This window comes from Papaver somniferum, unplaced genomic scaffold (assembly GCF_003573695.1).
Source record: "Papaver somniferum cultivar HN1 unplaced genomic scaffold, ASM357369v1 unplaced-scaffold_24, whole genome shotgun sequence".
NCBI lineage: Eukaryota > Viridiplantae > Streptophyta > Magnoliopsida > Ranunculales > Papaveraceae > Papaver > Papaver somniferum.
In genome coordinates, this window is record NW_020634374.1 from 2,026,056 (window position 1) to 2,098,144 (window position 72,089).

The following is a 72,089-nucleotide window of genomic DNA, read 5'->3' on the forward strand; positions in this document are numbered from 1 at the left end:
GTCAGTACAATGAGTTCCTCCAATGTCCAAGGGCAGAATAGACGTCTTAATAAACATCATCCTAAGGAAGTTCAACGCCTTGTCCCTAAATGAAACATTGTTCCCGTTGAGAAAATCATTCCAGAAAAAAGGAAATTTGATAATATAAGAAAGGATATTAAAGAGATAATTGTAAGATACAAAGAGCTTGTCAACAGATTATCTTCTTCCTCATGTCAAGGCACTTCTGGTAAAAACTCTAACTATGTCTCTTACTTGATGACAGTAAATTTTATGATAATTTCTCATGTCAAACAGGATCCCTCTCTAAGATTAAGAGGAAAAACAAACTTAACCAAATACATAAACCTCGTAATGAGCCTGTGGCTCGCACTTGTGCTAATTAATCACAAGATTCGAGAGCTTACTCATAAAAAATCCTGTTGAGTAAGTTGTGTTAAAAACAAGTATACTTGTTGCTTGCGTCTGTTAAGTTAAGCTATTTTCTTATCGTCCATAGCTAAACTTGTGTTGACAGATCCGCTAAGATCAAGTATTGGTTAAGTCAAAAGAAAATGTTGCATATAGTCTTAATTTTTGCTTTTAAGTCCCGTTTTCAAATGTTTGAAGGACTTTATTTCTTGGATATTTATTGTACTCGAACGGATTCCGTTCTGGCCCGAGTCAACAGTTTTTTTGAAACCCTAAATTGTTGTCCCCAAGGATGATATATCCAACCTCTTAGGGTTACAAGTCACGTAAGTGTACTCCTGGTGGTTCTTTTGGATTTTCAAGAATGTCTTCCTCCTCTTCTTGCTACGATTTCACAAAAGGATTTCTTGACAAAGGTGTTGAGGTTGATTTCAAGAAGAAGAGAACACTTGTGGATGAAGATCATCCCAATGCTTCATGCTTCTTTTCTTATACTCATGAAGATGATGAGAATGATGATATGATCTCTGTTCAAGTTGTTCATTACTTTCTTAAGTACTTTGGGGAAGCAAAACAACAACTTGTTGATACTATAAATGGTCTTGATAAGGTGAAAACTGAGTTGGAAAAGGTTGTGTATGACCTTGGTCTTATAAAATCTCAAATCAATGATCTTCGTAAAGAGAATCATCTCTCTGATAAAGCAGAGAAGGCTGTCGTTCACAAGCCCGAAGACTCCATGTCTCGTGAGGATCCTGTACTGCCCATATCCCTATTCGCTGTCAGGGAAACGATGGAATATGATTCTCTTTAGCTTGTCTTTTTAGATGCCTAGTATGTCTTTCTTTTTGGATTAGTTGGAAGAATAACTAGTGCTTTCAATAGCGATGATTGTGATTACACATAGCTATTTTTGTTTTCATCTTCTTGTGTTATTTTTTAGGTTTATTGGTTTTTAAATTCTAAAAAGATTTGGAGGATGATGATATTGCAGTATTAATCTTTTTGATTTTGTGATATTGCAATTGGTTATGGGATATGTATTGTTTGCGTCCGTGAACTTGAAAGGTCCCATATTTTGTCAAAAGTAAAGTCGTTCATAAATTAATATTCGTATTGATAAAAGGACGAATGGACTTTTGACAATTACAAAAGTTATGCCTATGCAGTCATGTATTTGATGGAAAATAAGGTAAAATATTTTGGGTGACAAGGATAAAGTCTATTATGTCATTATGCATATAGTGATGGAAAGATAGAATAGATCCTTGTATGTATTCCACGGTACTGATCTTCATTGATTCATTCTTGTATTACCGTGAGGCTCCATAATGTGTCTTATGTCGAGCACGATACAACTAAGTTGATTATTTTTTGATTAACTTTGTTGGTTGTTCCATAAGGTACTTTATGTCGAGCATCTTTGAACTAAATTAATCATCTTGGTTGTTTATTTAGTTATTTTCTCTCAAAGTCTTCTTTTGTCGAGAAAAACAATTGACAATTAAATTGATTATTTCGGTGATTAGTTTGGTTGTGTTTTCCAATTAGATTAATTATAGGATATCTTGTAATTAGTCTAGTTGAGTATTCATATATTCCACAAGTCCTTGTGTTGAGTATATGAACGGATATTCTAATCATGTTCTATTGGTTAATGTAGTCGTATATTCCGTAAGGTTTTCCTTATGCTGAGTATGTGAACGATTAAGTTAGTCATCTCCATATGATTACCTTAGTCGTAGCTCCGTAAGTTTACTTATGTTGAGCACAATCAATTAAATTGATCACTTTTGTGGTTTTAATTTAGTTGCGTATTCCAATTAAATTAATCATGGGTTTACTTGTGATTAATTTGATTGAGTTTTGGATATAGAAAATCATTCCTATGGTTTTTGGTGTCCAATTAAAAATCCTTCTTTTCTTTCGAAATTAAAGTCGCTCTTATTGTTCTTTCGGGAATGACATCAAATGGGGGAGAGTTCTTTTGAACTTGTGCTTAATGGTAATATCTTGCGGGGTGTGCGGCTGTGGAATTTTATAGGGGTTATCTTGTATCTTAAAAATCCTTGATGAATGCATTTAACTTCGGCTTTATGATTGCATCTAAATTAAGTTGGTATGTATTTTTTCTTTTAGTCTATGAAATGTCTCTTCTCAGAAATTTTATTAGGATCCCGTTCTTGTACCTTTGCAAATTTTATTGACAAAAAGGGGGAGAATTAATGTGTAATTCTACTACATATACATATGGTTTTCGGATCATTGTGTAAGGGGGGGGGGTGGTTTCCATGTGAGATGGAGTATTGACTAAGGGGGAGTGATACATATCACCGTAGTATTATTGTTAAAGTCGTGATGCAAATGGACTTTGATGTTACATAATAATACTATGTCACTGCATAATGATGATCGAGAATCTCGATTTCTCTCATTGTTATAGCTACGGATCTTCAACAACGGTGATGCTAAACTTACAACCTTTGGGATCATTGGAGTACTTGTAAGGACGAAGATTTCAGGGAACGTTGAAGATTAGACTATGGAATAGGAGCCACTAAAGATTATCTTTTCTGTATTCCATATGTATTAATAGTTTTGTTACTAAAATTGACAAAGGGGGAGATTCTTAGAGCATAGCTCGGTCGACCTAGCATGCGTTGCTATATCAAGCATGTTTGTCAATGTTAGTGATCAAAACTATGAGTCTTGATTTCTAGTCTACATAGCTAAGTCTCGGACTAAGATAAAAAAGTGTAGTTGAGATCAAGGACTTCATGGCGGTTCATCATACAACGACGAAGATCTACTCAAGGAACCGTGTAACTTCATCAAAAAAAAGTTATTTGGAGACTTGAACTTATCTATCACTCAAAAGCTTATCTCTTATATCTCCTACTTCTTATGAGACAAAAGTCGTATGTTATATAGACTGGATCATACACATTTGATATTTCGAGCCGAGTATATCTCGCCTATCTATAACTCGAAATCATGTGTTGGTAAAGCGTTTCGCTTTGATCGGGTTTATCTTAACCTAATGACGAAAGTCATAATGTTTCAATCACTTTAAAAATCGCTTTGACGAGAAATAGTGTAACAACTATATAACGTCCTATAAGAATGTTTCAATGGTTGGAATGAGAGTTTAGGTATATATACCAATGATAGATATAAGCATTGTGTGGTAACACATATGTGTATAAGTCATTTTCCTTAATCCGAAGTTTGCGAACTTTGTTGATTGAGAGAAACTGGAGGAATTGGCTTTGCCAAGTCCGCGAACTCAGTCTGCGAACTGATGGAAATTCTCTTACCGAGAATTTCTGCTGGGATTTTCCAAAAACTCGTTTGCGTGTTTAGTCTGCGAACTCAGTCCGCGAACCTAGTCCGCGAACTGGCGGAAGTCTCCTTGCCGAGATTTTCTGCTGAGTTTGGAAAACTCTACCGGTTGTCTTAAGTCCGCGAACTTGTTTGCTTACTTGAGTGGGTTATGATCTAAAGATGTGCTCTGAACATGAAACTTAAATTACTAGGGAATGCAGTATGCATACCGTGTCTATAAAGTTCATGAGCCGATTCATCGAATCGAATCATCTTTGTTTCAATTGTGTCTTGTGTAGTTACATAAGATCTCATAGCAATTGAACAACTCTCTAACTAGTTCATTTGAGTCAAATGAACTAGTTATGGTGAAGAAGAACAAGGTTAATATGAAATGCTCATATGGTTAACCTTTTGGGTTACAATGTTGAACCAACATACACGTACACGTTTGGGCACGGTTTTCACAAACCCAGTAAACGTATATCTCAAGTGTGTGTGACAAGCTAAGTTTTCAATCTAACGGTTGAGAAATATTAGCTTGAATCTAAATCAGGATTTCATCTAACGGTGAATACTGATTGCTTTGTACCTAAGGCAAAACCCTGATTTGAAGACTATATAAAGGAGACATCTAGCATTGGGAAAAACCAATCCCCACACGTCTGTGTGATACTAGTGCGCTCGCTAGAGTCGATTCTCCTCTAACCTTTGGTTTTCTTCTCTAAAACCAGGTTAACGACTTAAAGAATTCATTGGGATTGTGAAGCCAGACCGATACTACTTTTATCGTAGTTGTGTGATCTGATCTTGCATCTTATATCGTACGAGTACAATCTTATTGATTGGCTTGAGATCGTGAGAGTTCTCCGATAGGCAAGATAAAGAAGTCACAAACATCTTTGTCTCACTGTTTGTGATTCCTCGACGTCCTCTTGTTTATACAAGTAAGACTGTTGTGATGTGAGTGATTAATCTAGGCTGTTCTTCGGGAATATAAGACCGGATTATCAATTGGTTCCTGTTCACCTTTATTTCATATCATAAGACGGAACAAAAACCTAGGGTTCTTCTGTGGGAGACAGATTTATCCTTTGATAGACTTTTATGTGTGAGACAGATTTGTTTATTATCAAGTCTGCGATTTTGGGTTGCAACAACTCTTGGTTGTGGGTGAGATCTGCTAAGGGAATCAAGTGCGCAGTATCCTGCTGGGATCAGAGGCGTAGGAGTACAAGTGTACCTTGAATTAGTGGGAGACTGATTGGGGTTCAACTATAGTCCAGTCCGAAGTTAGTTTGGAGTAGGCTAGTGTCTGTAGCGGCTTAATACAATGTGTATTCAATCTGGACTAGGTCCCGGGGTTTTTGTGCATTTGCGGTTTCCTCGTTAACTTCTGGTGTCTATGTTATTTCTTTTCCGCATTATATTTTTTATATAATTGAAATAATACATGTTGTGCATTAAAGATCATCAATTGGAAATCCAACCATTCGTTGTTGATTGATATTGATTGATCCTTGGACATTGGTCTTTGGTACCGTCCAAGTATTCCCTGTGTTTGATTAGGACTCGCTGATTTCTCTTAGATTGAGTCTGACTGTCCAGTTGATTCTCTAGCAAAGTATTTCGGAGTTAGTCCATACAGATTGCTAAGCGAAATATTAGGTGGTGTGTGAGACCCCTCTTTTTCACTTTATATAACCACTTTTTTTGTAAATTGTAATTCTCTACAAAACCAAGAATGCCCCTCTTGTAGTTGGATTTTTTGTCAAAATGAACCAAAGGTCGCGGGTTCGAATCTCCGACACCTCAAAGTTTAAGTTTTTATTTTTTTTCCTTCTTTTTCCTTTCAACAAACTCTCCGTCAAATTTTAGTTTTTTTTTTCTTCTTCTTCCTCTCGGTTTCTTCTCGATTTCTGCTCTCTGAACTTCTGGTGATTTTGGTTCGAGTTCGAGAACGCAAAGAAAGGATGGGTTTTACCTGAATTAGATGTCGCAGCAGTTAAATGTGATGAACGGAGAGTGTTTTGGTCTGTGTTAGGGTTTTAAATTGAATTAGAATCGAGAGAAAAAGGGGAGGCGTTGTTAATGGAAAAAACGAGAGCATGCAGAGAGATAAATTGAGAAGATGAAGAATAGAGATCTTCCATAGATGGGGAATAGGTTTGTGTTTGAATCACTTGATTTGGAAGAAGAAACCAGAAAAGAAATTGATGGTGATGTTCTCAGTTGATGAAGAAGATGAAGAGGTTTATATGAATGTTGGGACATGGGTTAATGGGTTCTCGAATTCAAGCAATAAAGGTGATGAATTTGGGAAGAACTGTGAGTTTAGTATTCTGAAATTGCAATTAGGATTTTGAATTTGATTCGAGTTGATGATGGCCGCTGTTGTGAATTGAGATAGCTGTTGGTCTTGAAATTGAAGACATATGAGATCTGGTGTTGATTTGAAGGGGTAGGTCATGGATTTGAAGATGTGGTAGTGCTTCTGGTGATTGGTTGTAGATGAAGTTGCACTTACAGAGATGTGGTTTTGGACAGTGACTTGAGCAAGTGGTGAAATAACAGTTGACAGTGATGCAGCTGTAGTTGGAAATGGAATGCTTTGTTGTTGCTGCATATGGCTCAGGTTGTGAGAATTCAAGACATAAATTGAAGATGATGGTACTGGACTCAACAATAAATGGAGTTGGCCTTGCAGGAATTTTGTTGCTGAGTCAAGTGGTGATTGAGTTGGTCTTGTAGCTGAGTGCAGAAGGCTGAAGGGTTTGAGGGTGCTGTGATAATAGGTTGTGTAGGCATGAAGCTACAGGTGTTGTTCGCACCAAGTCAGAATTGCAATTCTGGTGGAGATACTGCAATACAGTAAATGGCACGTGCATCTAGATGTATGTTTAGGACTGCACAGGGATATGGAGAATGAAGCGGGAGCTGGTTATGAGGTTGTATTCAAGGGGCTGAAGTTGGTGATTTTGGTGTGTTGGTTGCAGATGATATTATGAAGAGTTTTGTTCAAATGGGTGTTTCGAAATCAATTGACGCACTTGAGGTTAGTTTTCAGTGTTCATTTCTTCAGTTCAGTTTCCATTCCATATGTATTTGATTATGTGATAAATCTTAGCTATTTCGAAGCTTTACAAATTTATTTGATTGATTGTTACTGTGCTAATAATGAACTAGAAATGTTAGTGATTATGAAGAAAATAAGCACATTGTACTTAGCAAGTTCTGCCGAGATGATTTCTGAAGTTGAACCTATAAGAAATGTTGGTGGATTAGGCTTACCCATTGGGTGAACACTATTTCGCATGTGCTTAATATCCGAAAGCTTATAAAGTAGATGACTGTCAGTTGCACAAAGAAACCCAATTATGATGAATACTGTTTGATTTTGATATCCCTTTTTTTCATGCGTAATTATGGGTGTCATTAGATTTGTTGTCTATCAAAAACTGATATAGGAATTCTTTCTAACGTCTGTGCACTTATCACAATTTCTATATTTTTGTATCATGTAGCTTCAAATGGGTTGTGGCGCGTTTGAAGTAGTAGTAGGTTTAATAGGTTTATCTGGGCAAAGGTCTGCGTTTCCAATAGCCAGACTGAAGAATTTGCCTCTCAAAACATAGCTGAACAAACTCTAATTAGTCATTTGAAAAGTCAAAGTAATTGGTGCCAGAAAATTTGTGCAGTTCGTTTTGCTGGAACTCAGCCACTGAATGTTGTTGCATTTGTCCTTGATGGGCTCTATTATGGGGTTTCAGACTTTGCATATGCAACATACTCCATGGTACGCATTTTTTATTTGTTTTCTCTACATTTCGAACTCTCTATTTATATAGTTCAAGAAAATGTAACGTTTAATAAGGTGACGATCCTGTACAGGCTTTTGATTGGACTGGCTTCATCATTGTTCATACTGGTGTCTGTTCCGGTGTATGGTTTAGCTGAAGTTTGGATGGGATTATTTCTTTTCATGATCTTACGAGTATTTGCTGGGATTTGGAGGTATGCTTTATCTCGATGCTCAAACTCTAATTAGTCATTTGCACATATTATATATTTTGCAGTAGTCCATCCAAGCTGTGAACCGAACGGCGACGAAATTAAGAAAATATACTAGTTTGTTGTTTGGGCGGAAGGTAACCACAAAATGGTAATTAACCCATTTCATAATGTGTGTTCTCAGACTGGGAAGCAAGAGTGGACCGTGGATAACTGTTTGGTCTCAGATAGAGCAGAAAAGTAACTGAAGTACTTTTGAACATTCAGTAGTAGATGAGAAGGTAGTTCAGCTCAAATTCGTGAACATGTGTAACTTATTTGTTTTACTTCTGAACTAAATTTTAATAGGTTTTCAAAAATCTGAAATGTTAGTGATTATGAACACGTCTAATTTTTTTTTCCTTTACAAATCTGAATCCATGCAATCACGTAGCGGTGTCGTTTCGTCAACTTCTTCGGTCGGTCCTCCCACCGTGTCAACGGTTGTACTAGTTATTCTTAACCAAGATTGTTAAGGATCTATGAACATCCATCGATTGACTCATATTTCAAAAGATTTATCAAGACAAGCTTGACTCAAAATTTCTTCTTTGTAATATTAAATCTACTAAAAAAATCATACGACATAATCTCGTAAGATAGAATGGTAAATGTCATGAGTAAATATGATGGTTTGGTATTCACATATCTCTTTGTTGATGAAGTTCTCCAAATGTCTTCGTTTGTTCTTTGTAGTTGCAAGAAATCCTACACTACACCCCTCATATGATTTCATTGTTGATCAACTCATTTTTAGGTTTATATTCTAAATTTTATTGATTAATTTTTGAATGTTCTTACAAGAAAGATAAAGAAGTCAAGAATGATCTCTGCTCTGAACTTTCTCTCTCCTATTTACTTGTTTCTTACTCAAAAAAGATCTCTCCCTTCTTTACAACTCGAATGACTATTTATAAGGAAATACATGGTGGATGACAGTTAATCTGTCCTTTATTTTCGGATATGGTTTGCGACATTCTCGCAACCTTACAGATGTTAATTTCTCAAACTCTCTAATCTTCGCAAGACTATCACATCTTTCTCGTGACCTTAGATGACGTCATTTATTCTATCATTTCTGAAACTGTTTTGCGACGCTGTTATGCTGTGTCATTGATAACTTCGCTGAAATATTGTCATTGCGAAATTCTGATCCTACATCTTGCCTCTTCTCATATCTTCTCTGCAAAGTAGATAATGATGTGAGAAATGCCGCAGCTGCTTATCTTTTCATATTCCACATTTATCACACGTACTCTCTCTTCCATTTATTTCTTGACACGTCTTCTGTAACCGCTACTTTTCAACCGCTCACGTCTCTTCGTCTTAATGATGTTTATTTCTTCGAGTAAAAAATCTTCTTTATATACTCTTCTTACCCCCTTTTTCCACTTTTCTTTTTACTTTCTCTTCTATTTTTATTCTCTCATCTCTGCAACTCTATTATTCTTCTACAAATTCTGTTGCTGTAATTTTTTCTTCCTTCAATCCTTTTACTTTCTATACATTCCCATAATCTATATTCAAACAGGCTCCAAGTGGTCATAGATATGAGAAGAATTTACAAGATGTCCAAAAAGATCTTGCTGATAAAGGTTTCACACTCTCCGCCATTCTTGGTGAGAATGCCAAATCAATTCTTTCTGTCAAGCTTTTCTCTGATCAATATTGTGATTATCAATAAATCATAATTTCGCTAGGTCAGATTCTCGCAGGTCTCCTTATTCCTCTTTATAACCCAGATCTTCCTTTATTTTATGAAATTCTCGCTCATTCGGGACTTTCGCGAGCCATCTTCCAACTAAGTGGGGACTGCATCCGTCTGATGCTAGAGTTCGCCAATCTTGGTGCTGGTAGAGGATCTCTTTACTCTAAAGAACTTAGGGATCCAAAATTTCGCAAACCTAGAGATAGTTGATGAGAAGTATATAGTGGCGAATTTCTTTGAGAACTACGAACTTATCTCCATGAAGAATTTCACAAGGTAATATGGGAAGAAATCAAGATGCCACCTCTAAATGCAAGTGTGGAGAAGATATGGGAAGCTATAATTTTGATGGAGAATATACCAACAACATGGAACATGGGAACGGAACCACCTCCAAACCACAGAAGTCATGAATTTTATTCTTATCATCATTTTCATGGACATACCACAAACGATTGCAGAAATGTAAAGAGAATTATTTTGAGAATGATAGATCAAGGAAAACTAAACGACTTTCTGGTAGGGCATCCGCAATCTCAACCATTACCACCACCTCCAGAACATCACAAAGTGAATACGATGAAAAAGAAAGAAACATTCTTCATAGAAGTTGGTGCAAAAGCAAAAAATCTATTCTGTCACACTATTGTACATTCATATAAGACAATTGAAGATTTTCATGATAATGTTTTGAGTAGAGTGTTCGCAAGAGATAATAATGGAAGAGAAATTATGAATATTGCGAAAATCTCGCCACTAGAGGAATGGCAGAAACATATCATTTCTTTTACTGCAGAAGAAATTCCCGAAGGAGAAGAGGTGCATGACAATCCATTGTTAATAAAATTAGAAACTAATCCAAAACCGAAAGAAGATGAGGATGATGAAGCTGAAGATTCATGGGCAATCAATAGAATTCTAGTCGATACTGGAAGCTCTGTGAACATCTTATTTTATCATACTTATAAAACCATGGGTGGAAGAGATGATGATCTTATACCATCAACATATAAGATATATGGTTTTAATGGTACTGCTAACAAGCCTAAAGGGTAGGTTACTATGCAAATTCCATTGAAGGGAATATCTTCCGAAATCTTATTTTATGTCGTTGATGTAGAATCACCCTACAATGCGTTAATTGGTAGACCTTGGCTACATGGGATTCTAGGTGTAGCTTCAACTTTCCACCAGTGCATCAAATTCCCTCACCCCAGCGGTGTAGGAATCATAAAGGGAGATTGGGTTGAAGGAAAGAGGTGTTACGAAACTAAGATATAATCTTGCGAAGGAAGAGCAAACAAGAAGGAAAACTGGCGACACAAAATCAAAGATACACAAAGAAGTGAGAGGTTGATGGTGGATGCAATCGAAAGAAAAGAAGAAGAGATATTGCAAAACTAATGCTAGTTCAGAATAAAAATGATGAACATACCATTACCAAGGAAGCAGTAGCAGAAAATAATAAAGAAGCAGAGGATGAAAAAGGTAATAAAAACAAGAAATGTATGAATGATTAAGTTGTTGCGATAATCTCGCAATAAGTAAAATTCTCAAAAATACATTTGATTGAACAACAAAATTGAGATTGCGAAATTCAGATACAATATAATGATTTGCGAGACTCTCGCAGAGATAATGAATTTTACAGAAAATAATCAGAGAAGAATGACAAAAGAGAAAGAGGCGAACCTTTATGGCGTACACCCTAGTTCACGAATACAATTTCGCAAGAGGCAAATGTAAGACCTAAAGTGCGTCATATAAGGGGGTACCTATTGCATGACTCAGGAAAAGGCTACACCGCCACTGGAACCTGAGTCATGGAGGTTTGGGGTCAATGAAGCCCATCCGGGAGAGGCACCTTGGATTCTCAACTTAAGCATATGACTTAGGTTGGGCGACTAAGGTAATAAGGACTCTCCCAAGGAGTGCAGATATGATCAAGGCGCCGAGGTACGCGGTTGAGTCAAGAGTGCCAGGGACGTTTGAATCGTACCTTTCCATTCTTGACAAGTCTTGGATTATAATGCACTCGGCCTGAAGAAAACCCCACTTAGGGTGCAGTCTCGTAACCATAAACCCTATAGGTAAAAGGGATAAGAGGCTGCGAAAACAACTGGTTGTTGTTAAGACTAGATGGGAGGAGCTAACCTTGTATGGTAGAAGTACGCCTCCTTGAAGGGGCAACCAGGGGGAGATAAGGGCGGCACCCTCCATTAGGGAGCTGATAAGTGTCTTAAGACGCAAATTTCATAAGGCTTTTTATTCGCAAGGATATTAAGGCTTGTCATATTTGTGCAACAATCCTGAAGAGGCAATAATACAAAAGAAAAAGATAAGACGAGATCAATGGGTTTTCGCATGAAAGTGCGAAGACATCGCAGGACGGCAATGTCATGGGGCTTTATTTTCGCAAGAATATTTAGGAATGTCATATTGTCGCAACATTCCTGAAGAGGCCATAATACAAAATAAAAAGTTAAGGCAAGATCAATGGGTTTTTGCATGAAAGTGCAAGGACGTCCTGCGATTTTGTCGCAATGACAAGAGGTGGCGTAATAAGAACTTTAATTAGGAAGGCAAAATAAGACCACATAGGGATGAGATTTTGAAAAGAAACAAAATTCACTTCGCAAAAGGTTGCGAAATTATACAATAAGAATTTTTTTTATGAAATCTCTCATTTGGATTCAAATAACATAGGCAAGTATGGGAATGTATGAAATTAGAAAATGTTATTTGTCTCCATATGAGAGATTTACTCAAAAATTCAAGAATTAATGATTATATCGATTAACTGTATTGCAGAGAAGAATTGTTTTAATTTACGCAGGTCAAAATGAAAGAAACACAAATATACAGAAAGAAGAAATAAATGTACAAGTATTACAAAGAATCAAAGAAAGAAATAAAGACTATTTCTTGGTTAATCCTTCATTATCTTCATCAGAATTTTTTCCTTCTTCATCTGCGTCAGAATCGTCATCACCATCAGAACTTCCATCACTATCAGATTCTTCATCATCAGCTTCGCTATCAGAGATAATCAAACTGGGAGTATTCTGTGGGATTTCTTCTAAAAGACAAGGATAATCAGAATGTGGGATATTATGATCATCACAAACCATTTGGATATTATGATCATCACAAACCATTTCCTAATGCCTTGGCACCTTGATCAGAGATACGATCCTTATCATCTATGAGACCGCTAATTTTGGTTCTTAACTCATTGGTTTTCTCTTTGGAATCAATAAGGAGACGCTTAAATCTGTTGGCTAAGCCTAAACTGGATCTATGATCAATTTCTAAGAGGAGAAATTTCGATCTAAGTTCATTTAGAGAAAGATATGAAATTCTATCATTTGAGAACCTATTTAAGGAATTGTTAAGACAATCAAGAAGGGTATCATTATCCAAGGCATTAGGAAATGAGCTAAGAAGGGTAGCTTCATCAGAAAGACCATAAATGTCTGCAAAAAGGATCATTTAAATAAGATAAAACAACAGGATGAATGAATAAAGAGAAAAGAGAAAAGTAACATACCGTAAAGCTGATTATTAGCTCGTTGGATATTATGATCATCACAAACCATTTCGATGGTTTGATTGCGAAAATGCATAGCGTCATTCTTAAAATTCGCAACGGTGATCTTGATTTGATTCTTTAATCTAGAATACTTGTCGTTGCGAGAAGAAAGATTCTTTGCGAGTTCCTCCTTTTCAGCTTTAAGTTCTTCAATCTTTTCACGATATTTATTTTCAGAATCTGCGAACAAAAGACAATCAATTATTAACTTGATGAAAATTCATAAGAAGCAAAATATTAGTAAAGAAGAGCAATTAGAAACCTTCTCTGTCAGAAATCATATCTCTAATCAAGGCTGTATGTTCAACTTGGAGACTAACATTTACACCTAAATCTTTTCTAGCATCATTTAAAATTTTCCCATCCCAGATAAATTCATCCTCACTACTTATGAGAAGACGAGAACGAATTTGATTTTCCCTTTCGCAGAGTTCAATATTCTTGCGGTTAGCTTCATCTCGCTCAAGTTGAACTTCAAGGAGAGCCTATTGGAATTTCACCAAAGCCTTGGCACCTTGATCAGAGATACGATCCTTATCATCTATGAGACCTCTAATTTTGGTTCTTAACTCATTGGTTTTCTCTTTGGAATCAATAAGGAGACGCTTAAATCTGTTGGCTAAGCTTAAACTGGATCTATGATCAATTTCTAAGAGGCAAAATTTTGATATAAGTTCATTTAGAGAAAGAGATGAAATTCTATCATTTGAGAACCTATTTAAGGAATTGTTAAGACGTTCAAGAAGGGTATCATTATCCAAGGCATTAGGAAATGAGCGAAGAAGGGTAGCTTCATCAGAAAGACCATAAATGTCTGCAAAAAGGATCATTTAAATAAGATAAAACAACAGGATGAATGAATAAAGAGAAAAGAGAAAAGTAACATACCGTAAAGCTGATTATTAGCTCGTTGAAGACTAGAAATTTTGTTCTTATACGAGGAAGAATCAATTTCTAATTGTCTATTTTTCTCGCGAAGACCTTTAACTTCAGCTTCTAATTCTTCATTCTTTTTGCGAAATTGCAGATTCTTCTTTTCAAGATTTTCGCGTCTTCTCTCTAGATCTGAGGCAACAACAAAAGAAGCTTTTCCATCCTGCGAAAAGATATAAAAAATATTAATATAGAAATAGATTTTGATTTATAACAATGAAGAAGTAAAAGGATAAAAGTATACCAGACTATTGAGAGAATGCAAGAAGTCGGGAGTCACTGATCTAGAAACTCCACGAAGAGAGCTATCACCATCTAGTAAAGGGACATCAAAAAGGGTAGCGAGAGCTTTGTAGGTATTTGCGAATTGTCTATCTCTCATTCCTTGTAGTGAATCAGAAAATAGGCCAGAAAGCTTAGCCATAGAAGATTCAGGTGGAGAATCTTCAGTTGCAGCAAGATCATCGTTATCCTCATCACCCTTGTCACTTTCGGAATTTTCGTTAGGAGGAACATTTGAAGGAGAAGAAGAACGAACTTTTCTTTTCTTTGGAGGAGGACCAGTTGTTTTTCCCTGCGAAGAGCACCTTTACCTTTATCACCAATCTTCGCAGCATCAACAGATTCTTCTACTTCAGCAATAATCTTCACACACAGATAGAAATAAGAAATGGAAGAATGGAAGTAACAGTACTATTTAAAGTTATAAGAGAAAATTTCTTACCTCATCTGTGTATGAGCGAAGAGCTAACAGAGTACTAGATTTCCCAGTCCTGTTATAACTATCCTTCAGTTTTTGGATCTGCGGAATGTTGCAAGAGTTAGCGAACAGAATAGTAAAAATCAATAAAGAAATATAAAATGAGTTAAAGGGGAGAAACATACCTCTTTATCCTTCTCGGGACAAGAGAAAACCCAAGGTTGATATGCAACGAGATTCGCAGGAAGAACGTTTGATCCAACAATGTAGGTTCCCTTTAGCATTAAAGGAAAACACACCATTTATCATCTTTGGATTGGCGAGGAGTTGTGTTTTTACCAGAATGCTAGTCAATATCTTGCATAAGAATTTTGGCTTCATCAATGTTATCTTTCCTTTTTAATCGAATACCTCAGCGAGTATTCTCTTTCTTCATGGTGATAAGTTTGTAGTTCTCAAAGAAATTCGCCACTGTATACTTCTCAGCAACTATCTCTAGGTTTGCGAATTTTGGATCCCTAAGTTCTTTAGAGTAAAGAGATCCTCTACTAGCACCACGATTAGCGAACTCTAGCATCAGACGGATGCAGTCCCCACTTAGTTGGAAGATGGCTCGCGAAAATCCCGAATGAGCGAGAATTTCATAAAATAAAGGAAGATCTGGGTTATAAAGAGGAATAGGGAGACCTGCGAGAATCTGACCTAGCGAAATTATGATTGATTGATCATCATAATATTGATCATAGAAAAGCTTGACAGAAAGAATTGATTTGGCATTCTCACCAGGAATGGTGGAGAGTGTGAAACCTTTATCAACAAGATATTTTTGGACATCTTGTAAATTCTTCTCATATCTATGACCACTTGGAACCATGTTTGAATATAGAGTATGGGAATGTATAGAAAGTAAAAGGATTGAAGGAAGAAAAAATTACAACAGCAGAATTTGCAGATGAATAACAGAGTCGCAGAGATGAGAGAATAAAAATAGAAGAGAAAGTAAAAAGAAAAGTGGAAAAAGGGGTAAGAAAAATATATAAAGAAGATTTTTTACTCGAATAAATAAACACCATTAAGACGGAGAGACGTGAGCGGTTGAAAAATAGCGGTTACAGAAGACGTGTCAAGAAATAAATGGAAGAGAGAGTACGTGTGATAAATGTGGAATATGAAAAGATAAGCAGCTGCGGCATTTCTCACATCATTCTCTACTTTGCAGAGAAGATATGAGAAGAGGAAAGATGTAGGATCAGAATTTCGCAATGACAATATTTCAGCGAAGTTATCAATGACACAGCATAACAACGTCGCAGAACAGTATCAGAAATGATAGAATAAATGACGTCATCTAAGGTCACGAGAAAGATGTGATAGTCTTGCGAAGATTAGAGAGTTTGCGAAATTAACATCTGTAAGGTTGCGAGAATGTCGCAAACCATATCCGAAAATAAAGGACAGATTAGCTGTCATCCACTATGTATTTCCTTATAAATAGTCATTCGAGTTGTAAAGAGGGGAGAGATCTTTTTTGAGTAAGAAACAAGTAAATAGGAGAGAGAAAGTTCAGAGCAGAGATCATTCTTGACTTCTTTATCTTTCTTGTAAGAACATTCAAAAATTAATCAATAAAATTTAGAATATAAACCTAAAAATGAGTTGATCAACAATGAAATCATATGAGGGGTGTAGTGTAGGATTTCCTGCAACTACATTCTTCAGTGTTCAATCTTCGAGGATTATTTAGTGATGTCTAATGCTCAACTACCATACATTAAATCCTAGTCTGGGACTTGATTTTAGTAGAATAGAAATTAAGATATTGTTTTGTGCATCTAACATTCACAACAAAGCTTGAGATAACAAAACTTGTAAGTTCGACCGAGCAGTGCTCTAACAGTGCATATATATGCAAAGTTAATTTAATTATCCATAATTTTTTTAGTTTATGTAGTTAATTATACTTAGCGTTAAAAATATCTTCCACGACGAAAAATAACAAAAAAATATTTGTTACCCCGTTGAGAATGCCACCGGAAGTTACATTGGCCAAAGTAGGTCCTGCTAAAAGGATTATGTATCTGCAGGTTTCTATGAATGGTCTATTAGATCTCCTATACTACATCAAGTGTTTAAAATTAGGTTTTCGACTAGTTTCAGAAAGTCACTTCTTCTGATGGTTCATTTCAAGTGTTTAGAGTTATGTTTTGCCATAATTTTCTCTATGTCTCTCTCTTTATCTTTCTGCTGTTTTTGATACAAATGCGATTTTATGTGTGTGAAGATTTGGTACGGATGGCGTGTTATACCCCTTACACGATAGACATCCACAATAGTAATGGAGACTCATATTGGGTTGGCCTGTCGTCTTTGTTCTTTTATAGTGTATTCCATACAACAACATGTTATGGAACAAATCACTTGATGCACAACTAGAAGTTTGTACATAGACGCCAATGATAAGTTTTAGTTGATGACCAATTTTTCAGTAACCCCATTCAAATGCAGTTTACTTTTATAACTACTAATAGGAACACATGTAATATGGACATGCTGTAATTGTAATCTAACAATATTTTTTAAGAAAATAATTTTTTTTTCTTAATAATAAAATTTCAATATTCATATTTATACTCGTTACACAGATAAATCAAAGAGCTTTCCAAATTTATAAAGTTTGCAGAGATTTGTATTTTTAAAGATAAGAAGGTTTTAACTTTTTCTTTCAAACTGCTTTCACCCTCGAGTACATGTCTAGTGGTACCTGATATTATATGTTATATTAGGATAAGATAAGATAAACATGATAAATATACAATGAGTAGTTGCAAAAGCGCGTGGCGGAGTTGTGATATGAACCAAATATCCTGTGATTGTACTCAAGAGAAACATTAAATTGCAATCTCAAACCAACATACCTTGCACAGTCTTCACCCGCTTTCCTCCTGAACCAACATTGGTCACGCAAAGGCTATGTTTGTTAGTTGTGGTCTAGCAAAAGAGAAGAGTTGCTACCTCATGTATGATGACAGATGGATTCGAAATGAAAATATAATTCAAAAACCGTCGGATAGAGGGGACCAAGTTCCAAAAATGGTAAAAGAGCTTATCACTCCTAATAACAGTTGGGATATAGAAAAATTAGATGAATATTTCAATCCTGCGATTAAAGAAAAAATCCTTGCAATCTCAACTCAAAGCGAAGAGAAAGATAAAATAAAGTGGAGGCACCACTGCTCAGGGGCATTTTCAGTGAAGAATATCTATAATTTTCTTAACAACCAGGATCAAGAAATTGACACTATGATTGATTTCCCATGGAAGAAATTATGGAAAATTAAAACAATTCCAAGAATTAAATTATTCGTTTGGAAATTAGTGCAGAAGGCTCTACCAACTTCAAGTAGACTTGCAGCTCATATGAACAGTATTTCTGCGGACTGTCAGATGTGTAACGCTCAAGTTCAAGAAAACGAACAACATTTATTCAGATTTTGCCCTTTTGCGAGAGCCATTTGGTTTGGGGTTTCTTTAAGCTTTATTAACAACCCACCTTTTTCTGACTCAATATGAAATTGGGTTAAAAACTGGATAGAAGAGCCGAATTATACTCAAATTTCAGACAAAGTTGCTACTGTTCCCTGGTTTATTTGGAAACACAGATGCTCAGTTGTCTTCGAAGGAAAGGATCATAATCCGACAATGCTGATAGAGATGATAAACAAATATTTACAATCAACAACTTCAATATCAATCACGAGAAAAACTTCGGCTAGAAATGGAGTAGTATCAACTCCAAATTGGGCTTCATTAAACACAGATTGGATAATTTTTATAGATGCAACTTTCAAGAAAGAAGATCTATCAATGGGTTTTGCCTTTATCTTATATTCAGGTTCAGATAAAGCAATGACAACAGTTCATGCAGAAGCAAAGGCAATGCTTAAATTTACATTTTGGTTAAAAAATAATATTCTATCTAGTGTTTCAATTGTCACAGATTGCAAAAGTATTGCTGATTTCATTAACAAGAAGTGTAAGGAAGTATCTTGGGAAGCTGAAAACACAATAAAAGAGGTTGAAGCGAATCTGGATTCTTTTCCTCAAGCCAAGGTTAGATATATTAATGGAAAATACAACTTCGCGGCGGATACTTTAACTAAGGAGGCAAGAATCAAGAGCCTCCAACATTTATCTTTACACATTAGGGAAAAAATTAAGTATTTTATCTAATATTTTTGAGAAAAATGATGTTGTAAACCTTTTGTACTATATTACTTGATTTACAAAATTTTATTTTTCATCAGAAAAAAAAAAACTTGTTAGAAATATGTTCCATGAGGGATATCCTACATTTTTCCTCAAGTGTGTAATTGATAAATATTGTCATAGATCTCTCTCTCAAAAACTTCTCTTTCTTCTCTCCTCTAGATAGGCGATTTCCGGCAGGGGAGAAAACTTTTTCCGACAAGCTTAACTGGTCAGATCTTCTCAGATATGAGCAGTACCAGTACTAATCCACGCATATTAGTTTAGATATATACTAGATTTGTGTTGAAAATAAATCAGAGAAAGAAATTCAAAAACCTAAACCATAACTCATCTTCCCACTAACACCCTAAATCAACCGCCATGGATTTACCCATATCATCGGCTAAATCCTCGATTCATCGGTCCTTTGAATTCAATTGGGTTGTCTGCTTGCCGATTTTGCAATACCGCCTTCATTCCTGAAGATTTGATTTTGATGCTGCTTTAGGGATTTTGGATTTCGTCGGAGATTCCAAGGCTTGAGCATTATTCAATAACCTACCCCGCCTAGGTTTCATATCTGATTTTAAGAGGTAACCTTTCAGATCCATAACCTCTTAATCTCCTCATTAGAGAAGTCCAAGATTCAATTGTGGCTTCTATCCATATTCCTTTAATCTCATACCTTGATGTTATATCTAATCATTAGTCTTTAGTTAGGCCATGTTATGCCCAGAAACTACTGATTTTTATTGATGTTTTCTTTTAAACTCTGCGTACCTATATCAGATTGAACTAAAAATCTCCTTTTTATTTATTTAAAACTTGATTTTCAATACCCTGTTTTGCCTTTGGTTTAGGTTGTACTCAATCTTAGCTTTTGTGTTTGACTCTCTACTTAGTTTTATTGGGCTAGTGAAGCACCCTGTTTGTGTCCTATTTTCTCCTAATGTTCATGTTTGATTGTTGAAAGGCATGTATCCCTCACCACCAGATTAAGTTCAGTTTTACTTGGTTAGTTGTGTTGGTGGTTTCCTTTAATTTCATTTTGTTTTAATCTCAATGCCTTGTAACTTTTGATTGGTATTGTTTTGTGTAATGTGTTTTGGATTTCTGTCTTGATTGCGAAAGTTTAGTTGTTCCCCTCTGCTTGTTGTTGTCTACTTAGGATTTGTTGCTTTCCTGGTAGGTGTTTTTTCTGATCTAGTGTAGGTTCTTTGGAAGTTTTTTAATGGGGTTTATCTTTTCTAGTCTCTGGGATAACATTGTTGCACCTCAACCTTTGAAACATCAATCTAGCATCATTGTCTTTCATGCTCAGCATTTTACAGTTTATGCACCTTTTTTCGAGATTCGCAACCAAAGCATTCCATCTCCCATCCTTAGCTAGATTGGCATTCTAGCCTGCAGCCTCCAAATTACTCTAATCTCAAGTTTGGATAATTGTCAGTATTGGTGCATAACTTTTGAACTAGTAGAAAACCAAGGAATGTATTGCAACACCATGTCTACTTTATATATCACAACAGCAAGCACAAACCCAATTTGATATGAAAATGGGCCGATGAATCAATCACCTTTTGTTGTTATTTTCTGTCGGTTTCTTTGTACTTTACCTCTCAGCATACTTCAAGTGTACTTTACATTTCAGTATAGTTCAAGTGTAGGTCGAGTTTGATCAAAAAAAAAAAAGTGTAGGCCGAGTCTGTATTTTCTTTCGCTGCTTTTTTTTTCAGTTTGATAACTTAGTAACTACTTAGAGTAGTAGTTTGTTAGTAGCTTATTAGTTGTATCTCTGTTTGTTTTCTGGTTTTATTCTAGTAACAATTGTAATAGAACTACTAGATTTTACTAAATCCTCGGAATCAGAAGATTGAATACTACCTCTAGCACATTCACGGCTATAAACTCAGGTTGAAGATATGATTGGAGAACAAGAAGACAGATTGTTTATTATCTCGTATCACCTGCATCGACACCCATCACCAACACCCAAGTTTCTATGGACTCAGACATGTCCATCAACAATACAACTTTTCTTGTGGAAAGCATTCGTCAAAGACCTATGGACCCTTGACAACCTCATCCAACTCCACCCCTCCATTTGCAACACCTATCCACAATGCAAGCCTAATCCTGAGATTGATTCTCATATTCTACTTCTCTATCATGTTATTGTAATTTTTGTATTTGAATCTTCCGGTATTAAATATCCTCTTGTAATGGTCCCATAGTAGTTCAATAAATATCATGCTTCAAAAAAAAATAAAAAAAATCTTGTCATGCGCGACCAACTTTTTTCCCAAAAATGTTTGGCGAAAACCTTAAATCTTGACGGTCAAGATGATAGAAATCTGTCCGTCAATACGTAGGATTTTCGACTAAAGGTTACATTGACGGTCAAGATGATAGGAATCATCATAACACGTGAAAGTAAAATACATGGGGTTACACCATAGTTAGAAAAGTATAAAGAAGTCCACACTTTCTCATTTTCCATTTTGTTTTTCCTCTTCTCTCAATTTCGTTTTTCAGATCGATAAAAAAAGAGAGAAGATGACTGCATTTTTCAGAAAACTTGCAAAATCAGCTCCAGTAGCATTCAACAATGTGTTCAATGAAACACCAAAATCGAGTTATGGGAAGAAATTCCGAGTTCCAATTGGAGCTGTTGCTGCTGTTTCTGGTGGACTCTCATATTACTTATACTTCTCATCACCAACTGTGGTAATCAATCAATCGATCTCTGTGGTTTTGTTTTCGGGTTTTCTATTTTCAATTTGATTATACGATTGTTGTATTGAGTATGGATTTTGTTTTCTTTCTCCTTCCTGAGATTTGAGGGTTTATAGGGTTTTTATTAATCCATTTTTTTGTGTATTTGGATTGTTTTGTAGGCTCATATGGATGAGATCCAAGAAGAATCAGGACCTAAAATTGGTAACCATATCAATATTTTCATTGCAAAACATGTAGCTGACTTTCTGGTCATGATTTGTACCTTACGTGTTCTTGTTTTGATTTTCAGCATTGAATCCAGATAAGTGGATTAAATTTGAGCTGCAAGATACAGCAAGAGTCAGCCATAACTCTCAGCTATTCAGGTAATTTGAACTTTTTCTTCTTTTTTGCTTGTGGTATATTGAGTTTAAGGATTTAGTGTAGTCACCTATCCAGATAGGTACCAACTCCCCGGTACCTCAGTGATTGTCACATTGTACTACAGCCATCCACAAGGTTTGGGTTCGAGTCTTGGTACCATTCTCATCATCATTATGTATCCAGATAGGTGGAATTGAATTTGAGTATCCTAGCCAAAGGTTTGAACCCTCGGTACTAGTACTTTGGTTGGGGGCTTATATTATAAGTGGCTTTTGAGAATTGCAGTATTGTGTATATTATGGTTGATTGTTTTAGGGTTTTCAAGTGAACTTAATTTTGACATGATGTGAAGGGTGAAAAGTTTTTCGCACATTTTTTTTTTTTGAGAATTGCAGTACTGTGTATATTATGGTTGTAATTTTAGGGTTTTCAAGTGAACTTAATTTTTGACATGATGTGAAGGGTGAAAAGTTTTTCGCGTATTATCTATTTTTTGGAGGTTTATGCTTGTAGTTTATATTTGCAGAAGCTGTGATGTTAACTCACTTTATATTATGGGCAGGTTTTCGTTTGATCCTTCCACTAAATTGGGCCTTGATGTTGCTTCGTGCCTTCTAACCAGGTATTTGCTATTGTTCCCTTTTGTGAAATTTATTTGTGAACCTTGAAACTTATGATTTGTTCTCAGAGTATTGAAGGCTCTGTGTCATTGACTCACACTCAGGTGTTTTTCTACTTTAATTGCCTCTGACGCGTTCTTGTCACTACAGGGCACCTGTAGGACAGGATGATAAAGGGAAAACAAAATATGTAATTCGCCCGTAAGTTTTTCTCAGATTTTATTGCATCACTGTGTGGCTTTAATCCTTGAATATGTTTATGGAAATTTGGGGTATTGCTTTCTAGACACTTGTTTACTCTTGTCTCTCGCGATAACATGCATGTGACAAGGATAAGTCTCCATCCAATAAAACTTTCATATTGCTTGTTACAAATTTGTTTGTCCCCAAATGTTCTCCTTTAGTTGATTCAGTGTGCATGCAATGTCGCTGATATATTTACCGCACTGTCTTCAGGTACACACCGATATCAGATCCCGATTCCAAGGGTTATTTTGATTTATTGGTTAAGGTAGGCGTTATTTTGATTTATTGGTTAAGGTAGGCAATGAATAATGGTAGGCTATTGTATTGTCCTCTCACTCACATCAAAAGTAGTCATTGACTGGTTGTTTCCTTTAAATTGTGCAGATTTATCCAGAAGGGAAAATGAGCCAGCATCTAGCTAACTTAAGACCAGGCGATGTGATCGAAGTAAAAGGGTAAACGCACTTACCATTATTTTCTTCGAGGAACTATCACGGTGTCTATGAAGTTGAGTTTTCAAAATAAATTCGCTTGTGTATTTTTTTTCACTATTTTCAGGCCAATTGAAAAGCTCAGATATACACCAAACATGAAGAAACACATTGGCATGGTAAGGAATCAATAACTAGTATATTTGTAACCAAAAACACGTTATGTGAGAATGTGTAGTTGCCGCTTGCTTTAATATATATGGTTTAGCATCTTATTAGCTGTATAACGTTCATGGTTAGTTGTAACTTCTATCAGATTTTGGTGATGTAATTTGTTGAAACTCATAATCTGACCCTTTCAGTAATTAATTATTGAATACCAAAATATGATAATTACAGTAAACATCATCCCGAATTACTGCTTGTAGAATTTAGCATGGACTTTGTCTTGCAACATCATCTAATGTTTAGAACTTTATCTTCAGATAGCAGGTGGCTCGGGCATTACACCGATGTTGCAAGTGATTGAGGCTATTCTAAAGAATCCCGATGACAAAACTCAGGTAGCTGGTTATTTTTATTTGTCATTGTAACCACTAAGTGTCAACTATATCGAAGTTCGTAGAATATACTGAGATCTGACCGTCTTCAATTTGATATTTTGCTCTTTCAGATATCTTTGCTATATGCTAACATCTCTCCAGATGACATACTACTAAAGCAAAAACTTGACATACTCTCAGCTAGCAATCCAAATTTGAAGGTGATTTTCGTATCTTTAGTGGGATTCTCCTGCTTTCAGTTTTCTGGCATCCCTGATGTTGTTAGCAGTTTAATGAGAAGAGACTAATTTTTCCTTTTGGAACCAGATATACTACACCGTAGAGAACCCAACAAACAACTGGAAGGGAGGGAAAGGCTATCTAACACAGAACATGGTTGAGAAAGGCATGCCGAGTCCAAGTGAAGACACGCTCATTCTAGTAAGTTCTCCATCTATTTCTCATCATCCAAATTTGGAATAGATTTCCAGCTTGATACTTGACATGATAAAACCTAACCTTCAAGGGTTTGCTTTGCTCGAGTGTCAGGGAGAAAGACATTCTTGTCAACTCTCTGAAGACTGTTTTCCTGTTTTCCGAGTAACAAAATATTATCTCTCTGTCTAGTCCTGATGTTGACTTGCCATAAGCTAAAGTTCCAATTTTACATGCACTTTTGCAGACCTTTTTCTATAACTGATTGTAATAATGTTATAGTCAACTGCTCATCTAGCGGAAGTCATACTTAAGACTATGGTATTCATCAAGCATTGTCGTCAACTTACTAAAAAACCAACTAAGTCAATGCTCCTTTATATAAACAAATCCATTTTGCAAAAAAATTGTTAGTAGTAATGAAATTGGTTCAATATGTAGAGTTAACTTGAACGAGTACAAGATTTAAAGTTGAATATGGCAATGTGCACACTGATTATATAAGCCATTTGCCGGACCTAATGTTTATGTCATATGCTTAGGTGTGCGGCCCCCCTGGAATGATGAATCATATCTCTGGAGACAAAGCAAAGGACTACTCCCAAGGCGAGGTAAAAAATATTTCTGTTTTGCCAAGTAACAAATATGTCAGACTGCCATTATTTGATCTTTTTTAAGAGTGATTTTACTTTCACAAGATTTGTAAAGAGATGGAAGTAGTAAAATTCTGTGTCTATGGAAGTTTGCGGAAACGACAAATATTTGATACAAGGGGGTTTTATGTAGAAGTTAGAATGTTTTCAGAGTGTACTTTTTACTTAAAAGTAATAGCGTGCAAGAGTTTGCATATTTTCGTTATATTGGAGATATGCTATCAAATATTTGACTTCTATTGGTTTGTTTGACCGCCCTATTGTGCAGGTCTCTGGCATACTCAAGGAACTTGGTTACACTGAAGAGATGGTTTACAAGTTCTAATGGATATTTTAAAGCATCAGATTGGAAGCAATAAACGTTTTACCAAGTTTGTTGATTTTAATGTGAAATCTACTATACCTTCTCACTACCAAGAATTTTTGAATCGCGTATGTAAGTGAACACCTAATATTGAGCAGTGATATATTTTTCAGTGGAGAGAATAAAATGTCTGAGAGTACCTTCATGATATGTTCGCTGACATATCCACCAAGTTCTTGTCTTCATTTTCTTTTTTCATTCTTTTGGGAAAGAAAAACATATTTTGTGCAACTCAAGTCAGGTTCATGAAAAATCAAAATTTCGGTGTCATATTTGTTGAAGAGTTTTGATACACACACCGAAAGGATCTCCCGTGATCTGCACCGCGGAGAGATCTAAGGGCTATTAGGGCAGACCTGATGGAGAATTGCAGGGGGTGGGGTCCACCACTGTTTTTTTCTCTCACACCATGCGCTCGGTGCACATCACGGGAGACAGCTTCGATGTGTCTATCATTTTTGTTTTGTTTGTTGAACTAGTCTCATCTCATTCATGATCTCATGAACTTCATTTTCCTAGCATTAGATCTATAGACTTTCAGACAATCAACTGATTTTTTTATTATTATATTGATACTAAACTTTAACAAACACTCAGTTTTCAAGTAAGGAGTGCATTCTCTCTTATTATTTCATCAACGAATCACCAATTTTGGTAATACAAGCTAACATCTTATTCTAAGTGTTTACATTGTGCATTTGTTGCCGCAGTAAAAATCAATACAGTGTTCCACTTCATCTCCACGAGGGTTTTGAGGAGTGCTTTTGTGGATGCAGCTTGAAACAGCACAACCAAATTTGCAGTAGGTAAATGCGACCTTGTTAGCAGGAGGATCCCCTTTAGATGAAATCTTGTTACCATGATCCCCTTTGAATATACATTTTTTCAAACATCTAAAAGGACATGAGTACGTCCTTCCATGAAGTTCACAATCGCTCACACAATCTGAGAAACATGCTTCACTATTCCCTACCAACATGGCCAATAGTACCATCATCACCATAATCATTTTGACATTCATTTTTCTTGTATGGAAGAGTTTCTATATGTTAATGATCAAGACAAATTATCTTCTTCACTCCCTCTTTCTTAAAACTCTGATGGAAGAGATTACAGTTTCGAGGTCTGATTTATAGTATGGACATTTAATTTAAAAATCTTCATGATTAATTAACAGAAATATTTTGATTTTGGTGCCTGTAAAATGGCATGTTTTTGCGTTTGGTGCTTAACTTTGTCCAAATTTGAGTTTGGTGCCCAGTCAATCGTCTTAATTTTGTTTGACCATCTAAATTTAGAGCTAAAGATGTGAAATGACTAATTAGAAACAAAATTTTAATATATTTACTAACTCTACCCACTTCAATACCATTAACCCTTCTATAAAAAGTTAGTTTTTAATTAGTCATTTCACATTTTTAACTCTAAATTTGGATGATTAAATGGTCAAACCAAGTCAAGTGTTTGACTGGACACCAAACTCAAATTTGGACAAAGCTAGGCACCAAAGCAAAGGTATACCATTTTATAGGCACCAAAATCAAAATACCCCTAATTAAAATCATAATCAATGATAAAGATTTCACTGTTGCGTTGTCCGGTCAGCCTTATCTATGGGTAAGCTTCAACTTCCGGATACACCACTTGAATAACCAATATGATTAACTTGCACATTGCGCTTGAGATTTATTGTAATTTAAAAGTCAATGTCTTTCGACTTGTTCGAAACTGCATTTATAAGAAGACAGATATTACTCTTACATCGTGGGTCATCAAATCCGTCAAGTTTCATCGTTTTACTGTGAGGACCAAGAAGCAGTGACAGAGCCAAGACATTATTGTACTATGGTCAAACAAAACTTTCCGATATTAGTAATTTTTTTCTTCTATATTTTTACCATTAGTTTAGATGCAAGAGCTACTGGACTTTTAGTAACTCCATTAGTGCATTGGAAGCCAGTCTCATCTCCTCTTATGATCCAAACACAGGTTGGTGCAAAGTTTATGTATCAATATCATTTCTGGTTTGGAGATGGTGAAAGATTATCTAATCTTTTTTACTCATAATAAAAAGAATTGAAGAGAGTATCATTTTAGAGTTAATATAGGGACAGACTCAGAATTTAAGAGATTGAGCATTAAATCCTGAAGCAGGTGAATGCATGGCAGTACGCGAGGCTTTGACGTGAGCGAGAGATATGCTCTCTAATATTCACATTGAAGCGGATGCAAAGCTTGTCATACAATCAATTACTGGTTCCTCTCTACTTGTTCAATGGGAAAATAGGAATGCAATAAAGGAGATAAAACACTTAATATCAAAATTTTCAATATGTAATTTTACTTTTGTCAGTAGGGATAATAATCAAGTGGCATATGTTATTGCCAAATCCGTTAGAGAGAGGGATTTGGCATTAGAAACCTATGGTGATTTTGACAGTGTAATCTGTACGTCTTTTAGCCACAGATCAAACTTCATTACTCATTAAGCAATTAATTATCTTTTCGTATAAAAAAAAACAGGGACATGTTAATACCCAAAAATCGTTCCTGAGTAAAACAATGTACCGTTGAAGTACTTTCTTTAAGTTCGAAAATCAAAATCGTACAAAACGAGCCTAAACCAAGAAGTTGGTCGTTCACGTTTTGCTTCGGTTACAAAGAGAGAAAATGGGTTGATCTTAGGAGAGGGAAAGCAAAGAAAGTTGCGGAAATCAGTGGTGATTGAATTGTATATGTGAGGTTGTTGAAGTATGAAAGAAGAAGAGCTTGAGAATTATAAGCTTGTTCTATTCTTCTGTATAGGCAAAGACGCCTATTTATAGTCGTAGAGAACACTCACTGTCTCCTCGCAATTAGTGGAGATTGTGGAGAGATGGAGATAGTTGCATAATGGCATGGTTACGACTATTATACTAGGGAACGTTTCTGGAAACCCGTAAACCATTACTCTATTACTTAGCCACTTCCTTTAACCTCTCTCAACTTTTACAACTACTTGTAACTTCCTTATCATGGGGTGTTGCCATGCCGCATGTTGCTGTAAACTACCAGACCAATACCCATGAATAATTCCCCCATGTAACATATTTTATATCTCGTAGGAATTAGTAAAGTTATGGACTGTCTCTTGTCTTGTCCAGGTTGTCATGATGTACTTAACTGAATAATCATCGTCTAAGCTAGCCAGACTTTATCGAAGTGACGTATCTTGAAGAGACAACTCAGATGTAAGGTTACGTGTGACTAATAAGAAGTTTCGCCGCAAGATGGCATTGTAAACAGGCCCATATATATCCACTTAGTATGCTCATGGCGTATTTATGGCCTATTTGTGGCACATTTGATTATGCTAGCAATAATAATACGCAAAGGTGTTGTAGCACACCAAGTTAATAGCTAGCTAAGTAGTGGCGCGGGACACGACCTACTTGATAGCTAGTCGAGTTGGCATGGACATGGGTGCTAGGGGATTTAGCTATGCTGGTTCACGGATGTGGCCACAAACTTTGGTGAGACGGACCGTGGCCATGGACAATGGACGAGAAATTAGGTGATCATGGATATGAGCATAACAGGTAGATAAGCTAGGTGATCGTGGCCACGGGCATAGTAGGCCGAGAGATAAGCTAGGCCGAAACACAAGATGGCTTGGCCAGCTAGGATAGGCCAGGCTTAGGACGATTAGCAAGGAGGCTGTGGCTAGGCTAGGCCAGGCTAAGCCGACTAGCAAGGAGGCCATGGCTAATTAGAAGTTAGGCCGATTAGTAAGGAGGCCTTGACTAGACTAGGCCAGGATAAGACGACTAGCAAGGAGGCCGTGGCTAGTGAGAAACTAGGCCGATTAGTAAGGAGGTCGTGGCCAGGCTGGGCCAGACCGGGAGACAGGGAGGCCGCGACCACAGTCATGGCTAGGCTCAGAGATAAGACGGTTGTGGCTAGCTACGCTAGCCCGTAAGACAAGATGGTCGTGGCCATCTAGGCTAGGCTTATAACAAGGTAGCCGTGGCCAGTTAGGTTAGGCCAGGACGAGAGACAAGGAAAGGGCATGTCCAGGCTAAGAGACAAGGCGGTCGTGCCCTGGCTAACTAGTTGGTGTTAGAGCATAGCTCGGTCGACCTCGCATGCGTTGCTATATCAAGCATGTTTGTCAATGTTAGTGATCAAAACTATGAGTCTTGATTTCTAGTCTACATAGCTAAGTCTCGGACTAGGATAAAAAAGTCTAGTTGATCTCAAGGACTTCATGGCGATTCATCATACAACGACGAAGATCTACTCAAGGAACCCTGGAACTTCATCAACAAAAAGGTATGTGGAGACTTGAACTTATCTATCACTCAAAAGTCTTTCTCTTCTATCTCCTACTTCTTATGAGACAAAAGTCGTATGCTATATAGACTGGATCATACACATTTGATATTTCGAGCCGAGTATATCTCGCCTATCTATATCTCGAAATCATGTGTTGGTAAAGCGTTTCTCTTTGATCGGGTTTATCTTCACCTAATGACGAAAGTCATAATGTTTCAATCACTTTGAAAATCGCTTTGACGAGAAATAGTGTAACAACTATATAACGTCCTTTAAGAATGTTTCAATGGTTGGAATGAGAGTTTAGGTAAATATAACCAATGATGGATATAAGCATTGCGTGGTAACACATATGTGCATAAGTCCTATTCCTTAATCCGAAGTTTGCGAGTCTTGTTGATTGAGAGAAACCGGAGGAATTGGCTTTGCCAAGTCCGCGAACTGACGGAAGTTCTCTTACCGAGAATTTCTTCTGGAATTTTCCAAAAACTTGTTTGCGTGTTTAGTCCGCGAACTCAGTCCGCGAACTGGCGGAAGTCTCCTTGCCGAGATTTTCTGGTGAGTTTGGAAAACTCTGCAGGTTGCCTTAAGTCCGCGAACTTGTTTGCGTACTTGAGTGGGTTATGATCTAAAGATGTGTTCTGAACATGAAACTTAAATTACTAAGGAATGCAGTGTGCAAATCGTGTCTATAAAGTTCATGAGCCGATTCAATCGAATCGACTCATCTTTGTTTCAATTGTATCTTGTGTAGTTACATAAGATCTCATAGAAATTGAACAACTCTCTAACTAGTTCACTTGAGTCAATTGAACTAGTTATGCTGAAGGAGAACAAGGTTAATATGAAATGCTCATATGGTTAACCTTTTGGGTTACTATGTTGAACCAACATACACGTACACGTTTGGGCACGGTTTTCACAAACCCAGTAAACGTATATCTCAAGTGTGTGTGACAAGCTAAGTTTTCGATCTAACGGTTGAGAAATATTAGCTTGAATCTAAATCAGGTTTTCATCTAACGGTGAATATTGATTTCTTTGTACCTAAGGCAAAACCCTGATTTGAAGACTATATAAAGGAGACATCTAGAATTGGGCAAACTAATCCCCACACGTCTGTGTGATACTAGTGCGCTCGCTAGAGTCGATTCTCCTCTAACCTTTGGTTTTCTTCTCTAAAACCAGGTTAACGACTTGAAGACTTCATTGGGATTGTGAAGCCAGACCGATACTAATTTTATCGTAGTTGTGTGATCTGATCTTGCATCTTCTATCGTACGAGTACAATATTATTGATTGGCTTGAGATCGTGAGAGTTATCCGATAGGCAAGATAAAGAAGTCACAAACATCTTCGTCTCACTGTTTGTGATTCCTCGACGTCCTCTTGTTTATACAGGTAAGACTGTTGTGAGGTGATTGATTAATCTAGGCTTTTCTTCGGGAATATAAGACCGGATTATCAATTGGTTCTTGTTCACCTTGATTTCATATCATAAAACGGAACAAAAACCTAGGGTTCTTCTGTGGGAGACAGATTTGTCCTTTGATAGACTTTTCTGTGTGAGACAAATTTGTTTATTATCAAGTCTGCGATTTTGGGTTGCAGCAACTATTGGTTGTGGGTGAGATCATCTAAGGGAATCAAGTGCGCAGTGTCCTGCTGGGATCAGAGGCGTAGGAGTACAACTGTACCTTGAATTAGTGGGAGACTGATTGGGGTTCAACTATAGTCCAGTCCTAAGTTAGCTTGGAGTAGGCTAGTGTTTGTAGCGGCTTGAGTCTGTGGACAAAATCTCATACGCATACCAAAATGCCTGCTAAATCTGTCAACTTTCTCAAGTGTCTCGAAAATACCTCAAAGGATCACTCCTTAGTTGATTCTTCCGAATCCCGAGGTAGGAAGACTGTCTCATCTTGCGTCTGCCACTCTTCCCCCAATGAGACATTGGACATAATGGCTAAAGCTGAAATGGACCTCACCAGAATTTCAATTTTTTTACAGAGTTTGTTGATCTCAAGGATAATGTATAGCTCATTGATGAATTCGAGAAGTCTATTGATCGTGAACAGGTACTCTACAACATTATAGGGTCATTTCCTAAGGAAATTGAGAAACTTCTTCAAGAAAACATATACAGTGTGAAAAAATTTGTGATCTTGAAAAGCTGGTTAAAGAAGGCTCAATTAGAGAAAAATGTTTGATCAAGACGCATTCATCCGATCTAGAACAGACTTCGTGTTGAGAAGCCCATAGACATCGCAAATCCTTGGAAAAGGAAAACCCTGTCTTAATGAAAAGTCCTTCTGCACAAACTAATTCTCACGAGTTACTGTACAGAATGAAATTTTCTCTAGATGAAGATTGTGTCAAGAAAAGTTTTCATAACTTACAATTTTCTCCGGTGGCTATGAAGTTCAAACAAGTGCCTGTTGTTACTTCTCCTCCACGTACCTGTACCTTCTGTGGAAAAGGAAATCACTATGCTATCCATTGTTTTGCAAGAAAGAATCAAGTCTCTAAACTTCACAAATTGCTTCTTTCTACTGTCAATGGAGTAAATAGTCAGACGACTGCTGTAGTAAACCTCGCTTCCACACAGAACCAGGCATCTTATAAAAGTGATCTCTCTCCTAGAAATCATTACAGGACATTGGTAAACTCTAGTGGTATAAATCGTACTACCTATGAAAGCATGTCCTGTGCTTATAAGAACAACTCTGGTAAATTTAAGTCTAGTGTATGGAGACCAATTTCGGAAAATCCGCTAGAACCTAGTTCTAGAGGTCCTAGACTTTGTTATCAGAAAGATTCCTCACCTGTGATTCCCAGAAGGACTGTGAGACATTCTCCTGTATCTGGAAACTGCCAAGGAAGGACAAGAAATGCTAAGTTCAGATATCCTGGAGGAAATAACTGTTATTCTCTCAGAACCTATGGCGAGACTATGTCTCCCTCTGCTACCTAGTAGCAGAAAGTCTATTCTTGTGTCTAACTTGGGAGATACAAGAATGAGGATTTGTGAGATGCTCAAGTATTGTGCTGTCTTTCTCCAGTTTGTATATCTTATGATGTAATGTTGTTAGTACTTCTTTCTTTTGTCACTGTGATCTTTTGGAGATAAAGTATCTTTGAAAGCAACATTGTATGTAGTTTTCCTATTTTGGTCCATTTGTACTTTGACTGGCCCACGAACGTCCATATCTCCTCAAGGAACTTCAGGGTTTCCAGCTAGGGTACTCACGAACATATATAAGTCTTATATGTGTTTCTTTATTCTTCAGAAAGGAACTCTATGGAATCTGTTCCCAAAGAAGAAGTTAACCTTATGGTTGAGGATGATCTCAAAGGATGTGACTCTGGTCAAGATTTTATTCTGAAGAAGTTGGTTGAAAGAAAAGAGTATAACTCTTGGATTGGAGAATCTGTCAAGGATCTGTTTCGTGTTCAAACTGAAGTCAAGAACGATCTTGCTAACCTTCAACTGCAGATAAACCAGCTTATTGATGGACAGGAAAAAATCCTTGGTACTCAGAATATCTTGATCATGAATCAGAAGAAAGTTATCCTTGACTGCGCAAAGGCTCGCCATTATGCTCGCACTATTGATCGAAAAGTTAACATTCTAACTTTTGAACATGGTGTCTCTACAGTCAACAGGATCAAGGATATCAGTGACTCCTATTTTGATGGACCATTTCAGAGGTATGAAATCATCAAGGAAAACTGAGTTTATTTTTGTTGCCTAGTATGTCTTCTTTTTGGATTAGTTGGAAGAATAACTAGCGTTTTGAATAGCGAAGATTGTGACTACACATAACTATTTTTGTTTTCATCTTCTTGTGTTATTTTTTAGGTTTATTGGTTTTAAATTCTAAAAATATTTAAAGGATGATGTTATTGCAGTATTAATCTGTTTGATTTTGAAGTATTGCAATATTTTTATGGGATATGTATTGTTTGCGTCCATGAACTTGAAGGCCCCTTATGTTGTCAAAAGTAAAGTCGTTCATAAATTGATATTCGTATTGATAAAAGGACGAATAGACTTTTGACAATTACAAAAGTTATGCCTATGCAATCATGTATTTGATGGAAAATAGGGTAAAATCTTTTGTGTGACAAGGATAAAGTCTATTATGTCATTATGCATATAGTGATGGAAAGATAGAATAGATCCTTGTATGTATTCCACGGTACTGATCTTCATTGATTCATTCTTGTATTACAGTGAGGCTCCATAATGTGTCTTATGTCGAGCACGATACAACTAAGTTGATTATTTTTTGATTAACTTTGTTGGTTGTTCCCTAAGGTACTTTATGTCGAGCATCTTTGAACTAAATTAATCATCTTGGTTGTTTATTTAGTTATTTTCTCTCAAAGTCTTCTTTTGTCGAGAAAAACAATTGACAATTAAATTGATTACTTCGGTGATTAGTTTGGTTGTGTTTTCCAATTAGATTAATTATAGGATCTCTTGTAATTAGTCTAGTTGAGTATTCATATATTCCACAAGTCCTTGTGTTGAGTATATGAACGGCTATTCTAATCATGTTCTATTGGTTAATGTAGTCGTATATTCCATAAGGTTTTTATTATGCTGAGTATGTAAACGATTAAGTTAGTCATCTCCATATGATTACCTTAGTCGTAGCTCCGTAAGTTTACTTATGTTGAGCACAATCAATTAAATTGATCACTTTTGTGGTTTTAATTTAGTTGCGTATTCCAATTAAATTAATCATGGGTTTACTTGTGATTAATTTGATTGAGTTTTGGATATAGAAAATCATTCCTATGGTTTTTGGTGTCCAATTAAAAATCCTTCTTTTCTTTCGAAATTAAAGTCGCTCTTGTTGTTCTTTCGGGAATGACATCAAATGGGGGAGAGTTCTTTTGAACTTGTGATTAATGGTAATATATTGCGGAATGTGCGGCTGTGGAATTTTATAGGGGATATCTTGTATCTTAAAACTCCTTGATGAATGCATTTAGCTTCGGCTTTATGATTGAATCTAAATTAAGTTGGTATGTGTTTTTTCTTTTAGTCTATGAAACGTCTCTTCTCGGAAATTTCATTAGGATCCCGTTCTTGTACCTTAACCAGTTTTATTGACAAAAAGAGGGAGAATTAATATGTAGTTCTACTACATATACATATGGTTTTCGGATCATTGTGTAAGGGGGAGTGGTTTCCATGTGAGATGGAGTATTGACTAGGGGGGGGGGGGTGATACATATCACCGTAGTATTATTGTTAAAGTCGTGATGCAATTGGACTTTGATGTTACATAATAATACCATGTCACTGTATAATGATGACCGAGAATCTCGATTTCTCTCATTGTTATAGCTACGGATCTTCAACAACGGTGATGCTAAACTTACAACCTTTGGGATCATTGGAGTACTTGGAAGGACGAAGATTTCAGGGAACGCTGAAGATTAGACTATGGAATAGGAGCCACTAAAGTTTATCTTTTTTGTATTCCATATGTATTAATAGTTTTGTCACTAAAATTGACAAGGGAGATTGTTAGAGCATAGCTCGGTCGGCCTCACATGCGTTGCTATATCAAATATTTTTGTCAATGTTAATGATCAAAACTATGAGTCTTGATTTCTAGTATACATAGCTAAGTCTCGGACTAGGATAAAAAAGTGTAGTTGAGTTCAAGGACTTCATGGCGATTCATCATACAAAGACGAAGATATACTCAAGGAACCGAGGAACTTCATCAACAAAAAGGTATGCAGAGACTTGAACTTATCTATCACTCAAAAGTCTATCTCTTCTATCTCCTACTTCTTATGAGACAAAAGTCGTATGCTATATAGACTGGATCATACACATTTGATATTTCGAGCCGAATATATCTTCCCTATCTATATCTCGAAATCATGTGTTGGTAAAGCGTTTCGCTTTGATCGGGTTTATCTTCACCTAATGACGAAAGTCATAATGTTTCAATCACTTTGAAAATGGCTTTGACGAGAAATAGTGTAACAACTATATAACGTCCTCTAATAATGTTTCAATGGTTGGAATGAGAGTTTAGGTCAATATAACCAATGATGGATATAAGCATTATGTGGTAACATATATGTGCATGAGTCCTATTCCTTAATCCGAAGTTTGCGAACTTTGTTGATTGAGAGAAACCGGAGGAATTGGCTTTTCCAAGACCGCGAACTCAGTCCGCGAACTGAAGGAAGTTTTCTTACCGAGAATTTCTGCTGGGATTTTCCAAAAGCTCGTTTGCATGTTTAGTCTGCGAACCTAGTCCGCGAACTGGCGGAAGTCTCCTTGCCGAGATTTTTTGCTGAGTTTGGAAAACTCTGCCGGTTGCCTTAAGTCCGCGAACTTGTTTGCATACTTGAGTGGGTTATGATCTAAAGATGTGCTCTGAACATGAAACTTAAATTACTAAGGAATGCAGTATGCAAACCGTGGCTATAAAGTTCATGAGCCGATTCAATCGAATCAAATCATCTTTGTTTCAATTGTGTCTTGTGTAGTTACATAAGATCTCATAGCAATTGAACAACTCTCTAACTAGTTCACTTGAGTCAATTGAACTAGTTATGGTAAAGAAGAACTAGGTTAATATGAAATGCTCATATGGTTAACTTTTTGGGTTACTATGTTGAACCAACATACACGTACACGTTTGGGCACGGTTTTCACAAACCCAGTAAACGTATATCTCAAGTGTGTGTGACAAGCTAAGTTTTCGATCTAACGGTTTAGAAATATTAGATTGAATCTAGATCAGATTTTCATCTAACGGTGAATATTGATTGCTTTGTACCTAATGCAAAACCCTGATTTGAATACTATATAAAGGAGACATCTAGAATTGGGCAAAACTAATCCCCACACGTCTGTATGATACTAGTGCGCTTGCTAGAGTCGATTCTCCTCTAACCTTTGGTTTTCTTCTCTAAAACCAGGTTAACGACTTGAAGACTTCATTGGGATTGTGAAGCCAGACCGATACTACTTTTATCGTAGTTGTGTGATCTGATCTTGCATCTTCAATCGTACGAGTATAATCTTATTGATTGACTTGAGATCGTGAGAGTTCTCCTATATGCAAGATAAATAAGTCACAAACATCTTCATCTCACTGTTTGTGATTCCTCGACGTCCTCTTGTTTATACAAGTAAGACTGTTGTAAGGTGATTGATTAATCTAGGCTGTTCTTCGGGAATATAAGACCGGATTATCAATTGGTTCCTGTTCACCTTGATTTCATATCATAAGACGGAACAAAAACCTAGGGTTATTCTGTGGGAGACAGGTTTATCCTTTGATAGACTTTTCTGTGTGAGACATATTTGTTTATTATCAAGTCTGCGATTTTGGGTTGCAGCAACTCTTGGTTGTGCGTGAGATCAGCTAAGGGAATCAAGTGCGTAGTGTCCTGTTGGGATCAGAGGCGCAGGCGTACAACTGTACCTTGAATTAGTGGGAGTCTGATTGGGATTCAACTATAGTCCAGTCCGAAGTTAGCTTGGAGTAGGCTAGTGTTTGTAGCGGGTTAATACAGTGTGTATTCAATCTGGACTAGATCCCGGAGTTTTTCTACATTTGCGGTTTACTCGTTAATAAAACTTATGGTGTCTGTGTTATTTCTTTTCCGCATTATATTTTTATATAATTGAAATAATACAGGTTGTGCGTTAAAGATCATCAATTGGAAATCCGACCTTTGGTTGTTGATTGATATTGATTGATCCTTGGACATTGGTCTTTGGTACCGTCCAAGTTATCTCTCTTTGATAAAGACTCGCAGATTTCCATTTGCTTGAGTAAAGATCAAATCGAGAGATTAAGATATAAACTCTTTGATATATCTTTTTATTGATTGAGTCTAACTCTCTAGTTGATTCTCATAAAAAGTATATTGGATTTTGTCCATACAGATTGCTAAGCGAAATATTGGGTGGTGTTGTTAGACCCCCGGTTTTTCAGTTGGCTAGCTAGGAAGTTGGTGGTCGTGGATAGATTATGAAACACAACCACATTTGCTTGGCTACGGGCCAGGTTAGCCTGGCTTTGGAGCGCGACCGTGTTGGCACTGACACTCAATTTGTAGAATATATAACATATTCAAGGAATTCAGCTGTGGAAGTTCTGCGACTCGAAGTAATGTTCAATATGATTTCGTACTAAATAGTATGCTTATATTAATACTTTTATTCCAAATGGCGTAGTATCTCATTATGAATATTTATAATTTGCATCATCAGTGTAGACTGGTCAATGCATGGCAATTCATATGGTCATGCATAAAATAATGAGAGTTCAGCTGGGCGAAGCTCTAAAATCTTGCAGGCATATTGGAGGCCAGTGTGACCATTAACTGGATACACATTCTCAATTATCTTGCGGAATATGATGTAGAAGTACGAATCTATAATTATGATGCCGGGTCAGGAATTTATAAGTTAGCTAATGGAGCTGTCCAAGTCATGTGGTCGTGATCAATTTGTTAACTGATTTGGGCAGCCAAGATCTATTTCTTAAGAAATATAAGCGCTTCGGCCAGCCTACTTCCACTGAAATTTAAAAGCGGAGCTTGTAACTTCGATGCGCTGCAATTGGACGATATGATAGAGGGTCTCGCTGACATCAATATGGAGCAAGGACGGTCGGCCATGGGAGGCGCAATCTAGGAAAAGTCGACCGGCCAAGTGGCGCGTCCGTGCCCCTTTAGTCGTGGTTTCCCTTTTTCCCTATTTTCTAACTTTTGATAGGATTTTGCTCCTACTAGCTATATTCCTAGCTTGCCTAAGGTTTAGTCTTGACCAATAGGGATCAAGATATCGTGCTTGCTCCGTTTTAGGGCAAAAAATCCATTTTTTTGTGATTTGACACAAAATTAGGTTAAAAATTGAATTTTGTGAATTGACATAAAATTAATCAAATTTGGTGAATTTTGCACGTTGATACAAAATCACTAATTTTTCTTCTTGCAAGTAGTACAGATCTAGTCCTATCGACACAACGCGTTTCTGATCAAGTATCTTCGTGCATATCTTAATTCAGACACTTCGGGTTATTAATGCTACTCACCTAAGAATGAGCATTGAACGTCATATCATGTCAGAACTGAGAGTTCAACTAAGAACACAACACAGAGAAGATATTCAACAGGCTCTGAATTAATAAATAATGCAATTAGGACCTTAAATAAAATTCATAGAATATCTTGAATTATTGCAACATACACCAATATTATTCTAATAAATTTCGTATATAAAGATATTGAATTACTCAGTACATGTGTAAGCAGAGAGGCATAGACACTCATCATCTTTAAATGGTTCTACTTCTTTACAGAATGAAGGCACATAAATATAGGATTTTTACGGTTTTAGCCCTGAACTAAAAACGACCATCAATAGGGATGTACCCATATTAATTGGGGTATACCTAATGAGACAAAATTCGGGTTATTTTGAAGTAAAACACAACACTCCTTAACCCGTTATTTTCAAAATGCCAAATCTACTCGTGCTTAATTAACACTAATAATCTGTTTAGGTTAATTATTTTAGTTAGTTAATTAGTTGAATTAGAATTCTGAAATTAGGTTTCATTAGGATTGAAATCATGGATTATGTGTTACTCCCTCCGTCCCACTATTAAGTGACCAAGTCCAAGTTTCCACAAATTTTAAGGCAAGCAAGCGGAAAAGTATTTTTAAGCACTTTTTACAGTTATACCTTTATGGATAATAAATAGTGAAATTTTGAAATGATTTATCTCTCAAACTATACCACGGATGTTCGCAAACTTCGTACCATTGAAAAGCATTTTAAAACACCTACGTAGCGAATATAAACATGACTATCAAATTATGCATATTTCTTATATTTCTTATAATCAATTAAAAGGATAATTTTAGAAATATCTCCTTGTTTAGTGATATAGGTCACTTAATGGTGGGACAAAATCTAAAAGTAACTAGGTCACTTATTAGTGGGACGGAGGGAGCATGATTTTTGATGATTTTTTTTTTGTAACTGAAATGAAACCACATTAGCCAAAAACTTCTACAAAGGGGATTGCAAACCTGCTGAGTGATTTCATACTCAAAATTATAGAAGGAATTAACACTTTAGTTCTGAAAGTATGAAAAGTTGGTAAGGTCGACAAATTTGGAAAATAACGACCATTAGTAACCGGCATGCTGATAATAAATCATAATGCCGGTTATTTGACATACAAAGAAAGATGTTACAAATATATGATTATTAGTCGGCAAGGTATTAATTTCATAACCTGCCGACTAAACTATGGATGTCAAGGTCGACAATTCCAAACACCAACGACTAAAAATCTTATAAACAGGGTCGTCACGGTTACAGATAAAACAACCATGTACACTAAAAGCAAAAATGTACATAGAGAAACCGTTTTATAGCAGTTATAGGTCGTCAAGGTTTAAATTTTCAAAACATGACAACCTTAGTTGCTACAACACTAGTCGTCTAGGTATAAGGATGAATACAGTGACGACCCTGTAAATGTTAATTTCAGAGATGAAAATTCGTCACTATACTCAACCTAGGAAGATGACGACTAATATTAGTCGTCAAGGTAGACGAAGAGATACCCTGACGACTTTTAATAGCAATTTGGGTTTATACGGGATTACATACTCAGTTTGAGATTGGGTACAAAATCATACCCAATCTCATATCCCGTACGACCAAATTTTAGTTTCATTTTAATTTTTTTGTTTTATTTTATTTTGATTTGATTTTTTTTTATTTCCTTTATTGATTTCATCATATAAAGTTCGAGTAGAAAAATCATAGTCGGGAAAATTTGGTCGGCATGGTTGTTTGGTGATATGTTGACTGACTAAAATCATAGTCAGCGCAATTCAATTTTTTACATTTTTTAGACACCCCCTAGCACACTATCTTGGATGAGTTTAAATTTTGTATACCCCAATTAATCTGGATATACCACAATCCGTGTAGACACTAATAACCGACTTGGTTTAGTATTACTAGTTTAACACAGTTCGCCTTGTCATATACCAATAGTCAGTTTTCTATACTCAAATCCTTTTCTTTAATCACCAAAAATAAAAAATCAAATACAAATATCCAATCCACAACCCAACAAACACAAAACACGAAAAAAGAAACTTCTTTTGATCCTTTCCGGCATATATACTCCCTCCATTTCTGAAAAAAATACACATTCAAAAGTAATATTAAGTAACCCGCACCAAACACTGAAGAAACACACTCAGAAAATCCAAAAATGACCCCCAAACAAGAGATTAGCAGTATCTTCTTCGTCTTTTTCGCATTTCACAATCATCCTGCTAATTCACTACTTAATCTTCTTCTCTCGATCAATTCCAACTGTTAATTCACAAATCAACGTATGGCCTAAACAAGATAAACTCTCATGGTCATACCCACAGGCCAATGTCCTATCTCCATCCTTCAAAACCATATTCCCATATCCAAATCACAAACATCTTTCCCCTGCAATTCAAGGTTACCACAATCTAATCCATTCCGAACATTACAACCCAATCATCATCCATCATCCCAATGTTATTGTTTTATTTATTTCAAGTAAAATCCCCAAGGCCAAGTGGCTTGCAAATCTGGCTCAACAGTTGGCAACAACTAAATTTTGAATAATGATTATCCGACTAAATTTTAAATACTAAATCCCAACGGATAAGCGAGAAATTTTCTGATGATAAGGGACTATGGTATCAAAGTTCAATCATCCAAAGCCAAAAAACAAAAGAAAAAAAAAACATCCCAATGTTGTTGTTTTTATCCAAAGGAAATTAGCCTTGAAGATGAAATAAAATCAATAGATGTTTTACATTGTGCATTTGTTATGGCAGTAAAAAATCAATACAATGTTCCACTTTTGTCGATGCAGCTTGAAACAGCACAACCAAATTTGCAGTAGGTAGTAGATGCACTCTTGTTAGCAACGTCACCTTTGGATATGGAAATTGGCGTTTGCCAAGGAATCCAAACCCAACCCAACCTGGTGGAAGTCCAAGTTTTCCGGTCCATCATAGCAAACAACATTGAACTCATATTAAAAGTCAATGGAATGGGTTTGAACCTCATAAAACTTCTCCTTCAAAATAAACTAGAGCTTTACTTCAGCCGGCTTCTTCATTGCGGCCTAAGTAGATCAATATTTACTTCCTCGTTAGAATACACCATAAAAGATAAGCGTGTTTGAATACTAGAAGCAGAAGTCATAAACAAAAATATTTTACTTCATAAAAAATCGACTTTTTTGCTTGCATAAATCGTTCTTATATTTTACACCCAAACTAACTTCTTACTCTTTTAGAAATGATTTCTAAATGTCAAAAACTTACTTCAGAACGTATATCCAAGCGTGCTATAAAGCTCTTACGGCCGTATGTTACCTACTACACCATTAGCCAGACATTTTTTTTTATCAAAGGCCTTACAAATTTAACAGACTACACTATTCTCCTTGTCGGATACCGAAATCCGAAATCCAAAATCATTTCCAGCAGCAAGTACCGGGTCGACTAGAGAATATCTCCTAAGAGTTGAACATGAGTTTTACTAGGGGTGCACATACCCTACCCATACCCGCCAACCCTACCCTACCCGCCAGTTTTTTAACCGTATCCTACCCTATCCACTATTTGGCGGGTAGGATGGCGGGTAAAGATTTTCTTAACCGCCAGTAAACGGGTAGGATGGCGGGTATAAGCCATATCCTACCCACCCTACTTAGGGGTGCACATACCCTACTCATACTCGCCAACCCTATCCTACCCGCCAATTTTTTAACCGTATCTTACCCTATTCATTATTTGACGGGTAGGGTGACGGGTAAAGATTTTCTTAACTGCCAGTAAACGGGGTGGGTGACGGGTATAGGCCATATCCTACCCACCCTACCCGTTATGCAGCCCTAAATTTTACGCAGCCTCGCACAACTTGCACTAGTACTTGAACGAACTTGAACATGGGTTCTCCTTGTCGGATACCATCATACCAATAGTCAATTTTCAATACTTGAATAAACTTGATCCTTTTCTTCAGTCACCAAAAAAATATCAAACACAAAAATCCAATCCACACCCCAACAAACACAAAATACGAAGTAGAAACTTCTTCTGATCCTCTCCGGCATATATAAAGTCACCGGCACCAAACACTGAAACACAAACACACTCAGAATCCAAACATGATCCCAAACAAAAGACTAGTAGTAGTATCTTCTTCTTCTCATTTCACAGTCTTCTTCCTGCTTCTTCACTACTTAATCTTCTTCTCTAAATCAATTCCAACTGTAAATTCACAAATCAACGTATGGCCTAAACCACGTATACTCTCATGGCCATACCCACAAGCAAATCTACTATCTCCATCTTTCAAAATCATATCCCCATATCATCACAAACATCTCACCCCTGCAATTCAACGTTACCACAACTTAATCCATTCCGAACATTACAATCCAATCATCATCCAACATCCCAATGTTATCAACATAGCAACAGCCTCATCATCACACCCACCATTAGAAATCTTAACACTAACCATAACCGATCTCAACTCACCGTTACAACACGGTGTAGACGAATCATATGATCTTACAATTCCAACTGTTGGATCAGCAAATTTGACTTCTAAAACTGTATGGGGTGCGATGAGAGGATTAGAAACCTTCTCACAACTCGTTTGGAGCGGAGGTGGTGACTCGTTGTTGTTTGTTGGGACTGGGTTGTATATTTCAGATTGGGCGATTTTTGGTCATAGAGGGGTGTTGCTTGATACAAGTAGAAATTATTATGGAGTTGATGATATCATAAGGACTATTAAAGCTATGAGTGCTAATAAACTCAATGTTTTCCATTGGCATATCACTGATTCTCATTCTTTTCCACTGGTTTTGCCTTCGGAACCGGAATTGGCTCGGAAAGGATCTTATGGTCCAAAAATGATGTATTCTGTAGCTGATGTGAGGAAGATTGTAGAGGTTGGATTTCAACATGGTGTTCGAGTTTTGCCGGAAATCGACATGCCTGGTGAGTTTGAGTTCTATCTTAGTTTGGTTTCCCGAAGTTAATAAACAACTGAATTTTTTTAGTAGGAGCAATTAAGTGGAGCTTAGCATGACTTGAGAGTGTCAGTGTGACAGTGGTTTTCATGTGCTTGTGACACTAGTAGTCAATGCATTGAATTTCGAAACACAAATTTATTTAGATGAGAACAGAATTGGCTATCTATGGCAGCATAGCTTAGTCCTAGCTAGTCAAGGTTCGTGCTACTTTAAACAACTTGGTCTGTTGTGTTATAGCAAAATGATATTCTCACAGGCTTTTTTCCAATGTCACATTCGGCATGGCCTCAATGGAATAAGGGAGCAGCGCCTGACACTAGCAATGATACTTCAATTGTGAATCGTTTGGTATCTCCCACTGACTCAAATAAGATTTCAGTTGGAGTGGTCCATCCAGATCAATTGACTAATTCCTCAATTGGACTGTACGAATTAGAACTATTCTAGAGACTACTAGGTTAATTGTAAACTCAGGCAGGAAAGGCACCTTAAGCTTTATTTTCCTAGGCAGCTGAATTGCAAGGATAAAAACCTCGATTTCTGATACTAGTGTATCTTGGAAACACCATATAATCACACTCCATGAGAAGTCCACTCCAACAGTGTTTCTATATTATTTCTAGAATTGATGGTTATTATTGTGCCCAGGTCAGTTGAAAGAGTAAAAACAAAGATTGAACCACTTATTACTTTCACCCGAAGATGTTGTCTCTATGGAGAATTTTTCATTTCTAACACCACATTGTCTTCCATAAATTTTAAATTAGACAAGCTCCTAGAATTTATCATTCCTTAGGAGCCACTTAGAAATACATTCAGATACAATGAGTTGAGGCTTCATCAACTCCCATTTCTAAAGTAATATGACTCACCATCGAGACAATTCAGATTAGTCGAGAAATTGTTTTTGTTATAGGACTTGCCCTAGCTTTATACTAGACTGTGTTACTATACCAGTTGTCATTTTTGTGTTTAATTTGTACATGAATCCTCTTTTATTGCTAATATGTAGACAAACTTTTGCAGGACATACTGGATCATGGGCAGAAGCATATCCAGAGATTGTCACATGCGCAAATATGTTTTGGCAACCAGTAGGAACTGCCTGGGAAGATCGTCTTGCGTCTGAACCAGGAACTGGCCAGCTTAATCCCCTAAACCCAAAAACTTATGAAGTCACTCACAATGTCTTAAAAGACATAGCAACTCTCTTTCCCGAAGACTTCTTCCATGGCGGGGCTGATGAAGTAGTCTCTGGTTGTTGGAAAACTGATCCAATGGTCCAAAATTTTGTGTCAAATGGTGGAACCTTTAGTCAACTCCTTGAGATCTTTATTAACTCAACTCTCCCTTACATCACATCCCTTAACCATACCAATGTTGTTTATTGGGAAGACGTCTTACTCGACCAATATGTGAAGGTAGATCCTTCATTCCTACCTAAAGACAGTGTCATTTTACAAACCTGGAACAATGGCCCAAACAACACCAAGCTAATCGTTTCGGCTGGATATCGAGCCATCGTCTCATCGTCTGATTTTTATTACTTAGACTGTGGTCATGGTGGTTTTGTTGGGAATGATAGTCGATATGATAAGCAAAATGGGGACGACTTAGGAAGCCCATTTAACTACAATAACGGAAATGGTGGTTCATGGTGCTCTCCATTTAAAACATGGCAAAGAATTTATGATTATGACATAACTCATGGGTTGACGGAGGATGAGGCGAAATTTGTTCTCGGTGGTGAAGTGGCTCTTTGGTCTGAACAGGCTGATCCCAGTGTTTTAGATGCTCGAATATGGCCCAGGGCCTCAGCTATGGCTGAGACACTATGGTCAGGGAATCGAGATGAGACAGGGAAGAAGCGGTACGCCGAAGCGACAAATCGGTTGAATGAATGGCGGTATAGAATGGTGGCAAGAGGGATAGGGGCTGAACCCATTCAACCGCTTTGGTGTATGACCCATCCTGGCATGTGTAATATGGCTCAATAATGAATTTGTTGTTGCCAAGTATGAATATCCTTTCGGAAAGGAAAGAAAAAAGGTCCGTATATATCCTTCAACTTATAATAGAGTGTGCATTCATTTTATTACAGGATAGCTGTTGATCATTGTTGTCCTTTTTGTATTAAAATGGTATCTGGAATGTATTGTACTCTTTATCCAAAAGAACAAGTTGCTTTGAGGTTGATTTAGTGTACTAAATGTAAACTTCAGCCTGGCTCAACTATTGAAAATCATCTACGCGAAATGCAGAATTGTTGAGAACCAAACCACCTGTATTCAACCTGCTGTTTTAGTGTTGCATGAATCTATTAATCTTTTCAGCACCTGTACTGGACTGGTACCAAACCATGACTTTGCCATATTGAACCTTGTCGAGGATACTAAACCATCTTAATTTGTATAACACATGTGCAACTTATATGGGTGTGGTGAAACTCTGAAGAGTTGAGACGGTTCAGTGATCTGTTACTCAACTTATAATTTGAGCATCAGGGTTTGAACCCCTTGATAACTGTCTGTTAGAAATGTACTAGTACTTTGGTTGCATGTTTTAGATTGTGGAGAATTGCAGTATTGTGATTGCCACTGGAATAGTTTTTAACATATTATTTATTTATTTTGGGGAGGGTTATGCTTGTATGAACTGAGACATATGATCACATTATGGTGACATTTTTAAGCCATGAGATTTTTTTATTTTCTATTTTTTTTCCATTCCAGTATTGCTGATTTGATATAAGGAACCGCAAATATGAGTAGGTTCTTCAGAAAACCTTCAAAATCTGTTCCAGTTGCATTCAACGATGTGTTTAATGAAACATTGAAATCTGCTGTTTCTGGTGGACTCTCAAATTACTTAGACTTGTCACCACCAACTGTGGTGTGCATTTATTAGCTAGTTGATGTAGCTTAGGGTTCACTTTGGTTTTTCTGTTTCTTAGATCAATTATTTATTGAGTCTGCGTTTTACATTTTTCTGAGATTTTTTGATTGGGTGGAAATGAATTTTTTGATTGTTTGTACGCTCATCTGGATGAGATACAAGAAGAATCAGGCAGTAAGTCTGGTAGTGATATCAAAACATGCAGCTGCATATTCTTGTTGGTCATGACTGTACCATATGTAACTCAATTTCTTGTTTTAATTTTCAGCGTTGAATCCCGATAAGTGGATTAAATTTGAGCTGCAAGACACATCAAGAGTCAACCATAACTCTCACCTGTTCAGGTAATTTTCAACTTTTTTTGTTCTTTTTTGTTTATTGGAAATTGAGTCAAGGATTTAGTGTAGTCATTTATCCAGCTGTTATGTAGCATTTTTGTTGCAAAATCTGTAATATTAGCTCTCTTTCATATCATGGGCAGGTTTTCCTTTGATCCTTCTACTAAGTTGGGCTTTGATATTGCTTCGTGCATTCTAACTAGGTATTCATTTTTGTTACCTTTGTTTCCCTTTTATGAAAGTAAACCTTGAAACTGATGATTTATTCTCAGAGTGTTGAAGGCTCTGTATCACTCCAGTGTCTTATCTACTTTAATTGCTTCTAATGTTCTTTTCACTGCAGGGCTCCTGTAGGACTGGATGATAATGGGAAAACGGAATATGTACTTCGCTCGTAAGTTTTTCTCACATTTACCTCATCACTGTGTGGTTGTGTGGCATTAATCCTTGTCTAATTTAACGAAAATGTTGGGGTATTTCTTTCTAGACACTTATTTACTCTAGTCTCTCGCATTACTTCATCATCTTTAAAACTTGCAATGTTGAGGCATTTGCATTCAATGTCGCTGATATATTTACCACTATGTCTTCAGGTATACTCCTATATCAGATCCCGAATGCAAGGGTTATTTTGATTTACTGGTTAAGGTACACGATGTACAACTATAGGCAATTCTATTACCCCTCTAATTCGCACTAAAAGTATTCATTGACTGGTCTCTACCATCAAATTGTGCAGATTTATCCAGAAGGGAAAATGAGCCAGCATCTGGTGAATTTAAGACCAGGCGATGTGCTAGAAGTAAAAGGGTAAACCCACGTACCTATTTTTCTCTGAGGAGCAATTGTGGTGTCTTTGGATTTGAGTTTATTATTTTTTTTAATTCATTTGTATGCTTATTTTCCCTATATTTCAGGCCAAAGGTAAAGCTCCAATATACTCCTAACATGAAGAAACACATTGGAATGGTAAGGAATTGATAACTAGCGTATTTATAACCAAAGAAGAACATTATGCGAGTGTTGCAACATTATCTAATGCTTAAAGCTTTATCCTTAGATAGCAGGTGGCACAGGCATTACACCGATGTTGCAAGTGATTAACGCTATTATAAAGAATCCCGATGACAAAACTCAGGTAACTGGTTATACTTATTTATCATTTTAACCACCAAGTGTCAACTATATCAAAGTTCGTCAATTATACTGAGATCTAACCCATATTAATTTGATACATTGCTCTTTCAGATATCTTTGCTATATGCTAACATCTCACCAGAAGACATACTACTAAAGCAAAAACTTGACATACTCTCAGTTAGCTACCCAAATTTGAAGGTGATTTTGTGTCTTTAGTGGGAAGATCATCCTTTCTGGTATTAGTGATGGTGTTAGCAATTTTGTCAGAAGAGACTAATTTTTGCTTTTTGAGTCAGATATACTACACCGTAGAGAACCAAACTAACAACTGGAAGGGAGGGAAAGGCTATATAACACAAAATATGGTTGAGAAAGGCATGCCTAGTCCAAGAGAAGACACACTCATTCTAGTAAGTTGTTCTCCGTCTTCTTTTCATCCTAAATTTGGAGCAGACTTCCAGTTTGTTGCTTGATTTTTTGATATTACAACCTATCCTTCACGGGCTTAGTTTGCTCGACATGCCTGAAAAATGATTATCAGGGAGAAAGACATTCTTGTCAACTTCCTTAAAAAAATCTTCTTGTTTTCTGCATACTAAATATTATCTGTCAGTATAGTCTTGAGCTTATTTAACCCATTTTCCGGATGTCATATGCTTAGGTATGTGGTCCCTCTGGAATGATGAATCACATCTCTGGAGACAATGCAAAAGACTATTCCCAAGGCGAGGTAAAGAAATTTTTTGTTTTTCACATATCCTTTCTTGTTGCCTTCCTCAAAATTTAGCATATATGTACCATGATTTGATATATTTAAGTTGTTGTGGAAGTTGGCTGAGATGACAAATATTTGATACAAGGGGGCTTGCTTAGAATGTTTCCAGATTTTAGGAAGAACTTGAGTACAAGAGGTTGTACATTTTCATTGTACTGGAGATATTGTATCAAATATTTAACTTCGATTGATGTGTATTCGTCTCCCTACTGTGCAGGTCTCTGGCGTACTTAAGGAACTTGGTTACACAGAAGAGATGGTTCACAAGTTCTGATGGATATTTAAGGCGTCAGGTCAGAAGCAATAAAAATTTACCAAGTTTGTTTCTTGTAAGCTGAAATCTACAGCTTTACATTACTAAGAAAATTTTCATGTGTCAACAGTTGATATTATTCAGCTGCCACTGTATTTTTCACAGCAGTGAGAATAAAATGTCTGTAAATCAGGCTGACATCAAATTTCTCGTCTCCTCTTCTTTTCATTCTCTTAAACACATTTCGAATAACTCGGTTTTATGGAAAATCAACACCTCTGTGCTATTTCTGTTGAGCTAGTCTCATGATGTCATGAAGTTGCAAAAAGGTTTTTGTGTTTGGTTATGAAAAGCCAGGATTTGCATACTGATCTAGCAGGAATTTTCTTGCCGATAAAAAAATAGTGGGCAAAAGTAAAAAAAAGAAAGAAAAAAAAAGCGGTAATAAACGTGGGAATCCCTTCAAATTTCAATCCAAGTTCAAAAATCTCTGAATCAACTCTTTTAGATTCAAAAAAGAACAAAAAGTTCTAAACTATTTAGCCACGGTAATTGTGAGACACATAGAGTACTTGTGAGACACATAGAGACTAGTTTGATAAAGGATTAAGCACATGCCCCATGAACAAGACTGCACCGGTTTGCTCCTCTTTTATAATGAACATGAAAGGATGATCTGCCACAAAATCAACAGGAGGAAAAGGAGTTACACGAGAAGGACCCTTGACACCCACCTTTTTCACCACTACAGCAGTAGCAGAAGCAGCTTTAGTTCCAACTTCGTCAACTTCAATGAAACACTTGTGATAAACCTCCTCTGAAACATGAAGTGTACTCTGACTATGAAGCGTACTCTTACTATTTACCATCCGATTAGTATTCGATTTCTCAGTCAGCTCTGCCTTCGAGTCATCAGTATTCAGCATCTCAGTCAGTTCAGCTTTCAAATCTTTAGTATACAGCATCTCAGTCAGTTCTGCCATTTTATAATCAAAAGGGAAAACTAGTCCTACTTTCTTTAGAATTCTTTTTGCTTCAAAATTAAAACAAATTTTGAACTTGGGAATCTTGAAGTCTCTTGTTGGAACCGCACCAACTGGGAGATATTGATCCAGAAAGGAAGGATCGGAACTCACCTTTTCAATAAGTGCACCGATCCCATCACGTTCCTCGGGTAAAATTATGTACATAGAAAAATCTGTACTATTCCAGTCACCTTTGTATGGGAGTCGCAGTACTCTAAAGCTTTCAAAACAACGAATATATTGATTCCCCCTCGATGACATGAACGGAACGTCTACTGGTTGTTTTCCGTCGAGGAGATAGAACTTTGACATCTCAGTTAGTGATGGTGGAAACTGGTCATATCTGTTCCAAGATCCTTTGAAATAGAGTGAATTCGCCAATATAAATACTGTATGTTCATCGACTGCGTTAGCAGGTAGGAGTTCTTGAATTAATCCATTGGTTTTATTTTCAGCCCATGTGTTCACCCTCTTCAGCACTTCTTTGCTATTGTTTGCGAAATCCACAGTATCGGCTGTGGATTTGTAAACTGTACGAGAAACTTTCTTGAATGAACGTTTAAGTAAGGAGCTGCACCAAATACCGCCGACGAAAGACAGTTCAAGTCCGGTTTTTGTTTTGCACAGCACGTCGATGATGAGTTGAGAGTTTTTAGAGTTTAGATCGTCGATGCTTTCAGAATTGAGGAACTCTAATATCTGTTTTAAGGTGTCACCACTTGCTCCAGAAGCTAGTAAACCCAGAGTATTGTCCATTGAGAACGGAGAGAATACAAAATTCTTGTTCTTCGACTCATCGTTTAACCAGACATCTTTGACAAGTTTCATGCATGGATTGACGCTCTTTAAAGGAGGTTTCTGATCCCTTATGGGCTAGGGGTGTACGGGAAAACACTATAGCGCTCGGGATTGCCAAAAATATATAAGATTCCTAAACTGAGTAAACTTCTATAAACAAGCAAAAGCGACACCAAAGCCAAAAATAGAAATCTACTATACTTGGCAATACCAAGATTTTTTTTAACCGCGCATGTAATATGTTTTCCAAGGATTAGGGACGTGCCCCATGAGCAACGCTGCACCAGTTTGCTCCCCTCTTAATATGAACATGAAATGATCATCTGCCACAAAATCGACTGGAGGAGGTGCACGAGGACGACTCCTGTAACTCTGGCAGCAGTAGAAGCAGCAGCTTGAGTTCATCAATTTTCTACATAACACTTGTGATAAACCTCTGAAACATGAAGCTTACCATCTCATCAGTATTCAACATCAGCTCTGACTTCAAATCATCAAAAGGCGACACTATAGTCCTACTTCCTGTAGAACTTTTTTTGCTTCAAAATCGAAACAAATTAATTTGAACTTTGGAATCTTGAATGGGTACAACACAAAAATGCAGACATTCCCAGTACCAGCATACTCTTGGGTTTTAACGATCCTAATATATTGGACTACCAGAAATACGTAGTACTCAGCAACCTAGACAACAAATTAAGCCGGTTTCTTGCTTGACGCTTAACACCCACCATTCCTAGTTTCCACCCAACTGCATGCAACCAGGATTTTTTTTCAGCTGTTTCTTTTTTTATCAACTTTCTTATCCGTAAAGCATCATCGCACCTGGAACAATGGGCCAAGTATGAACCTATGTTGTAAAAGGCGCCCTGGGCGCTCGCCTTAGGAAAAAAGGTATGACTAAGTTTAGTTTTTAATTTTTCCTCCACGCCTAGGCACGCCTTAGGCGCTAGGCGCTAGGTTTGGCGCCTCGCCTCGCCTAGCGCCTATTACAACATAGGTATGAACATCCTTTCAGAAAGGTAAGGAAAAGGTTATTGGAGCTTTGAAGAGAGTGAGTTTATTTCATTACAGGATAAATGTTGATCATTTGTTCTTTACCATATTGAACTTGTTGAGGTTATTAAGCCATCTTTGGATAGGTGTGCACATATCCTACCCTTACCCGCCACCCTATCCTACCCGTCATAATTTTTATCCGTATCCTATCCTACCCGATAATTGACGGGTAGGGTGACGGTTAAACTTTATCTTATCCGTCGTCAAATGGGTAGGGTGACGGATAAAATCCGAAATTATCCTACCCTATTCGCTTACCCGCCTGATATATTTAAAAGACCAAATAATCCCTATCCTTTATTCTGTCTCGTGTCCATTGTACCGTTATTTTAAAACAAACAAGGGGTAAAATGTTAACTCTATTTCTTTTGTCAAGTCGATCTAACTCTAAACAGAAAATTATCATTTCTCGTTTTCTCCTTCAACTATTTCTTCCACCCTGTTCTTTTTCAATAGAATCTCAGATAAATTTTTGAAGTACCCGAAATGAGCCATGGCTTTGAGATTAATAGCTAGGGTTTTAGGATGATTCTTGTGAAGCCATAACGCAGAAGCATAAAATCCTTTTTTATCTGATTTACTAGTACCTCTCACACCTCTCAAGTTACATATCAAATTCATAGCTGTTAACGGATCTCGTTTAGAACCCTTTAATCGGTTGATTCAAGGTAAGATCTAACTTCAAAGTTGATTTTGTTTCATTTTTTTTGTGTTAAATTGATTGAAAAATCATAGGGTTTTACGATTTCATGCATGTTGCAGGATACGATATTAGGTAATCTTAATTGATTAGGACAGTTCCAATATATGATTGATTAGACATAGTTCCAATCATAGCTAATCTTAATTGAGATTATTGATGTTCATTGTTTGATATGAATTTGTTGCAGAATACGAGGAATCTGAGTGTGCAAAGCTAATGAAGGGTTTAATAAGTGGTTCTTCCTCCTCCTCCTCCTCAATTAATTCTTGATTTGAAATTCAAACTAATTTTCAGGTGAAAATTCACTAAACCCAGATTTCCTTTTCCATTTTTTTACCCAAATACTAGGAGGGTTTTGTGTAGTTGAAGTAATTTTTATGTGGGGTTGCTCATTTTGTTGTTAGGAAGTTAAGCTACTTAGATTGAAAGAAAATTTACATATTTGTATTTGGAATCAGTCAGTGTGTTTGTATTTGCTTGGATTGTTCCTCTCTGAATAACTTTTGAGCTTAACTTATATAAGGAGTATGAGGAAAGATTTATCGTTAACATATATATGATTTTCAGTCGTCTGTAGTTTGTAATTGTTTTGACTATGGGTAATCTAAACAAGGATTATCAGTGGAGAGTTGGTGTATTGATGAGTGCGGCTGTTTTCTTAATTCTTCTTCCATTGATTTATGTAGTCTTGGGGTCCAATTCATCACTAGCTAATACAAGTATGTGAGCACACAGTCCATGTTCCATGCCATCTCTCTTTGTTCTCTATTTTAGCTTTTTAAGTGGAACGTTTTTTCATCGATTACTAATTGGCATTAGTGGTTGATCAGTTTCAAGTAAAATATGTGTTATTACTGAATAGTTAATTTACATTTGGTTTTTCTAACATTGTTACTATTTTTGGATGGAATTTTAGGAATCAACAAAATTGATGTATAGTTGAACATAAACTGTTTTGCTATGCCTTAGTTGAGATCTTGTTCCCTTGCTTATATACAACTCATTACTCATTGCTTAAATTGGAGAGAGAGTCTATATTTTTGCACTCTATACGCATTCATACGAAATTGATTCGTTTAGATTTAATTATGAGAAACATGGGGTGAAAATGATGCAACATGGACAACAGATTATTTTTGCACTCTATACGCATTCATACCATTGCTTGCAGAGACATAATGCCCAAAACTGGTGCTTGCAGCTCTTGCAAGCCAGTTTAGAATTGTTGGTGCGTATGATGCTGTAACAGTCCACTTAGCTTCAGTTGGCCTCCCACCCGAAGTTTTCTAAATATTAAGCAAACAATGTAAACCATTGGACTCCAGGCTCAATATTAAGAATTTGTTAGCATTTAATATGCGAACTACCTACTAAAATTTATGTCTATTTTTCAGAAATAGCTTGAGGCACACACTAGAAGCTCGTCCTAATATTCGGTTTCAAACTACAGAAGTAAGTTATATGTTTACTTGTTCTTCAGCTCGTCATAATATTGAGTGTGACCTTACTTGCGGAGGATCTGTTTTATAAGCTCATAACTGTGTATCCTTAAATTTTCATGTCTTAGACTATGACTCTTAGTTGTGAGGACAAAGCAGTCCAACGAATCCGACTTAGTTGAGATCATCAAGAAAAGTCACTAAACATGGTTTAGTTTGTGCAGGCTTATCGTGAGGAAACATGGTTGAGATTACAGAAGTGATGTCAACGAGACCTCCTATTCCGTCTCAAGCTGCATCTCAATCTGTGCAACGAAGGGCCAGTGCGGTTGCATCTCCGCCACCTCCACCATCTTCTCAACCTGAGGTCAGAGAAAGTATGAAGCGGAAGAGAACATCTTGGGTATGGGATCATTTCGAAAGGAGTGTTGATGAAGCTGGTATTACATGGGGGAAGTGTAACTACTGTGAAGGTGGTAAATATAAGGCTGGTGGTAAGGATTATGGAACATCTAATTTGAACTGGCATTTGACTAAGTGTCAGAAGTATTTGGATACAGTAGAATCTGCACAGCCTAGCAATCTGGGAGATCAGCAACGTATGGTTGGGGCTACGTTTTGTCAAGAAGCATGTAGGAGAGCCTTGATAAATTTCATAATCACAGATGAACAATCTTTCCGAATGGTTGAGGGTTCATAGCATTTTGTAGGTATCTTGAGCCGAGGTTCAAACTTCCATCTCGGATGACCGTCTATCGTGATATATGCAGGTTGTTTGTGACTGAAAAGGCCAAGTTGGTGAACTATTTCAAGGTGAACAAGGTTAGAGTTTGTCTCACAACAGATACTTGGACGTCCATTCAGAACTACATGGTAGTTACCGCCCACTTTATCGATGACCACTGGAATTTACACAAAAGAATCATATGTTTTTGTTTAATCACTATTCATGGAGGTGAACATATTGGAAGAACATTGGAGAAGTGTTTGATCGAGTGGGGGCTTGAGAGAGTGTTCACCATCACTCTCGATAATGCATCTGCAAATAAAAAAGTAATAGAATATGTCAAGGAGAGAGTTGTCAGTTGGGGATCATCAATTGTTGGAGGTAAACATTTGCATGTCAGATGTGCTGCCCACGTATTAGCTTTAGTTGTTAAGGATGGGTTGAAGAAGTATAATACTTCAGTGGCAAGAATTAGGTCAGTGGTTAAATACGTCACAGCCTCTCCTGCTAGGATGAAGAAGTTCTTAGAAGCTGTATTTGACAAAAGAATTGAGTATAAAAAGGGATTAATATTAGATGTAAAAAAAAGATGGAACTCCATTTTTTTGATGTTGGATTCCGCGGAAAAATATGAAAAAGCCTTTATAAGGCTAGCACGGTCAGATAAAGCATTTCGTGAGAGGTTTATCTTCGATATTCCCAATGAACCAGAAATGGGTGTTAATATTGATGCTATTGACAGTACAGATGTTCCCGATGAATATGAATCTACTTCATCTGATTCTGATGCTCCTGAAGAACCCGTAGCTGGTTGGAGAAAAGCCAAGAAGAAAAAGCCTCGTGTGCATGCTCCTGAAAAGTATGATTGGGCTAATGCTCGATCCTAGTTCAGTTTTTACAGGTATTTTATCTTTCTTTATCAACCATTTTAGAACTGATTGCATGAAACAAAACAAGGTCTGAAACTTAGAACTGATTGCATGATACAAAACAAAGTCTGAAACCAGTAGATGGATTGTAGACTGCGATAGTCAAGGTGGTTAGTATTAACTTTTGTTGATTACTCGTTGAATCTTACCTCGTCTGTCACTTGTCAGTAATACAAGATCTTCAAACTAGTATCACACCGGGTCCATTCCTATGGTCCATTGTAAAAAAGAAATGGACTTTTGTTGTTTATTTCTTTCATTATCTTTACTTCAATGTAGTTAGTTTTGTCAGTAAGGTTGAATTTATCACTAGGAATAACCCTATCTCAATATATGAGTTACTGTAGTGTTGCTCTTTACACCATCCATGACCTCTTTTGGTATTAGTTTACATTGTGGATGCTTAAAATGTGAATTAATCAATTTGCTTCTTTTTCCATGTATGATTTTTGGCAGTTCATGAATTATTAATTGTGTTCACTTTGAAGTGCAATGTACTGATTTTGTTGTTTGTTCATGTTTGGAATGTCCAACATTGCATTTATCTATGATAGTATGTTCTGGAATATATGCTTCAGAGTGTGAAGTGTAATCATTGGGAAACTCACATTTGACGCATGCTCATATCCTTGTAATTGAAATTGCTCATTCCAAGTGTCTGTGTTTGTGATTCTGTGTCTTGTTAGAATAGCATAGTTTGAATGGTACAGGCCCTGTAGGGTGTTATTACTGTACATGGTTTAATATGCATTATCAACTGGAGCAAATTTATTGCAAGTTTTGCTATGACAACATCCATCTCTATGGACGCAACAGTCGATAACAATTAGTACTGTATCTACAGGTATTTTTTGAAGCCACTGTTGAGTTTTCTGGTTCTACGTATGTCACTTCGCATACATTTTTGGCGGAAATTTGTGATGTACGTGGAGAGTTAAATGAGTGGAAAAAATCTCATTATGATCCTCACTTAAGCCATATGGGTGAGAAGATGTTACTTAAATACAACAAGTATTGGGGTGAGTATAAAAACATGAATCCTTTATTGTTTATTTCTGTGCTTCTTGATCCAAGAGAAAAAGAACGTGGACTGCAAGTAATACTATAAGACTTGATTATGCATGATATTCCTTGGATGAAACAAAGATTGGTAAAAAATTGGTTAGATAAAGTGAAAGAGGATTTTAATGAATTATATACAGCTTATAAGGCAGAATATGCAGGTGTAGGAAGTGTGTTAGCCTCGTCAGAATCTGTAGGTGAAACTGGTGGTAGTCCTAGTCAAGAGAGCTCTAGTTCTAGTTCTACGTTACATAGAAAGAGAAGATATAAGGCCCATAGAGAATAACGTAAAACCCAGTTGTCTTCAATGGAGGATTTTGACAAATCAGAGGTGGAAAGATACTTATCGGAGCAGATTTACTCACCAACAAAAGACAAGAAAGAAGGTTCAAAGTTTGATATATTGACTTGGTGGAAAAGCAATGCTGCAAGGTTTGATATTCTGTCACTTATAGCAAGAGACATACTTGCTATTCCCGTCTCTTCAGTTGCAAGTGAACCTGCTTTCAGTACTGTAAAGCGAATACTTGGTCATTTCCGTAGTTCTTTAAGACCCCGAACTGTGGAAGCATTGATTCTCCTACAGAACTGGTTGAGGACGCCGATTGATATGGATCCATCTACACTAGGAGCTGAAGAGAAGGAGGATGACGTCTTAGAGTCAGGTATGGAACTTGTTGTTAGTATATTGCATGAATAAATGTATGAATTTGAGTGCATTCAATCATATTCATTGTCAAATGGTAGTTTCAGGATTTATCAAAGATAAATATGCATCAAGTAGACTCGTACATTTTTTCTCAACTGCTCAATTCATCCATTCAAACCATCTGTTTCACATTGTAAATCAGATTGAAAACTCAAATGGGTTTACTTGGAATGTTGTTATGAACTGAGTTCGCCTAATATTGATCACTGTAGCAATATAACAGGTATTGGCTTTCTAGGGTGTGCACAGTCATTGACCCTTCTTGAACCACGCGGGTGCGAACTTACACCAGAAGGGTTTCATTTTATACATCTAATGAATAGTTGTTTTTCTGGATTTTAATGAATTTTCACAGGGGCTTTACCCCATACATTTAGTTAAACTTTTCCCCCTATGCTAGTTTAGTGTACAGCAGGCACCAGGCACATAGTATAATTTCAAATAGAACATTGGTAAACATTAGTCTGCAGTTCCTGTACCTCCTTGAGAAGTTTTCAGGTCTACCTACCTTGTCAAAATTACTGTCTCAATTTTTTTTTGCATTTTGTACAATTAATCACTTCCACATTGTGTTTCATGCTTCCCTTGCTTCAGCCTCTTGTTGTTGATGGTCTTTGGATAAGCTGCAGTGTATACAATGCAAAAAATTAGAATCTCTCTTAACTATGAATACTTAGCCTTAACCACTCATGTTTCAACTGTTGTTATGCAGATTTATTTGGTGATCTTAGTATGTATTCCATCCTCGTAGATGATGATTGAAGAAGAAGGTCATATGAAGAGCTTTTGGTGATGATACTGCTATATGAAGAACAAGGTTACGTGAAGAACATGAAATTATGCTGGGATTCATCGTCGATTTTGAAAAGAATGGAACTCTTGTTTCTTGAGACTACAAATGGATTTGTGCCTGGTAGGATGTTTTTGTCTGTTCATTTTTCCCTAATTGGATTGGCAGTACCATTGGGTACATATTTAGATAGGATGTTGCAAGATTATTCTTTTTCTATTTTGCTTTTTGGGAAACACTTTTTGTATGCACAGTCAAGGTAGTAACTATGAACCACAAAGTCCAGAACATAGTAGAAAGTAGGAACCAGAACATAGAAGGGAAAAAAAACGATTATACCCGCTACCCTATCCTACCTGACCCGCCAAATAATGGGTCGGGTAGGGTCTTATCCGTTTAATGGCGGGTAGGGTGACGGGTAAAAAATTTCTTACCCGCCATTTAGCTGGTAGGGTGGCGAAATAGGCCATATCCTACCCACCCTACCCGTTGTGCAGCCCTATCTTTGGATAACACATGCAACTTATAATTTTCCTGTGTATCAAAATTGTTAAGCTAAGGTCATCATTGTTTCTTGTAATGTGAAATCTACAGCTTCGCATTACTGAGAAAATTTTCATGTGTATTTTTCAACTCCAATTGTATTTTTCATAGCAGAGAGAATAAAGTAAGGAAAAAAAACGGTAATAAAGTGGGAATCCCCTGAAATATCTATTAAAATAATTCATCAGAGTTTGAAACCTCTGAATCAGTACTTGGGAGACACATGGAGACTAGTTTGATAAAGGATTAAGGACATGCCCCATGAACAAGACTGCAAAAGACTGCTCCTCTTTTATAATGAACATGAAAGGATGATCTGCCACAAAATCAACAGGAGGAGGAGGAGTTACACGAGAAGGACCCTTGGCACACTGCTTTGTCACCACTGCATCAGTAGAAGCAGCAGCTTCAGTTCCTTCTTCATCAATTTCAATGAAACACTTGTGATAAACCTCTGAAACATGAAGCTTACTACGACTAGTTACCATCTGATTAGTATTCGATATCTCAGTCAGCTCTGCCTTTGAGTCATCAGTATTCAGCATCTGAGTCAGTTTAGCTTTCGAATCTTTAATATCTCAGTCAGTTCTGCCTTTTTATAATCAAAAGGAAAAACTAGTCCTACTTTCCTTAGGATACTTTTTGCTTCAAAATCAAAACAAATTTTGAACTTGGGAATCTTGAAGATTCTTGATGGAAACGAACGAACTGGAAGATATTGATCCATAAATGCAGGATCAGAACTTACCTTTTCAATAACTGCACCGATCAGCGACGAAACCAGGATTTTGTGTCTGAGTAAGCTAATTTTTTTTCTTCATAGATCTCAATTTCATCCGTCTAAACTATCATAAAGATAAATGCAGTAACGTAACTAAAGTGTGCATACAGTTTTTCCCTTATGAGAAGTAGGGACGAAGCAAGCAGAACTTTAGATTAAGGGGCATAAATTTGTATATGTAAAATGATATCTTAATTTAACTAGGCGATCGTAGGCCGCCAATTTTTTTTTTCCAAATTCTTTCTCTTTTATAGTTTGCGAAATATGGAAATAATTATTGAATCATAAAATATTTTGAATTTGTGAAATATTTGAACCAATACCTATCCTACCTGTACTGCATTTTTAAGATTTGTCCCGTAATTAACCTAAGAACTACGAAGACGAAATGGAAAAATAAAACTAATAAAGATTTGTTTTTGTTTATACTAGGAATACACGTTATGAAATGGCTGGATGGGATTTCGTAATGGCTAACTCCAAACCTTACCTGGTCTAAATAAAATTTTCTCACCAATTGCAACGCGTCACTCATGTTTTCACAAACCTCCGTCCCTGGCACCGATCCCATCACGTTCGTCGGGTAAAATTATGTACATAGAAAAATGCATACGGATATTCCAGTCCCTTTTGTATGGGAGGAGTAGTACTCTAAAGCTTTCATGATAACTAATATATTGATTGGCCCTCGATGACATGAACCTAACGTCTACTGGTTATTTTCCATGGAGGAGATAGAACTTTGACATCTCAGTTAGTGATGGTGTAAACTGGTCATATCTGTCCCAAGATCCTTTGAAATATAGTGAATTCGCCAATATAAATACTGTACGTTCATCGACTGCGTTAGCAGGTAGGAGTTCTTGAATTAATCCATTGGTTTTATTTTCTGCCCATGCATTCACCCTCTTCAGCACTTCTTTGCGAAATCCATAGTATCGGCCGTGGATTTGTAAATTGTACGAGCAACTTTCTTGAATGAACGTTTAAGTAAGGAGCTGCTCCAAATGCCACCGACGAAAGAAAGTTCAGGTCCGGTTTATGTTTTGCACAACACGTCGATGATGAGTTGAGAGTTAACAGAGTTTGGATCATCGAGGCTTTCAGAGTTGAGGAAGTCTATTAGACGTATATATCTGCCATATTATAATGTGCGGTCACAACACATGTCACATGTACATACAAATTGAAGTCCAAGTATGTTGTAGTCCAAGTCTGTTGCAAAGACCAAGCCTGATGAATAGAACAAACAGTCTGTACAAGTTCAAGTCCTCCGGCGTATAAGAAGAAGCAATATGTTGTAACAAGCTGTATTTATCTCCAGAAATATCGTACAATTTGTTTACTAGGTTTTTGAATACTTCTCATGTAAATCATATAAATACTGAATGAAGTATACTCTGGTCTACACAATTTGTGAGACAGTAAAACATCTAAACCTAGAATTCTTGATGGTGATAAACCCTAGAAAAACTCAATCTTCAGGAAACCCTAGGACCTTAGATCCCTATATCATTCATCCTAGTGATAACCCAGCCACTGTTTTGTTCTCTCCTTTGTTGCAAGGTGATAATTACGGATCATGGGTACGGGGAATTACCAAGGCTCTCAACGCCAAAGGGAAACTTGGCTTCGTTGATGGAACTCTTCCTTCTTCGACTGATGAACTAGCCTATCAATGCCGGAAGCGTTGCGACGTTTTGGTAGGAAGTTGGATCCTCAATTCCTGTCATCTAGACATACATGCAAGCTGCTTATACACACCCTCTTCCCGTGCAATATGGAAAGACCTCCAGGTGAGATTTTGTATATCTAATGCACCTATCCTATTCAGTTTGAAATCCGCAATTGTTGCCATTCGACAAGAATCGATGTCTGTATCTTTGTATTACACAAAGATCAAAATCCTATGGGATCAATACGATTCCCTTGTAGCTGTCACCGAAGTCTGCATTTGCGGCGCTGGAAAGTCATTGTTCGAGCGCCTAGAACGTGACAGATCCAGGGAATTTCTCCAAGGCTTGCATGATAGGTTTTATAACCTAAGGAGTCAGATACTGTTGATGGACCCATTTCCTACTGCCTTAAGAATCTTCAATATGGTGCAATAAGAGGAAGAACAACAGAACATCACTGCCAGTCCTCTTCCTAACATTGAATCTGCTGCACTAAACACCAACCTCTATGTCACTCCACACAAGTCTGCTGCTCGATCATCTGCTAGTCACAACAAACGTCCCAGGCCTCACTGCGACTATTGTAACCTCCATGGGCATGTTCGAGACAAGTGCTATCGACTTCACGGTTTTCCCTCTTCGTCTGCATCAAATCCTGTTGCTTCCAACACCACCATTTCTCCTCCAGAACTTCAGCTTACACATCAACCTGCGATGCCTTCTTTCTCAGCTGAACAATATTCGCGGCTATTGGCTCTAATCAACACTCCATCTGAGGATACTCCAATGGAACCACGAGTCAACTTTGCTGGTAAGCTTCTAACTACATTTTCTTTTGAACCATGGTTTGTTGATAGTGGTGCTACTCACCATATCTGCAACTCATTATCTTATTTCAGTTCATACTCTCCTGTTAAAACTTTAATACAAATGCAACTTCCAGATGATACATTTTCTACAGTTAAACACATTGGTGAAGTAGTTTTCTCACCAACTCTAAAATTATCAAATGTTCATCATATTCCGAACTTCAAATTTAATCTATTGTCTGTGAATCAGTTGACTCAAGATTTGAACTGTGCAGTTCTTATCACACACAATTCTTTTATCTTTCAGGACCTGTCCACGAAAAAAGTGATTGGTCCGGGTGAGCTTCATGCGGGTCTGTATCAGCTTCGGGTCTCTGCGTCATCGCCTAAAGTTTTGTTCAATAAAACGTGATTCGACATTTGGCACTGTCGACTTGGACATCCTAGTTTAGATCGTTTCCGTTATTTACGTAATTCACATGATTATATGCATTCCAGTTTTTCTACTGCTTGCGATGTATGCCCGATGGATAAACAAACTCGATTATCATTTAATAAAAATAGTATTTCTTCTAAACGCCGTTTTGAGCTTATTCATTGTGATCCATGGGGACCATTTTCTATACCCTCTCTCACTGGTGCAAAGTATTTTCTTACTATTGTAGATGATTTCTCTCGTTGCACTTGGGTATACCTAATGCACACTAAAAGTGAAACTTGCAAATTTATCAAGTTCTTTGCTTGATATGTTGCCACTCAATACTCTTCGCAGCTCACTACTATATCTACAGGTATCTCTTTACCTCTTTTGCCCGTATTGCAACGTATCCAATCTGACAATGGCACATAATTTCTTTCTAATGAGTTTCAGGCACGGGTTAATGAGAATGGTATTTATCATCAACGCAGTTGCGTTTATACTCCACAACAAAATGGAGTGGTGGAAAGAAAACATCGACATTTGTTGAGTGTTGCTATATCTCTCCGTTTTCAAGCTAACTTTCCTATTACCTACTGGGGTGAATGCATTCTTACTGCCACTTATCTAATCAACATGTTGCCTACTCCGGTACTCTCTAAACGATCCCCATATGAAAGTTTTTTTAGGTAAGCAACCTGATTATCCTAATCTTCGTGTTTTTGGTTTCCTCTGTTATGCTCGCAATACTAAAATTGTCAATAAATTCGACCCTCGTGCTACACCTGGTGTCTTTCTTGGTTATCCATATAACCATAAAGGTTATATAGTATTAGATTTATCTACCAAATATACATTTATATCTCGGGATGTCGTTTTTCACGAGCATGTTTTCCCTTTTAAAGATGCATAGATTACTACTAGTGATTCTTTTCAATCTGTAGCTCCAGAGGATTTTTTTTATGATGATCCTCCAATTTCCAGTTGACAATTGCTGCCAGCACAAAATGTGCAATGTTCAGGTCAGATATCACCTACTCCACCTTTACATATTCTCACTTCAGATACTGACAGTGCATTAGAGTTGACAATTGTTCCCTCTCAACTTATGTCACCTAGATCCACCACTGTTAGTGAACTTATCATATCTCATCCTACAGTTCCTAGGCAAGAAACTGTGTTACGTCTAGGGATCATCATCGACCACCCCACTTGAAAGACTATATTTTCTCTGTTCAACACTGCACTTCACAGTCTCCATATCCTCTAACTAATTATATTTCTTTTGATCAGTTTACTACACAACATCGTGCATTTCTATCGTCGGTCATCACCACTGACGAACCACGCAATTTCACAGAAGGTATCAAAATTCCGGCTTGGCATGATGCAATTGTAAAGGAGCATACAACCCTTCAAGACAATGACACATTCACTTTGACTAATCTTCCACCGGGTAAAACTGCCATTGGTTGCAAATGGGTTTTTAAGATCAAATATAAACCGAATGGTGAAATTGAACGTCACAAAGCACGTCTTGTTGCTAAAGGTTACACACAACAAGAGGGCATTGATTTTCACGATACTTTTGTCTGGTTGCCAAACTAGTCACTCTTCGTGTTTTATTGTCTGTTGCCGCTATTCATAATTGGCCTCTGCATCAACTCGATGTTAACGATGCTTTTTTGCAGGACGATCTACTTGAGGATATTTACATGAAAATTCCTCCAGGTTTTCAGAAAAAGGGAGATACTCGTGTTAATAAACTCAACAAGTCCTTATATGGGCTCAAGCAAGCGTCTCTCCAATGGTTTGTTAAATTCTTTGCAGCCTTACTTAATGCTGGTTTTGTCCAGTCCCGTGCAGATTACTCTCTTTTTACTTTTCATTCTGGTAACGTTTCACTATATGTTTTGGTTTATGTCGATGACATTATTATTACAGGAAATAATGACTCTGCCATTCAAACGCTCAAAGATAAACTCGAGTCTCAATTTTTACTTAAGAATCTTGGTCGTTTACAATACTTTCTTGGTATTGAGGTTTCTCGATCTCCAAAAGGTATTTTTCTCTGTCAACGTAAATACATTCTTGAAATTGTTAATGATTCTGGACTTTTAGGTGTTAAGATTGCTCCTTCTCCCATGGAACAAAATCTTAAGCTTCTTCCTAGGTCTGATACTCCACTGCCAGATCCAAGTATCTATCGTCGTCTCATAGGTCGACTACTTTATCTTCAAGTAACTCATCCTGATATAACTTATTCAGTTAGTTACTTAAGTCAATTCATGCAGCAACCATATTCTGGTCACTTGGAAGCTGCCCATCGTGTAGTATGATACCTCAAAGGTACTGTCAGCACTGGCATTTTTCATTATGCCACTAGTTTTTTGTCCCTTACCGGTTATATTGATTCTGACTGGGCAGGGTGTCCCACAACTCTTCGATCAACGACATGATACTTTACAATACTAGGCGATAGTCCTATTTCTTGGAAATACAAGAAACAACCAACCATATCACTCTCTTCTGCCGAGGCAGAATATCGTGCTCTTGCCAGACTTACTTCTGAATTGCAATGGTTACATTATATTTTCAGGATCTTCGCATCACTATTCCGAAGTCTATTCCAGTTTATTGTGACAATCAAGCCGCCATTCATATCTCTGAGAACCCAGTATTTCACGAACGAACTAAACATATCGAAATCGATTTTTATTTTGTCCGTGAAAAACTATTATCTGGTCTCATCAAACCAACTCACATTCCATCAGCTGCCCAATTGGATGATCTTTTCACAAAACCACTAGGAGTGGATCATTTCCGACGCCTTGCTAGCAAGTTGGGACTTCGTCCTGACTCTACTCCTGCTCCAACTTGGGGGGGGGGGTATTAGACGTATATATCTGCCATATTAGAATGAGCGGTCACATCACATGTTACACGTACATACAAACTGAAGTCCAAGTCTGTTGTAGTCCAAGTATGTTGCAAAGACCAAGCCTGATGAATAGAAGAAACAGTATGTACAAGTTCAAGTCCTCCGGCGTATAAGAAGAAGCAATCTGTTGTAAAAAGCTGTAGTTATCTCCAGCAATATCGTACAATTTATTTACTAGGTTTTTGAATACTTCTCATGTAAATCATGTAAATACTGAATGAAATATAATCTGGTATACATAATTTGTGAGACAGTAAAACATCTAAACCTAGAATTCTTGAAAGTCTAATATCTATTTTAAGGTGTCGCCACTTGCTCCAGAAGCTAGTAAACCTAGAGCATTGTCTACAGAGAATGGAGAGAATACAAAATTCTTGTTCTTCTATTCATCGTTTAACCAGACATCTTCGACAAGTTTCATGCATGCATTGACGCTCTTTAAAGGAGATTTCTTCTCCATGCTTACGATGTTTATTAGATAATGTAATAATCTGTGTTAGTCAAGTCAACATTAGTTGACTTGACCAGTCTGGTCCTTGTAATGTGTGTGAAAGAAGTGTGGCTAAATCATTGTCTATTTAAGGCATATGATTATCCCTGTAATAGATATCGATTCATTCAATGTTAATACAACTTTCTCATGGTATCACTCGGATCAGTCTGATATTTCATCCAAAAAAATTTCATCAAAATTTTTCATCAAAATCTTTCTCTGCAAACACATTTTAATCAATACCTTTTAGTAGATTCGATTCTTTGGTTTCTGAATCATTACAAATCTTTTTCATAATAATCTTTTCTTGATTCAATTCTTCCAACAACTATATCAAGATCCGTTTTAGGGTTCTTTGATTTCTGGCTCAAGCAACTTTTGCAATACTATTTGATGTCTGTTGTTGTTTATACAAGGAGAAACAAGATGAATTCAAGTAAAAATTCCGCCGCTGCTGATGGTAATTTCATCATACCCTTTTCTAATATTGGAAATTTTATCTCAATGAAATTAGATTCTTCCAATTATTTGCTATGGCGTGATCAATTTGAGTCGATTTTATATTCTGCGTCTTTATTTGGATATGTTACTGGGGAAGAAGTAGAACCAGAGAAGAATGTTACTGTTAATGGATTTATTTCTCTTAATCCGAAATGGGTTTATTGGAAGAAAGTTGATTCTTATGTTATGAGTTGTTTGAAAGCTACGTTTACATCTTCTGTTTCTGGTGATGTATTGGGTCTGTCTTCTGCACAACAAATTTGGTCTTTTCTTGAAGTAAGCTTCAAAAATCAGTTCATGGCTAGGAAAAGTATGTTGAGACTATTGTTTATATTCAAAATCTCAAGACTATTGTTGATTCTTTAGCTGCCATAGGAGAAAAGGTTTCTAAATCTGACTTAGTAATGTATGTACTCAGTGGATTGGGAAGGGAGTTTGATAGTTTTGTAATTTCTGCTCAAAATAGAGATGTTCCCTTTACTTTTTCTAAGCTAAAACCAAGGTTATTAAACCATGAACAATGGATTCTTGATCAGCATAAGGATACAAGTTTAGTCTTTGATGCACAAAATTCTTCTGCCTTGTATTCAAGAAATGGTAATAATGGTAGCAATAATGGTAATGGTTATGGGAGAGGAAAGAATAAGAATAATACTGCTAGCAATAATGGTAGTGGATATAGTACTAATAAAAACACTCAAAATTGGAAACCACCTACAACTACTTCTTATGAAGCTTCTTCTTCTAGTGCTGTTAATGGGAGAAGAGATTTTTCTCAGGTTGAGTGTCAAATTTGTAGAAAGAAGGGTCACTATGCTAGTAGGTGCCATTTCAGATATTATCCACCTCCAAGTACTAGTTCTGCAAATGTAGCTCAACAACAACATTCTATGTCAGAAGAGGGTCATTTTTCACATTATACTGCTCCTTCTACTTCTGAGACTACGCAATGGTTAGCTGATTCAAGAGCTACTGCTCATATGACTGGAAATGATGGTCTTCTTCAAAATACTTCTATCTACAGGGGAAAGGAGACAGTTCAAGTTGGCAATGGTAAGTCTCTTACTATTTCTTCTACTGGAAATTCAATTATTAATACACCTTCTGCTACCTTTAGGCTTCAAAATCTCTTATTAGTACCTGACATGAAACATAATTTACTCTCCATAGCAAGATTTACTAGAGATAATCATTGGTACTTCAAATTACACCCTTATGGATATGAGATAAGAGATTTGACTACTCATGTTTTGCTTGCTCAAGGGAATGTAGTTAACAATTTATATCCTATATATCATTCTTTTTTGTTCCCTTCTCACAATTTGTCCTTATCAGCTTCTTTGTCTGTTCCTTCTCAAGTGTGGCACAATAGATTGGGTCATCTATCTAGTCTTATAGTTCAAAAGTTAAATTCTTCAAAACAAATTGTTTTATCCACTCCTATTTCACCTTCTTTGTGTCATCCTTTCCAGCTTGCTAAAAGCAAAAGATTGCCTTTTCATTTATCAGATTCTCATGAAAATAAACCTCTTTCTCTTATTCATTGTGATGTTTGGGGGCCAACTATTCCTTCTTTAAATGGTTATAGATACTATATTGTTTTTATTGATGATTTCAGTAGGTTCAATTGGATCTATTCAATGGAATTGAAGTCTGATGTTTCTCGGTGCTTCACTCATTTTAAACAGCACACTGAAAATCAGTTTTCTACAAAATTTCTTTCTTTTCAAGTTGATGGTGCTGCTGAACTTGTTAAAGGGCCTTTTAAGGTTATTCTTGAACAAAGTGGCATTAAACTTAGGATTTCTTGTCCTAAAACCCCAGAACAGAATGGTCTAGCTGAAAGAAAGCATAGACACATTACAGAAATGGGAAATGCTTTGTTGTTTAATGCTTTTTGTCCTAAGGATATGTGGTATGATGTTTTCTTAACGACCACATATCTTATAAATAGAACACCTACAAAACTCTTAAATTTCAAATATCCTTTTGAGCTCTTGTTTGGTGAACCTCCAGATTACTCATTTTTACGAATTTTTGGAACTGTTTGTTATCCTCATTTAGCCTATGCAAGAGATGATAAACTTTCTCCTAAAACTATAAAGTGTATTTTTCTTGGATATAGTCCCTTACATAAGGGTTATAAATGTTATAATCCACTTACTAAAAAGTCTTATATTTCCAGAAATGTTACTTTTGATGAAACTCAATTTTATTTTCGAGAATCTTTATATCCTGAAAATGTTTTTTCTAATACATCTTTGCCTTCTGCAAATACTTTTTCTTCTCCATCTGACACCACTATTTCTTCCTTGCCTGTTGGTGTTCAATTCTTCTGATAATCTTAATTCAACTACTATGGTTACTAGGTCTCAGAAAGGTATTTCTAAGCCTAAACAGTTTCTAGATCATGTGTCTCATTGTTCTATAAAATATCCAATTTCTTCTGCTTATGCTTATTTGTTAACTACAGTCTCTGAGCCTAAAACCTTTAAGCAAGCTATGAGCATTCCTGACTGGCAAGTATCAATGAAGGATGAATATATAGCTTTAAGAGATAATGATACTTGGGATTATGTAGCTCCAGAACCTCATATGAACATTTTAGGCTCCAAATGGGTTTACAAGGTTAAACAAAAACCAGATGGAACAATTGATAGACTTAAGTCTAGATTAGTTGCAAAAGGGTATGATCAACAAGATGGCCTAGATTACAATGAGACTTTTAGCCCAGTTGTGAAAGCTTCTACTGTCAAAATTGTTCTTTCTATGGCCTTAGCTTATGGATGGAAGATTAGGCAAGTGGATGTTAATAATGATTTTTTACATGGATATCTCAATGAAGATGTTTATATGGCACAGCCTCAAGGTTTTATAAATCCTGATTATCCTCCAAATTATGTTTGCAAACTGAAGAAAAGCTTATATGGGTTGAAACAATCCCCCGGGGCTTGGTTTCATAGGTTTAGTTCCTTTCCGATTCATTATGGTTTTAAGAAGGCAATTTCAAATAATAGCATGTTTGTGTTTTCTTCTCCCCAAGGAATGCTTGTTCTTTTGCGATATGTGGATGATATTTTGCTTACTGGAAGTTCATCTAGTTTGATTGATTCATTAATTACTTCTCTTAAACAAGAGTTTGCAATGAAGGAGTTAAGAGAATTGGGTTATTTTTTGGGAATTGAAGCAGTTAGAGGACCTGATTCTATTGTTTTGACACAAAAGAAGTACACACTTGATTTGTTGGACAAAGCCAATATGCTTGATAGTAAACCTTGTGATACTCCTGTTGCTAAAGGAGCAAGAGTCTCTTTACATGATGGAAATAAATTTCCTAATGCTAGTGAATACATGACACTTGTAGGTAGCTTGCAGTATTTAACAATTACAAGGCCTGATATATGTTTTGCTGTTAATTATGTATCATAATTCATGCATTCTCCTTCAGATATTCACTGCCAGTTGGTAAAAAGGATTTTGAGATATTTGAAAGGTACTACTGGTCTAGGAATTACTTTAAAGAAAGACAGTTTACAACATTTAAAAGATTACACAGATTCTGATTGGGCTGGGTGCCCAGATACAAGAAGATCCACTTCAGGTTATGTAGTATTTTTGGGTAACAATTTAGTGTCTTGGTCTTCTAAAAAGAAGCCAACTGTGTCTAAATCCTCAGCAGAGGCTGAGTATAAGTGTATGTCAGTAGCTTCTGGAGAGTTAAAGTGGTTGGTTGATCTGTTGTCTGAATTACATGTTTCAGTTGCAACTCCAACATTACTTCTTTGTGATAATACAAGTGCTTTATCCTTGGCTTCTAATCCTGTTTTTCATGCCAGGACAAAGCACATAGAAATTCAGTATCACACAATTAGAGAGCTAGTGGAGCAGGGATTTCTTACACTTCAACATATTGCTAGTGAGGATCAAATTGCAGACATTTTTACCAAAGGACTTTGCTTTCCCATCTTCTTCAAGCTTATACAGTCTCTCATGGATGTTCACTTGCAGGGTCTTTCTTTCGGCACTTCTGCAGACATTGTTTCTTAGCTTTTTTGTTTTTCAGTTACATGGTCTTTGTGATTCACATACTGCTTCAGACTGTGTTTTTCAAACTGTTTGTGTGCTCTTATCAGTTTGAGGGGTGTGTGTTAGATAATGTAATAATCTGTGTTAGTCAAGTCAACATTAGTTGACTTGACCAGTCTGGTCCTTGTAAAGTGTGTGAAAGAAGTGTGGCTAAATCATTGTCTATTTAAGGCATATGATTATCCCTGTAATAGATATCGATTCATTCAATGTTATTACAACTTTCTCAATATTCTTGCGAAACTAAAAAAGCTAAGGAAGAGAACAATTTGGAGAGAAGCAAGCAGAATTCTTATTTATAAGGGTGTATGGGAAAACATTATATATAGCGCTCGGAATTGCCAAAAATATATAGGATTCTTAAACTGAGTAAACTTCTATAAACTAGCAAAACGACACCAAAGCCAAAAATGCTATACTTCTATAAAGAATTTCGATGATAAAACTCAGGTAATTGATTATTCATCATTGTGTCAACTATACTGAGATGTGAGATCTAACTCTCTTGAATTTGATATTTTGCTATATGCTAATATCTCACCGGACGACATACTACTAAAGAAAAAACTTGACATACTCGCAACCAGCAACCCAAGTTTGAAGGTGGATTTTGTCTCTTTAATGGAAGCTCTTCCTTTTCATTTTTCTTTAACAGTGTAATGAGAAGAGACTAATTTTTGCTTTTGAAACCAGACATATTACACCGTAGACAACTCAACTGACAACTGCAAGGGAGGGAAAGGCTATATAACACAAAATATGGTTGAGAAAGGCATGCAAGCCCAAGCGAAGACACGCTCATTCTAGTAAGTTGTTCTTTGTCCTATTTTCATCATTCAAATTTGGAACAGATTTCCAGTTTGTTGCTTGACTTTCAATATTAAAACCAATTCTTCAAAGGCTTAGTTTGCTCGACATGACAAAAAACGATTACCAGTGAGAAAAACAATTGCTGTATACTAAATATGATCTGTCAGTCTAGTCTTGAGCTTATTTAACCCATTTGCTGGACCTAATACTGATGTCATATGCTTAGGTATGTGCCACCCCTGGAATGATGAATCACATCTCTGGAGACAAAGCAAAAGATTATTCCCAAGGCGCGGTAAAGAAAAATTCTGTTTTTCCACATATCCCTTTCTTGTTGCCTTCCTCTAAATTTAGCATAGATGTCAGATGGTTAGAAGTAGTAAAACTTAGTTTCTGGAATCTGGCGGAGATGACAAATATTTGATACAAGGAGGTTTGTTTAGAGTGTACTTTAGAAAGTGATAGAGAGTGGAAGAAGTTGGTTTATATTTGTCGCCAACTCGCCATATTGTGCAGGTCTGGTTACACAGAAGAGATGGTTCGCAAGTTCTGATGGATATTTAAGGCATCAGGCCAGAAGCAAAATATTA

At 36.7% G+C, this 72,089-nt stretch overlaps 4 protein-coding genes and 1 long non-coding RNA gene across 7 annotated transcripts; 4 read left to right on the forward strand and 1 right to left on the reverse strand.

Moving 5' to 3' along the window:
• The first annotated feature begins 5,603 nt into the window (after positions 1-5,603).
• On the forward strand, positions 5,604-8,322 carry LOC113340896. 2 transcript variants are annotated; one of them, XR_003355675.1, is made up of 4 exons: positions 5,604-6,790; positions 7,260-7,531; positions 7,627-7,749; positions 7,931-8,322. It is a non-coding gene; the product is annotated as an uncharacterized LOC113340896 (long non-coding RNA). The 2 variants fall into 2 exon arrangements; XR_003355676.1 differs by having other exon boundaries at positions 7,434-7,531.
• A 13,152-nt stretch (positions 8,323-21,474) lies between these two features.
• LOC113341065 (NADH-cytochrome b5 reductase-like protein) lies at positions 21,475-25,626 on the forward strand. The gene is made up of 13 exons (XM_026586098.1): positions 21,475-21,693; positions 21,864-21,906; positions 21,995-22,070; positions 22,631-22,690; positions 22,839-22,889; positions 23,145-23,199; positions 23,319-23,389; positions 23,493-23,544; positions 23,851-23,928; positions 24,039-24,128; positions 24,235-24,348; positions 24,885-24,953; positions 25,264-25,626. The coding sequence occupies exons 1-13, from the start codon at positions 21,523-21,525 to the stop codon at positions 25,318-25,320; spliced, it is 987 nt and encodes a 328-aa protein (XP_026441883.1). The 5' UTR covers positions 21,475-21,522; the 3' UTR covers positions 25,321-25,626.
• Positions 25,627-42,735: 17,109 nt separating this feature from the next.
• Positions 42,736-47,038, forward strand: LOC113340935 (beta-hexosaminidase 2-like). 2 transcript variants are annotated; one of them, XR_003355692.1, is made up of 3 exons: positions 42,736-43,764; positions 44,826-45,848; positions 46,963-47,038. XR_003355692.1 is itself a non-coding variant. In XM_026585987.1 (2 exons), the coding sequence occupies exons 1-2, from the start codon at positions 42,921-42,923 to the stop codon at positions 45,794-45,796; spliced, it is 1,815 nt and encodes a 604-aa protein (XP_026441772.1). In that variant the 5' UTR covers positions 42,736-42,920; the 3' UTR covers positions 45,797-46,077. The 2 variants fall into 2 exon arrangements, 1 of the variants encoding a protein (XP_026441772.1); XM_026585987.1 differs by lacking the exon at positions 46,963-47,038 and having other exon boundaries at positions 44,826-46,077.
• On the forward strand, positions 45,830-49,486 carry LOC113340854 (NADH-cytochrome b5 reductase-like protein; the record flags this gene model as incomplete). Its single annotated transcript, XM_026585910.1, has 12 exons — positions 45,830-45,848; positions 46,963-47,038; positions 47,176-47,235; positions 47,376-47,426; positions 47,626-47,680; positions 47,772-47,842; positions 47,950-48,001; positions 48,093-48,170; positions 48,281-48,370; positions 48,469-48,582; positions 48,834-48,902; positions 49,165-49,486. Coding segments are annotated over 12 exons (792 nt in total), but the record flags the coding sequence as incomplete, so codon positions are not given.
• A 304-nt stretch (positions 49,487-49,790) lies between these two features.
• On the reverse strand, positions 49,791-51,053 carry LOC113340855 (serpin-Z1-like). The gene has a single exon (XM_026585911.1). The coding sequence runs from the start codon at positions 51,051-51,053 to the stop codon at positions 49,791-49,793; it is 1,263 nt and encodes a 420-aa protein (XP_026441696.1).
• Between the last annotated feature and the right edge of the window lie 21,036 nt (positions 51,054-72,089).

Bases quoted from the DNA above. Each gene is read 5' to 3' on its own strand.
- LOC113341065 (XM_026586098.1), top strand. From the start codon at position 21,523: ATGACTGCATTTTTCAGAAAACTTGCAAAATCAGCTCCAGTAGCATTC. The intron at 23,390-23,492 runs GTAAACGCACTT...CACTATTTTCAG, and splicing joins GATGTGATCGAAGTAAAAGG to GCCAATTGAAAAGCTCAGAT. The intron at 23,929-24,038 runs GTAGCTGGTTAT...TTGCTCTTTCAG, and splicing joins ATCCCGATGACAAAACTCAG to ATATCTTTGCTATATGCTAA.
- LOC113340935 (XM_026585987.1), top strand. From the start codon at position 42,921: ATGATCCCAAACAAAAGACTAGTAGTAGTATCTTCTTCTTCTCATTTC. The intron at 43,765-44,825 runs GTGAGTTTGAGT...AAACTTTTGCAG, and splicing joins GCCGGAAATCGACATGCCTG to GACATACTGGATCATGGGCA.
- LOC113340855 (XM_026585911.1), bottom strand. From the start codon at position 51,053: ATGAAACTTGTCAAAGATGTCTGGTTAAACGATGAGTCGAAGAACAAG.